Below are 72,089 nucleotides of genomic sequence, written 5' to 3'. Positions count from 1 at the left end.
ATTTTTCAAAAATCTACACACATAGCTTAACCAATATTTAAAAACAAAATTTTGGAGTCTATATGCTTCATTTGGCGCTACGGTGTATTTAATATGACCTTTCTGCACTGAAAGTGCAGATTGCACATAAATCGCTTTTCCCTCTTTATTTTATTATCGGAATGAACCATGGCACTTAATACAAATTTTTACTATTTAGAATAAATAAAGTTAATATTATCCTAAAGAAAAATTTTACAATTTCTTCACCTACTGATATTTTGACCTTTTTGCACTGATAAAACGCTATTTTTATCCATTACCAATTCAATATGTAATGAAATTATTTAAAAGTCTCAAACTTTTTCTCAAATTATGATAAACTTCTTGAAATTTCAGAAAAAGCTGATATTGACATTTGACGTCGGGATATTTTAGACATAGTAAACTGACACAAGCTGAACATCACTGAGGTATATAATAGAGGAAACTCACAATAACATCAGTTTCTGGAAATATTTCCGTATCAATAGATTTTTTTTACAAAATGATTTTACTACTGCGATATCGTAGTGTCCTTTCCGATATATTTCATTTTATCAAAGTAGTCATGTTGTATGTATATTTTATTTGATAAAATGAAATATATTGGAAAGGACAATAGGACCGGCTCATACATTTTCAATAGACTATCATAAATAAAATCGCAAATATGTATCATAAACATGTCGAAGATTTAAATGCATCACAAGCTGACGTTAACAATCCACAAAACTCTTACTCGGAGTAATAAATTTTACGTTCGTGAAATGACAAAACCGCCTCTTCGGTTTTTGGTTTGTAATTCTAAACATTTAAGGTGGCTCTATACACCCACAGTTTATTTTTTTGTGTCATATGATGGATATTTCCTTCGGACACATAAAAATATATAACACTTCTTAACATTAAAAAATGTTATTATTGCAAATTTTTTTTAGTATTTCCCCAAAACATAATTTTTCATATGTTCTTACTCTGTTGACAAATCATCTGAAAAAGTTGCTTGATGTCATAAGAAAATGTATTTTAATAAATGTGACATAAAAAATTGAATGAAAATCATTGCAAATAAACACAAAATATATTTTAAATTTTATTTGGTATGAAAGTTCCTCAGGCCCAACCACCTTAAAGACTTTTCATTTCTGACCTAAAGACAGTTTCTAAAATATAATGTTGGAATGATAAATACATGTATACATATTTCATTATAGCCCTGTATTAGTGAATATATTCGCTTTAATGCAAAACTAAGTCAAATAAATCAAGGGGAAAATTGACTAGGCTAATAGAATTTATGTATCCCAATCTGAAAGAAATTCAAAGCAACCCTCCCTTCCCCTTAAGACGTCGATATTAATGTGCATTAAAGTATATTATAATTGAAATATTTTCACCGGTTTAGAATTTTCCTCCACTGTATTCAACAAAAAAAATACCTTTTAGACAATTTTGGAATGTTAAAAAAATTATTGTTCTCAACGGGGATCGAACTCATGACCTGCAAGTTTGTAAGGAACCCACTAACCCATTGCGCTATCGTGTAACATATCAAAAATGGGAAAGAAACTATTTGAAAAATTATACTTGATTTTATTGTTTATTTCGATAAATAATACCACACAACGTGAAGGTGTCACATACCACATTACTTGTAAGTAATCAAATTACACATGGTGCGATGCTACTGACACACTAAAAAGTAGAATATATAGATTTCATTTTTTTAAGCAAATATTTATATTTAAAAGCTAAAAATATCTCAGTTCGTAAAATCCCCGGTACACATTCTAACGGAACGAGAATGTCAGATCATAAGGCCATACGATTTAACGTTAAATTACACGAAAATGAAAGAGGAACAGGTTATTGGAAACTTAATACATCTCTACTAGAAAAATCGGATTATAAGGAAAAAATATACGACACTATTCAAAATATTAGTAAATCACGCGTTACTTTTATGCAAAAATGGGAACAGCTGAAACAGGAGGTTAAACGATTTTCTATTCATTATTCAATAAAAAGTCAAAAGAGTTACAAAGATCAGATTAAAAACATAGAAAAGGAAATAATCGAGATAGAATCTTTACTTTATTTAGAAATTAATATGAATAAAAAGCGAACTCTTGAAAGACAACTAAGCGATTTATACGATAGAAGAGCAAAAGGCGCTCAAATTAGATCTCGCGCAAAATGGATAAATGAAGGGGAGAAAAACACGAAATTCTTTTTAGGTTTGGAAAAAAAGCACCAAACACAGGATATTATTTATGAACTAAAGAATAAAAATAATGAAACCCTTAATACTGATGATGACATATTAGGTGAAATGTGTAGCTTTTATGAAGAACTCTATCGTAGTAAAACTATAAGTAGTTCTAATATTGAAAACTACTTACAAAATAGTAATATCATGCGTTTACCTGAAAATGTAAAAAATACATGTGATCAATTTCCAAACTAATAACAGTGTAGAGATACCGTAATGGACATGAAACATAATAAATCACCAGGGTTAGACGGGTTACCAGTCGAATTCTATCAATGTTTCTGGGATAAAATATCAATACTCTTTCATAAAATGCTTAAAGAAATATTCAGTTTAGACGAAATGACATTTTCACAACGACTTGCTGTATTATCTTTAATTCACAAAAAAGGAGAACGGTCACAGCTTACAAACTATAGAACATTTAGTCTCACTAATACTGATTACAAAATAATTGCCTTTATATTTGCTCGCCGTCTGCAAAAAGTTATTGATAACTATATAGGAAATGAACAAACAGCATATATAAAAGGAAGATATATTGGAAGCAACGCAGGGCTTATACTTGATACTTTCGAATATTGTGAAAATAATAATTAAAACGGTATATTACTAATCCTAGACTTTGAAAAAGCTTTCGACTCAGTTGAATGGAATTTTCTTTTTAAAACTTTGAAAAAAATTAATTTTGGACCAGATTTTATAAAATGGATGACAATTCTTTATAAAAACCCCGTTTTCCGTTTAAAAAATAATGGATGGGTTTCAAAAACATGTGCAATGAATAGAGGTATAAGACAAGGATGTCCGATTCCTGCTATATTCTGCTATAAAGAAAATAATTTAATACATGGATTTACCTCGAAAAATTTACAATATGAAATAAAAAATGTACAGCACGCGAACGATATGACGATTACTTTAGGAGATATAGAATCCATGAAACACGCTATTGACACCATAGATGAATTTTGCAAATTAGCTGGATCAAAGATAAACCTATCAAAAACGGAATGCATATTGTTAGTAAATTTAAAAGACCAGTTCGAAAATCTAGAAGGTATTAAAGTAGCTAAACAGGCTGTAAAATGCTTAGGTATTTTTATAGGACACGACAAAATCGAGTGTTATAATAAAAACTGGATGAAGATTTACAACGATATTGAAATTTTGTTTGAATCATGGAAAAAGAGAAAATTAACATTATTCGGCAAAGTTATTGTAGTTAATTCTCTTGCCTTACCTAAACTTATATATGTTTCAAGTATTTTAGAACTTCCCGAAAGAAATTATGTGAATGATATAAATAGAATAATATACAATTTCATATGGAATAAAACAGACAGAATCAAATGAAATACGATGATAGGTGATATTATGGATGGGGGTATAGGCATTACCGACATAGACTCTAAATTAAAGGCTATAAAGGCAACGTGGATTACCCGCCAACTTACAACAAATCATGTTGTAAAAAAATATATAGATAGTCTCTGTAAAGTGCTGAATATCAATATACACTATTTAATGAACACAACAGAAATATCGACTGAAAATAATGGTATACTAAGAAACTTTCCAGAATTTTAAGCAAAATAATGACAGATCAATAAATACCGAATCGTTTTTATCACAACCAATTTGGTCGAATACTTCATTTACTTTTAAAGGTAAAACGATATGTTTTGATGAATGGATTAAAAGCGGAATACTGTTTGTTAAAGACATCTTTAAAGAAAACGGTAAATTAAAAAGTACAAGAGATATATTTGATAGGTTAACCAAAAAAAGCACTTGGATCTGCGAGTATAAAATAATACAAAGAGTGTTTAAGAAATTTGAATTCATGTATGATTTTTCTAAAATCCCCTATATCATAATGCAACAGAAAGACGAAGAATACAAAACTAAACGTTTTTATTCGAAGCTTGTAAAGCTCAAATTTCAAAGTCCAATTTCACAAGGAAAGCTTGGTAGGGATTTCCAAATCCCAGAGAAGGAAGTTTGGAAATCAATATATTACAACAAAATTAAAAATGTCAAAGATAAAAGTATTGCGGAATTTAATAATAAACTTCTAAACAATTTACTACGTAATAATCTGTTAATTAGTAAGTGGAATAAAGGGGTAAATAACAAATGCAAAATTGTAGAACCGAGATAGAAAATGCACAGCATCTTTTTTTTGATTGTGTTAATGTAAAACATGTTTGGCATATGGAAAGCCAATGCTTGAATTTTACTATTGTTTGAAAAAATGTCATTGTTGGTTTTTTTGTTGATGATAACGAAACAACAAAGCTTTATAATATCTTCCTCTCATTTATTGCATTCAGAATTTACAAATATAAAATGTTCTGTAGAGTTGAAAACTTAGAAGACACAAGTCAATCGTTAAGAATGTATATTAAAGAGAATACTTTATCATATTGTTCAGTTCTATCTTTTTTACATCAAATGAAAGAAAAGAAACTTTTTCAAAATTTTGCATTTTTACTATGAATATGCATTTATCCTTTAAATATGTATTGATGCTTATATTCATTATGTATGTATATATATGTTTATAGACGCCCACCCTCCGAGGGAGACAGTCCCTCTGTTGTATACAAGGGTTTCTAACATGGACACAGACTTTGAAACCCTTTGTTATGTGTGGGCCAAAAAAAAATCACTTGTAAATTATCAATGCAAGGATTTTTTTCATATTTTTCTGTTTAACACATACATGTATAAATGTACGTACGGTGTACATGTAGTATCTGATTTAAAAAAAAATTGATATATATCGTATACGTTTTTTTTTAACATATGTTGATTTTTTTTCCTTTTTTCCTGATTAACTCATATACATATACAGTGTACATTTTTAGTTTATAAAAACCTGATATATATTCCAAATCTGTTTTCACCATATGCTATTTTCTGATATGATATTATATACTTGTTTATAAGGAATCAATAAATGTTAAAAAAAAAAATTATCACATTAAATCTATTCATTTAACAAATTTTTCAAAAGAGCGGTCCCCATACATTTTGCCTTAGTTTAAATCAGCCAGTACCGAAAATGCATGCTTCCAGATTTACTTTTTTTGCGTACTGCGTCATCAAAAAGTGATGTATAGAGCCACCTTAAAAACCAACTTTATTGTGTTTAAGGCAGACATATTGTCTCCCCGAAATAAAACCCTGGTAGGGTTGATTCAGTTCATGGTATACGGAACTAGTATTGTAAATTACAAATATAACAATGTTTACTTACCAATAACATTATTTATTAGGTTGGTTAGCTGTAGAGATATTGGAATAATGAACCATTCTTTACAAGTAATAACCAATAATGTTCAAAATATATATTGAAGTCGGCAAATGTACAAGAGATACACTGTCATCAGCGATCGAAGGATGACATTTTGCAGGCACGTAGCATCCGGGGGGCCTGCCCCCCCTCCCCCCACTTTTTCTCCCAGCAACAATTTTTTTAAAATTTACATATAAAAAATTGAATTATCATGGAGTTGGCCCCCAACTTGTTTGGGAGTATGTAAAAAAAATTGATATGAAAATAAGGAAATGAGGAGTGAAATTGAAGTTATATACTACGCCAGACCCCCCCCCCCCCCATCCGGATTAGGATTTTGAAGATTTTGAGAAACTGTGAATTTCCATTTTTTTTTTGCTTGTCAAGATTTTTTGGATGAGTCTGCCCCCCCCCCCCCCCCCCACTTTGAAAAACGATGCTTCGTGCCTGTTATGTGCAGGACAATTTAGCAAAACATATCATAGGTCACCATGCAATGTCACGTAGTAGAGTCTACTGCAAAACCGCGTGTAAGACTCTGATGTTCTTTCATGAAATAATCATAGATGATATATACATAACTGTAGATCTCTAAAATAAAATCTAGAATTGGTCATTCTGTTTGCTTGTCAGATCCGAACAAATACACCATATAAAAGTGAGAATGTGGAAAGCTTATATCTTTGGAATGTATCACTGTTAATACTAAGGGCATTGATACTTTGGTGGAAGTGGAATATGTTTAAGTGCATGAAATCTCATAATTTGCAAAGGCTCTTCAAGGGTGTGTTAACATATAGAAGGATTGGATGATAAGTTTCTTCTATAACAATAACCGTAGTTTGACCTGAATAGTGGAGTCATAATCTAGTAAGAAATCTTACCTTAAAAAAATATCGCTGATGAAAATAAAATAAATAAATAACGTGGAAAATATTCCATGTTTCTTTAATCTTATGAAGTTTTTAACACCAAATAGTTCTTGTAGTACAAGGCTACATTCAAACAATGATTGCCACCTTGTTTCACTTCCCTATACACTGTATTGCTAGTAGACGCGTCCCGAATTCACTCCTGAGTGTGCGTTGAAACTCTTTCAAATAAAATCAAGTTTAGACAAGTACATACTAAATAAATTAAACCGTATGCATTAACTTCGCTCGTTTTACAATTATAAATTCTGTATTTTCAAATACCGATCTACTATTATTTTGACTAACTAGTTTTCGTATACGATTACCGACTTATAAATATGTCAATAGTTGTATTAGTATAATTATTTTTGCAGGGAATGATTGACTCATTGAGTTTCGTAAAAAGAAAAGTAGCTATGTTTCTTCTCTTCACAACGTAACATTAATTGCATGTATGCATTCGAAAACAGTCATAATAACGTTAATTATTTGCATGTTCTAATATGTGTTAATCAGCTAGTCTTGTCAAACAGCGCATTTTCATTTTTGGTTTTCGGACGTAAGAATTGAAGACGTCGGGCTAATGTCGTGATGAAAATATAGGATTTTGTGAAATGTTTTAAATTTTTAAAGTTGTTTTGCGAAAAATTGGCCGAGATTATTTTTTTTATGAATTAATTCAAAATTATCTCTTCTGTTATTGTGTTGAGTAAAATTAAGTTCGTCTATATCGTTCATAAGTTTGGAGCAAAGTTTTAGTTTTGAAATGCGGGTTTCGACTAGTTAGATATGCATTTTACTATGTAGTTCATTGAAATGGCGTTGCATGATTTTATCAGCGACATTGTGTTTGCAACACGATAACATTATTACCACGCAGACGAATTTCAAATAAATTTTAGAAATAAAACTAAAACCTATCAATCACGCGGACAAAATTTCCACCTGATACGAACAAGGTTACAGATCTGAACCGACAAAAAATAACGGGGTTACAGCTCTTAATGTTGTTTGTGGTATTACCATTATTTAAATAGTGCCTGTTTGGGAGGGTAACTGTTGAAATTGACACCCCCGAGAAAACCATTGTCAACCGACGCGAAGCGAAGCGTCAGTTGACAATGGTTTTCTCGGGGGTGTCAATTTCAACAGTTACCCTCCCAAATCCCAAAAAGCAATATTTTTGTATTATACTGAATGTCTTATTTTTAAAGAAAATTGTATTGCTCTTATATAAAAATGAAGTGAATTCTACGGCGAATCGTACGCGCAAAATTTACGCGCATGTAACAATTTGTTGTGTTACCCTTTGCCAAGTATGTTGCTAACGCTCAAGGTAATAGAACGGATTACGGATTACCAACTGCGTCTAAACCAAGTAGATTTCAGTATTTAACGTGAAAGTATAATAATACATGTATACCATATACTATTGGGGTTAGCGTTCAGAACAGTAACACCAGACGCAGTACGGAAAGCCTCGTTCTTTATCGCACACGGCATACACTATAGCTCGTTGAGCACTGTAAAAGAAAAAGAGGAGGGTGGCCTAAAAGACTTATCTTTAATTTAAAAAAGGAAAAGAAAATGAACACATATGATTCGTAATATTTATCTATACTGTATTCATTAATATTAATTAATAATAGTTATCATTTTCAAATATTTATGTCCACTGACTTATAAAACATTTTTGTCCTTTGCGGAGTCATTCTTTATCCAGATACAGTTCTCAACTCAGTAAAAACTATATACATGTATGTGCACCAAACACATTTTCAATGAAAGCCAAATTCAGGATATTGCATAGGGGTCAAATGACCTAACATTAATTTGGGCTCTGATTGGACTTTGAGCACAGACCATATATTTGATTAATAGTACGTTTTAATGCCTACGTGGTATAATTTGTTTATTGTGTATAATTCGTCTAGGTTAGAATACAAATGGTTATATATTACTGTAATAGAAATAATAAATAGTTGTAAATATTACCCATAATTATAATTTGCTGCAGTGTGTAAATTTATGAAGACAGATGATAAACCTACGCCATGCAGAGAAAAAAAATGTAGCATGGACCCCCGATAAATAGGCGTTATTAATGGGCGCAAGACCCCCCCCCCCCCCCCCCCACCACACACACACCCGCTGGTTAACACAAGCGGTGTTATAAGAATTATTTCAACAAGAGCTTGGACTTTGGGTAGTTAAGTCAAACGGCAATGTGACGTAGAACTGTCTATTTCATTGCAGGCCACACAGCCATGGCTCTTTGAAATCAACAGGATTTGTCTGGCTTTTGAGCGAAGACTACGCAACCGATTTATATTTCGCTTGAAATCAGCGTCATTTTAACTTGTTTTGACTTAAGAAATAGATCTTTACATCCTACTAAAAGTCCAAGGTCTTGTTCAACTGGTTCTTATAAAAAAATAAAACACAACACGGGTAGCAGTAGGTAATAACCTTAAACTTTTGATAAAATCCGGTATATGTGTATTTTATGATTTCAAAAAATATTAAATTAAATTTTCTCTTTTTTATCAAACATCCAAAAATAAGCATTCAGTGATTATATTTATATTTTTATACTGATGTCTATTTGTATGAAATATTGTACATCGCTGCTATAAAGCCATTATCTGCGCTATTTTTCAGATATATGAAACAAACATGGAACAGCCATATTAACATGTTATTTAGTTAGCATCCGCGACAAAAAATATAGTGCAAGAAACTTTGTGGAGAAAAATCCTTTTATACTCTGTCTCGAGTTTTTGCTTCCACCACTTTTTGCTTGATATTTCAATAATAGCAAATACCTTTGTGCTCAAACTTCGTTCATCCACTATATGAAAAAAGTCCAGATTATCTGTTTTGAAACGCCCCCTCTACCGCTTCAGGTATCAAATATCCCAAAATTGAAAGTCTACGGAGATTTTGCATTGCATCAGCCATTAATAAGCCCGGATGATAAAGTAAAAAAATTGCGCAAGGTATCCCGAGTACTTCCGAATGGAGAAAAGATGTAAACATATCCCATTATTAATCTCAGTAAAAAATTGTTTTCGTTCCTGTGAAATTTTATGAGTGAAAAGGGATAATTGTTCAATGAAGATATCTTGGATATACCCTTTCATCGATTTCAATTGTATTTCTTTCACATGTATGTGTATTTTTATTAAAAATCATCAAAAAATGATGGAAGCAATAATTTGGGACAGACTATAATAAAGGAGTAGATATATATTAATTATTCTTTTTTCAAAATTACATATCAAATTGGTTATGTTAGATTGAAAGTTTCGTTTAATCGTACAAAAATAGATATACTTAAAACAAGTGGAGACGTCTGTATCTGTGCTAATTGCGCATGAATTAGCAAAGTGTATTCATAGAAAACTGAATGTCGCAGATTTCCAATGCAAACATAAAGGGAAATATACACTGAATGTAAATATAGATAGATGTCAAGCCTGACACTTGTTGAACTCTGTCTGAGGTATCAGTTTACGTACTAACATATTGAACTAAAGTACCAAAACACAGAACGTTGACATCAGCAAAACGGTAATACAGAGTTGTGGGATCCATAGATAGGCAAGACCTGCATGATTGGTTGGATTGGCTGAAAAACAAAATCATATGTGTATCAAAGTAAACCTTTCAATGTTTTATCAAAAGAATGGAATAGAAAAGTGTCGACAGAAATCTAGAAATGTAAGTGATATATGAAAAGAAATGTTTTTTTTATATTGAATATTATTTACTTATTTAGTTGTTTCGTTTTAGCTTGTAAGGAAGGACAGATACACAGTTTTGGATACCTATGTATCCCGTGTAATTAAGTTATGATATGGTCATTTGCTCACATATTTCATTACCTAGTATAAACTTCAGGTTTTGACTTCAGATACTATTTTACATATGTTTTTTTACCTATGTAAAGCTCATCAGTTATTGAAATATTGAACGTTTTTTTTTCCATTGAACCCATAGAAGGCTGTACATGTGTATGTCCCAGTGTCCGTCTCTTGTAGATTGTTCAGACTGAGGACTCCATCATTTGACGACAACTCTGTCACATTGTGACCTGAAATGGTCTGGAATGTCTATTTGTATTTGTTGATGTCGTTATTGGTGGAAGGACTCGGATTACCTCGAGCAACACATGTCAGGTTCACAGAAGAACCAACAGAATACTGAGAATTTGAGATGTCTGGATTTTTAGTTATTTTTGAATCACCAACTGTATCTGTTAGTTAAAAAAACAGCAACAGGCGTTGTGATGGAGGGTTAACAGAAAAGTGTTTCTCTAATTTTCTCATGGACAATGCTTTTTGTTTATTGTTATGCTTAAATAATTACACATTAATGCTTAAATAAAATAAATATAAATAAGAATAGAATATATTTTTAACTCATTCTTAATTGTTCATTTTCTTTAAAAAGAATATTTCTTGTACTATAGTCTGTCCCAACTTATTGCTTCCATCAATTTTTGATGATTTTTAATAAAAATACAAATACCTGTGAAAGAAATACAATTGAAATCGATGAAAGGGAATATACCCAAGATATCTTCATTGAACAATAATCCCTTTTCACTCATAAAATTTCACAGGAACGAAAACAATTTTCTTACGGAGATTTATAATGGGAAATGTTTACATCTTTTCTCCATTCGGAATACACTCGGAATACACCGTGCAGTTTTTTATTCTTATCATCCGGGCTTAATAATGGCTGATGCAATGCAAAATCTCCGTAGACTTTCAATTTTGTGATGTGTATTGAATCCTGAAGCGGTAGAGGGGGCGTTTCAAAACAGATAATCTGGACATTTTTCATATTAGTAGATGAACGTAGTTTGAGCACAAAGGTATTTACTATTATTGAAATATCAAGCAAAAAGAAGTGGTGGAAGCAAAAACTCGGGACAGAGTATAGAGACGTGTTTTGGATGTATTTAAACTAAAGGTAGACATTGACTGAAGGCAATAAACAAATAAATAAACTTATTGGCATTTTGAATTTACAGCAAATAGAAAATATCGATGATATTTTAGCTAAAAGAAGGCATTAACTTTTGAGACAATATTTAAACAACTGATGAGACTATTCCTTGCTTAAAGTTAGTCAATTTCATTAAATAGCAGCTATTGTACACATTTTTAACTTACAATAGACAACAAAGCTGTATACTGAATTTATCCACCTCTTTTTTTCTGTTCCACACAAATCAATTAGTACAAATGCTTACATTTTATATAGTATGTTAAGAAGTCTAAACAGATGACATATTTTGCCCCATTCTTTTCACAAGCATTTTTTTGCATCTGAGCAAAAAATTGAGTGTTGGGTTAATTTTTTCACATGATTTAAAACGTTTGCTAAATATAATAAATTGTTAGTTCATACTGCATATTTTATTGTTTTTGCATTTAAATTTTTCACCTTCATAAAAAATCAAGGAAATTGATATCAACAACAAATAGAATACATTTCAAACACTTTGTTTTACAATACTGACACAAATCATATTCATATACTGTAATTATGATGGAAGTTTTCTAAAGCCCATCACTGCCTTTTTCTCGCATCCACTGATTTGAGATTGTCACTTGAAGTTTAAGGTATACGCAGGTAGATGTGAAGCTCATCTCAGAGTACTAAAGCATCGAAAGTTGATATCAGCAAAACTGCGAAACAAAGTTGGTGGTGGCACAGATTAGATGAAGAGCCTGCGTTTTTTGCTGAAATAATGTTTTCACGTAGGAATTGAATTAAGTGTTGGAAGAGATAACAAAATGACAGGGATAAATTGCAATAAGATGAAAGTTAAGTATCCCGAGTGAGTTATATTAACTTTGTCTAAATAAAACAACACTCTGAATGTACATTGTACACTTTCTAATTTTAACTCAGTTTGTTTGATCTACAATTTCTTTATTTGAACTTTGAATTATAGCGTATGCTGCATACAATTTGAAATACCGCAATGTGCTACGGGGTCACTGTCTGTGTTTCCCCGCGGGCCTGTACCCAGGATAGAATAGAGTATCCCTGATTAATGCTGATAATTAGGCCATACAAAGTTTTTTCTTCTATGTTTATCGTCCGCAGAAGGATTGGTTCTGATTGCATGATTTTTTTTAAACGCTTATATATGTACTCTTCATTTTTTAAAATACATGAACTAGGAATTTAAATTTACTTTGTTTTACCATATCTGCCAATGATTGGGATTTTTATGTGTTTAATTTTCTTAATGTTTAAAGGAAATAACTAACTAACAATAATAAAATTTCTTTTATGTACAAAATAATGTGTTTTTTCTGTGAATGCGGGTTTTTTTTTGTGAGAAATAGGCGTTGATTTTTGGATGGACGTTAAACATATAAAAAGAAACTTGAATGGCTTTACAAGTGCAGACTTGATCACCGCGCCTGCACCTACATGTATATAGGGACTCTACGATACGCAGACAGGGGTGTCCCCATACCCGCAATAAAGTCTACAGCAAAAAGTACCTTTATTAACAAACGGAGAACGATCTTTATTTTATATATTGATAATAATTGGTCAACATTGAGAAATTCAAATAAACAATCAAAATCAATCAAGTAAAAGACGAAACTCTAACACATATACAGAAATAGGCTACTCGCTTCAGTATCGTGTGATTCTTACCTTGAACTGTAAGAGAGGTAACCGCAGTTTTTGTCTGGGGACCAGTATTTGTACTGGTAAATGTAACAGAACATCGGTATTCTTTCTCATCCAAATACTGCACTTCCTTTACTCTCAGCATAACCCGAGTGTTTGAACCAGAGGAGGTTACATCCAGTAGCTATGCTCGATCTTTTAGATTCATTGCGGACTCTGTGGTTGTGAAAGAGTTGTTCCCTTCTCCAGAAGGAGAAAATGTGGCAATATTTTCGTAATCTACTAACCCCGATTTCTTGGCTTGCCAGACAATAAACCCACTGTACACTGAATCAGCCGGGTCTAAAGTATATGTACAGGTTAAGTCCACAGATGATCCTATTGTTGCTGTGACAGATGCTGGAGTTTGAACTGTTCCGCAATCTCCTCCTAAATCAAACCAGTAAAACTTAAGGACGTTGAATCCTGTGATCAAAAGTCATAAAGTTTTTTTCTAAAGTATTTTTCAAAAATCTACACACATAGTTTAACCAAAATTCAAAACAAATTTTGGAGACTATATGCTTTATTTGGGGCTACGGTGTATTTAATATGATCTTTTTGCACTGAAAGAGCAGATTGCACATAAATCGCTTTTCCCTCTATATTTTATTATCGGAATGAACCATGGCACCAAATACTATTTAAAATAAAAAGTTAAAATTATCCTAAAGAAAATTATTACAATTTCTTCACTTACTTGATATTTTGACCTTTTTGCACTGATAAAACGCTACTTTTATCCATTACCAATTCAACATGTAATGAAATTATCTAAAAGTCTCAAACTTTTTCTCATATCCATTATCATATTAACAATCCACAAAACTCTTACTCGGAGTAATAAATTTTACGTTCGTGAAATGACAAAACCGCCTCTTCGGTTTTTGGTTTGTAATTCTAAACATTTAAAATCAACTTAATTGTGTCTAAGGCAGACATATTGTCTCCCCGAAATATAAACCCTGGTAGGGTTAACGTTGATTCAGTTCATGGAATACAGAATTAGTATTGTTAATTACAAATATAACAATGTTAACTTACCAGTAACATTATTTATGAGGTTAGTTAGCTGTAGATATATTGGAATAATGAACCATTCTTTACAAGTAATAATCAATTATGTTCGAAATATATGCTGAAGTCGGCAAATGTACAAGAGATGCATGACATTATGTGCAGGACAATTTAGCAAAACATATCATAGGTCACCATGCAACGTCACGTAGTAGAGTCTACTGCAAAACCGCGTGTAAGACTCTTATATTCTTTCATGAATTAATCATAGATGATATATACATAACTGTAGATCTCTAAAATAAAATCTAGAATTGGTCATTCTGTTTGCTTCTCATATTTTGGCAAATACACCATATAAAAGTGAGAATGTGGAAACTAATATCTTTGGAATGTATCACTGTTAACACTTAGGACATTGATACTTTGGTGGAAGTGGAATACTGAGTATGTCATTAGAGAAAACTCTGCTGAAAAGATTAAGTGCATGAAATCTCATTATTTGCAAAGGCACTTCAAGTGTGTGTTAATATATAGAAGGATTGGATGATAAGTCTCATCTATGACAATAACCGTAGTTTGACCTGAATAGTGGAGTCATAATCTAGTAAAAAGTCTTACCTTCAAAACATATCGTTGATGAAAATAAAATAAATAAATAACGTGGAAAAAATTCCATGCCTTTTTAGTCATAAGAAGTTTTTGACACGAAATAATTCTTGTAAAACAAGGCTACATTCAAACAATGATTGCCACCTTGTTTTACTTCCTTATTGGTAGTAGAACGCGTCCTAAATTCACTTCTGCCATTGTCACGTGACCAGGTGATGCCAATCAAGTTAAGTGGGTGTTTATTGAGTCCTATTTCAGTATTTTAAAAAGTCGTCACATTTTGTCTACATTGTATGGTGGCATAGATCTGCCACCACTTGTCAGATAATTATGTTAACTTCTCAAATGATAATGTCGACTTCTTGTCAGATATTAATGTCAACTTGTCAGATCTTTATGTTGACTTGTCAGAAAATAACCATAGTGACTAGAAACTCAATATTTTGTTGTCAAAGCGTGTTAGTGCCACTAACTGCCATTTCCTTGTCATCATAATATCATATAAGTCAACATAGATATCTGACAAGTTTACATAATCATCTGACAAGTCGACATAAAGATCTGACAAGTTTACATAATTATCTGTCAAGTCGACATAAAGATCTGATGTTGTCTTGTCAGATGTTATGTCGTCCTGTCAAATAAATATGTCGACTTGTCAGATAATTATGTCGACTTGTCAAATAATTATATCGACTTAAAAGATGATTGTGTCAACTTGTCAGATCCTTATGTCGACTTGTCAGAAAATATTATTTCAAATGGATGGCACAAATTGGGCGTAAAAAGGTTAACGTGTTGAATTCTTAAACACATGAATAAGTGACAAGCCGATTTAAAGAACTGACAAGTGAACATAATTATCTGACAAGTCGACATCAAGATCTGACAAGTCGACATCTATGCCATCATAACATTGCTTATTTGTAAACAAAATAGATGAGACTAGCCATTGTTGTTGAAATTATACCGGTCTACACTCATCGTGATATGTAACACTATATTTTTACAACGCTTCACTGAAAAAGCAGGAAATTTGATCCTAACTTCAAGTGTTTTTCTGTCGTTTTAGGTCAGCTAGCTGAGTCATTCAGGTCCTATTTAGGGCTTTCCGACTTTCGGTCGAAAAGATCTATTGATTTCGTTATGTGTTATCATAATTATTCTTCTCGACAAAGTTTCGTCGGCGATTTTTTTTTTTAAAACGGAAGAAAAAAATATAATGTTTAATTATTGTAGCAATCTCTTAGTTCTCTCGTATGTCCCTTTTTGGACTTCCGGTTTATATACTTCCGGTTTACACATGCAAAATATTAAAATGACCCTTGTATCTATTTTATTTTTTGATTATAATCTAAGAAAGTTTGGAATAAGATATTCTTCTTGCTATTATATACTAAATCTTAACCAATAACTCCTTCCTTTCTCTTAATGATTTGAGATATTAGGCTTCAAACTTTGAAAAAGGAGAAATGAAAAAAAGTAAAAATAAACAACAATTTTTTTAAAATTAGGCATGGGAAATGTTAGAATTGTCATGATCATCATATATTATAAGTTTCGTTTAAAGCTATTGGGAAGTTCCGGTTTTATAAGTTGATAAAAAAATTGTCTATGGGAGTTTTAATGTTAAATGAAATTCATGCGGGTCACGTTTTTCTCAAGCAGTTTTTAAGCAAATATTTTTTTCTTTCATATTCATGGGACCTAATGCACAGACCGAAAAAGGCTTTGAAAACAAAATTCCGGAAAATAAGGGATCTTGGGGGGTCAATATTCAAAACAGCCCTTTAGCATCAACTTTTTAAATTTTCATCCGATTTTTAAAATGTTTTCGGTTTATAGTTCAAAGTGGAGAATATAATTTAAAAAATATGGTCTGAGGGGCTTTTTTTTTTTACCCCTTATAGTTATAGGGGTTTTAAGGGCCTAAATATTAGAATTTTATTAACGTTCATAACTTTACATGTATTTTGATAGAGTTATCTCGCATTGCTTAAAGGATGTAGAGCATTAATAAATACTCTACTCATTCCAAGTGTTGTGTCCAAGAAATGAAAAATCTTTTTTGAAAATGTTCATAACGAAATTTAAAGTATAGCTTCTTATAGAGTTCTGGAGTTATCTTTCTTTTGACATTTGTTTTAAGTTCTTATTCAAGCAAGTGGATATACATGTGCGAAGGCGTTGAAGAAGTTGAAAAATATAATTTTTCCGATATTTTTAATACAAAAGGAAAAGGGGATGTCGAAAAGCACTAACTTTTTTTTAAAAAACAATAAAATTCTAGTGCAAATTATTTTTGTCGTTATGCGTCGTGTGCAAGCATCATCCGTTAACATTTGAACAATTTTAACTTCTTGAAACCACATAGCCAATTCTTTTCAGGCCGAATTGTAATACAAACTTTAGTATAATAGCTAAGTTTCAAGAAAATCTACCATCTGGTTCTTTTTAGGGACCATCTCAAAATACAGATATATTTACTATAAGAATGTAAAGGAAATTGTTATTTTCCGCACTTCGAATCAGATTTAGAAAATGCATACTTTCAATTTTCCTCAAATTGTAAAATGTGATAAGTATTATCATTTTCTACCTTATATGTAAAACATACTAAATTCTACCGACTGGTATTTAGTTCACCGATTAGCTCACCTGAACCGAAGGTGCAAGTGAACTTTTCTGATCACCTGTTGTCCGTCGTCCATCCGTCTGTCTGTTCGACCGCCCGTGACACATTTTTGTAGCATTTTCGTCAGTATTTATCAATTGCAGATGCCTGGATTTTAGCACACTCTTTGTTTAGTATGTCATATGATGGAATTCATTTTTTGAATCATTCAGACGTCAACTGTCTGTTAAATAACGACTCAGGTTTTTTTAGCTAAATTTTCGAACACATTTTCGTCCAAGATTTCTCAGCAACTATAAAACGCAGATGCTTGAAATTTAAACACTCTTTATTTAGGCATGACATATGGTTGGATTTATTTTTGAACTTATTAGACCTGTACTTCCTAGCTGTAAAATGACGATTTTATTAATTTTAGCTTTTCGTCAAAGTTTTGTCAACAACAATTCATCATTGATTGTTGAAATTTAAACACACTCTTTGCATATGATGCCATATGGTGGGAAACATTTTTGAACAAATTTGATGTCAACTTGTGTTAAATGTCAATTTTGCTTATTTTGTATATTCACAGTGGGGGTTTCACTCGTGAGCAAAGATATCCTGATAGAAATGGCTTAAAGTGAGTTAAAGCTCCTTTCAATATACATTGTATTTAATGAATGAAAACATTAAAGAAAAAACAATTATGACAGTGAAAAAATTATGGGGAAATTATTTACTATCATCAAAGTCTTGTACTTTTTCAATATCCGGTCATGCATTCTAATTATCTTAAAGTTTTCCAGCAAATTTATAAATTCTTTAGTCCTTGTTGCAAAATTTTAGGAAGGGGTGAGGGTTTATTAGTTTTGACTCAAGAATAAAGCTTTATTAAATGCAAGTATAGGATTCTTCGACAGGTATGTGTATTACCTGTGGTACTCATGTGATTGTTAAGGCCTATTGGCATCTTGTTATGCTGATGATGTCAATCATGAACAAGTTGGTAATGAACTGGAGCTAAACGGGACTTAAATTAGCGTTTAACCAACAGTCATTCTCAAGGTTGAAACACATTTTGAATAAACAACAACAAATTTCAAAGAATAATTAGCAAAGTTGTTTTTTTAGCTCACCTGAGCCGAAGGTTCAAGTGAGCTTTTCTGATCAAAATTTGTCCGTTGTCTGTCGTTGCCGTTGGCGTTAATTTTTCACTTTTTCATCTTCTTCTCCAGTACCACTGGGCCAAAATCAATCAAGCTTGGCGCAAAGTATCATTGGGTAAAGGGAATTTAAGTTTGTTCTAAGATAATTTAGATTCATTCAAAATTTGTCATTTTTCAAACATTTTCTCAAAAACCATTTGCTCAGAAATGCTAAATCTTGTGTGGAAGTATCCTCAGGTAGTGTAGATTCAAGTTTGTACAAATCATGGTCCCCGAGGCGTAGGGTGGGTCCACAATTGGGGATAAATTTTAACATAGGATCCCGAAATAGAAATTTTTACATAGAAATATTTATAGTTAAAAACCTTTCAAATTAAAATCTTTTGGAAAAGCATTCAGCCCAAAAAGCCGAAATTTGTGTAAAAGCATACTGTCAGGTTGTGCAGATTAAAGTTTGATGAAAGCACGGTTCCCTAAAGAAGGGTGGGGCCCACAAAAGGGGGGTTTTTAAATAGGAATAGAGAAAAAAAACTTTTCACAAATACTGAAGCGACGAAAGAGGTTTGAAGTTTAACATAAAAATATGTGCAATATGTACGCTACTAAATTGTCAAGATATTCTTAATTCGATAATGTAATGCTGATTTGATCAGAGACCACTGTTGCTCAGGTGAGCAATGCGGCCCCTGGGCCTCTTGATACATGTATATTCATATAATTGTAACAGTCAAACACATAGGCTCGTACATAGACTCGTGCACCTCATCAACAGCTTATCCTTAAATCAATACATACCCTTGGGATTTCAATGGTTATTTCGGCACCCAGTGCATTTAACAAAACCTCTCTGCACTAAGTGTAACTTACCTGTAGATAAATATTTTTTTTTATTGAAATGAGTCATGAAACTAAAAACATTTTATATTAGAAAAAAATTAAAAAGTTCCAAATTACATCACATGTTTAATTTGATTAGGATTTTGCAATAATTAAGCGCTGTTTTAAGTATTAAAGATTCAACAAGCAATTAACATGTTGGCATATCTTTTTTCTTCTTGAAATAGGCAGTGATTGAACATACACTTTTTTTCATTCAGAAACTAAAATTTAAAAAATGGTTGCATACTCCCACCCTTACATACAATTAATGATTTTTTTGCAAGCTACTTTCATACCGACAATGTATTTTAAATCGATTCACGTTCTTCAGTTTTTATTCGTAATTTCACAGGACTTCCTTCCCTAATTTTTTCCAAAAAAATATTAGTCCGTTATGCTTATCATAAAGGCAATGTGTTTTATGTAAGATATAACGAGTTGTTAAAGATATAAAACTTAATTTGTAGGCAATATCATGTGGTCTTACTATAAGTATTTTTACCGCCTACTTTTTCTCGAAAGCAATATTATCTCTTGGATAGGGTTACATACATGAGATTGACAATTAAGTGTAGCAATGGCTAATGAAAAACTTTCACAGGTTCAAAATTTTGCTTATTTTCAAGCGCATGTATTTTGTATAATGTTTATGGTATTTCATTGTGTAAACACTCGAAATACTGTCGATCAAAAATATAACAATTATTCTGGATTATTATCATTTGATACATCTATTTATTAATCGAATGATCACGGGTCTGAAAACCATTTACTTGCTCTACCATACTGTTCAATGAATAGAGATGATCACGGCATACATGACTGAAGTCTCATGATGCATATTTCACAAGCATACACTAATTAAAGCATTGAATGCTTATTTCTGGATGTCGTCGGTCCTATGGTCTGCACCGCTTGGTGTGTCATATGACTGACGCCATCCAAAAATAAGCATTCAATGATTATATATATTCATATTTTCTTACTGATGTCTATTTAAATGAGATATTTTGTATCACCGCTATAAAGCCAGTATTTGTAATCTTTGTCAGAGATATGAAACAAACATGGAACAGCCATATTAACATGTTATTTAGTTAGCTTCCGCGACATAAAATATAGTGCCAGAAACTTTGTGGTGAAAAATCTTTTTAATTAAGGAGTAAATATAGATTAATTATTCGTTTTCAAAAGTACATAATTATCAAAATGGGTATGTTAAATTGAAAGTTTCATTTAATCTTACAAAAATAGATATATTCAAAACACGTGAAGACGTTTGTATCTGTGCTCATTGCGCATGAATTAAAGTGTATTAATAGAAAATTGAACTTCGCACATTTCCAGTGCAAACGTAAGGGGAATGCAAATATAGGTAGATGCCACGCCTGTCACTTGTTGAATTCTGTCTGAGGTATCAGTTTACGTACTTATATATTGAACTAAAGTACCAAAACACAGAATGTTGACATCAGCAAAACGGTAATACAGAGTTGTGGGATCCATAGGTAGACAGGACCTGCGTGATTGGTTGGATTGGCTGGAAAACAAAAACATATGTGAATCAAATAAACCGATCAATGTTTTATCAAATGAATGGAATAGAAAAGTGTCGACAGAATTCTAGAAATGTAAGCGATATATGAATAGAAATGTTCTTTTCATATTGAATATTATTTACTCATTTAGTTGCTTCGTTTTAGCTTGTAAGGAAGGACAGATACACAGTTTTGGATATCTATGTATCCCGTATGAGTTATGATATTGTCATTTGCTCACATATTTCATTACCTAGTATAAACTTCAGGTTTTGACTTCAGATACTATTTAACACATTTTTTTTACCTATGTAAAGCTCATCAGTTATTGAAATATTGAACGTTTTTCCATTGAATCCGTTGAAGGCTGTACATGTGTATGTCCCAGTGTCTGTCTCTTGTAGATTGTTCAGACTGAGGACTCCATTGTTTGACGACAACTCTGTCACATTGTGACTTGGAATGGTCTGGAACGTCCATTTGTATTTGTTGATGTCATTATTGGTGGAAGGAATCGGATTACCTTGAGCAACACATGTCAGGTTGACAGAAGAGCCAACAGAATACTGAGAATTTGAGATGTCTGGATGTTTAGCTACTTTTGGATCAACGACTTTATCTGTTAGTAAAAATAAGAAAAAGTAACGGGCGTAGATATGAAAAATGAATTTTAGAAAAATATATGTCTAATTTTCCTATGAACAATGCATTTTGTCTGTTGTTTTACTGAATGAACTGTACATAAATGTTTAAACAATATGATGCTTAATAGGAATATAGTTTGAATTCATTTGCAGTGGTTCATTATTTTTAAACGATTTTCACTTGTACCAGTGATTTGTTCTGCATTATTGTAATGATTTGTAAAAATTTTCTAAAAGCAATAAAACAAAAAAAAAGATCATATGCATTTTGAATAAACAGCAAATAGATACTATCGACGCTATTTTAGCCAAGACAACATCTGAATCACTTATGGGACTAATCCTAGCTCAAACTTGCTTTTAAATTCATAAGTAACCTACAGAAGACATTGATTCTGGCAGTCTCTAGTTTAGGCTTGTTTTGATCAGGTGAGCCGGTCAACAGTTCATTGTCTACAGAACATCTCCACACGGACTGATCGTCGTCCTTGGTGACCACAGGTTGTATGGAGAAGGTCACGTTGTATACACACACTCCAGGCTGCACCGCGGGGATTTCCGAGGACTCCCTTATCAATAACGGAGCATTAACCTGATCTCTGTAGCGCCACCACTTAATCTTTCCAGGAGGTTTACCAACATTAGCGGTACAGGAGAGGTTGATTTTCATGTTTTCCTCAATATTGCTAAGATTGGGAGCAAGAATGTTATAGGGCTGTTGAGCGGGTCCTTTAAAGTAACAAAAACAGTACTTGAACATGGTAAAAATATTTCATATTGTTTTTATCTGTGTTTACAACAATATGCGTTGGTTACCATTAATGTAACACATTTATTAATATTACACTGCAGAAAAGTTACAATGCATTTTGACAAACTGTTGTTTAAATAAAGTAAAGATCTTTTTCTTCAAAGAATATATCATGAATAGCGATGGATTGTGTTTTTTTTTATTGTATTGTTTTCTATATCGTTCCCGAGGCTGTGGATAGATAGAAAACTCACAACTTATTGAACTAAAACTTATAAAAACTAGCTTAAATATATCAAATATAAACTATTTATACTGTCAGGTACACAAAATATAAACATATAAATTTTGAATCTGCTACATTGAGACAAATCACATTGATTTTTAAAAATAACTTTCAGTTTTACAAACAACTGCAATATAACAATAAACTATTGTTTCGTGCCTGAAAGAATTCCAAACTACCTTGAACTGTAAGTGAGGTTACTGCATTCTTTATCTGCGGACCAGTACTTGAACTTGTAAAAGTAACAGAACATTGGTATTCTTTCTCATCCAAACACTGCACTTCCCTTACTTTCATCACAACCCGAAAAGTGTCTGAACCATTTGAAGTTACATCCAGCAACTCAGCTCGATCTTTTAAAATCATGGCAGATTCTGTGGTGGTAAAAGAGTTGCTCCCTTCTCCAGGAGGAGAAAATGTGGCAATATTCTCATAATCTGCTGACCCCAATTTCTTGGCTTGCCAGACAATAAATCCACTGTACACTGACTCACCAGGGCCTACAGTATATTCACAAGTTAAATCCACAGATGATCCTATTGTTGCGTTGAGCAATGCTGGTGTTTGAACTGTTCCGCTATCTCCTCCTAATCAAAATGATAAAATTAAACTGTATTTCTACATGTATGTATAATGGCATGTACTTTTATTTTACAAGGCATCGTTTATCAAGAATGGTTTCACACACTGCAAACTCACACTTGACAAATTTATATTTATATATTTATTTCAGATAATATTTGTATAAAATATTTTGTATATCTAATCAAGGCTGTACGCGTCATTTAAGCATAACATGGGATGTCAAAAAATATATTAAATATATATTTTCAATTAACTGTGATTTTTTAGATTTTCCTCACAAATATTAAAAACATTTATTATGTCTTATTCATAGAATCTGCATGCACCAAGTGATTTTGGTATGGGTATTTTGTAAAAAGCAAACACAAAAGATTCCAACTCAAAACATTTTGTAAGTGACTTCTTTATGGAGACAATAGATATTTTGTAACGATGAATGTACTTGAGCCAATATTGCATCGTATATGCAATTTCCAGTAATTTTTAAAAATCATAATTTTCATAGAGGATGAGATCCCATCCAATAATACACATGAGAAGTCTTTTATGTACGATTTGGGGTTGAACTGTTTGCATGTGAATAAATCTTTTAGGTTAATCAATTATCTTAACATTTCATGTCATAGAAAGTATGATCTATATAATTATTACAAACAAAACAAGGCCACCGCAAAGCGGAGCATCCCCTCGCAAAATGAAAATATAGTGCTTGGAAATGCATTGTTTAGAAATAAACATGTAATTGAAGAAACCAAATTTTTATTAAATTTTTGAAAACTTAAGTAAAAAATAGAAAAGCCCCAGCAGGATAATAACTCTCTACTTACGGACACGTAGTTAACGCTCTTTTAAACCCATTGCACTTCACTAAAAGGTAACATTATTTGGGGGGAAAAAAGCCCCTATCTATCACAAGATATAATGTGTCTGTTCATAAATCTAAGAGTAGTACTGAGCTGTAGGATTTTTTGGAGTAATAAACGTCTTTTTTTTTTTTGCAACATGTATTATTTGACTCCCTGGATGAAATTTAAATTTTTTATACCTAATTTCACATATAGGACAGCCCAATCATATTCCAAGAGATGAAGTAGCTACTCCAAAAGTTGCAAGAGGAGTTCTGGGAATTTTTTGCAAAAAAACGTGATATTTTGTTGCCCATCGATCCCCGTGGTAAAAAAAAAATCTGACACCTGATCGAACTATAAAATGCCACCCCCAATCATAAGACCAATCTAAAAGATCATTAAGCTACTGCAACAAATGATGTCTTTTTGAAACCAGATTTTTTGTAAAAAAAACAAAAAAAAAACAAAAAACAAAACAAAAAAAACCATAAAAACCCTCATTTTTCATCCACCAAATGACACCCACGACAAAATTGAAATTTTTGAAACCTTTTTGCGCATTTATAGGACATCAAAAAACATATTCCAAGAGATGACTTGTCCTTTGATGAAGAGGTCGGAGGAGTTCGAAGAAGGTTTTTTGTGAAAAAAACGTCATATTTTACGAATTATTTGACCCCCAGGACTACAAGAGAATTTTTGAAACTTTTTTAGAAAACAACATGACACCCCAAATCAAACTTCAAGAGTTCAGTTTGCTGATTAATAAGATGTAAGCGCAGTTTGAGAAAGTAAAACGTGACAGACGGACGGACGGAACAGGGTAACATCAATATACCCGAACTTTCTTTAGAAAGTGCGGGTATAATTACACGATCCTTCTTCTGTCATGCGAATACAGACGTAAATGGACAATTTCTGTAATAAGTTCATAAGAAGTTTTAATGTCACCGACCAATACATAATTATATAACAGCTAGATTGTAATCAGTTGACTGGTTCTTAAATAATTAATGCAACTGTACATGGCTGGCTTTGTAAACACATTTACACAACTTATCAACGCCGTTTCTCTCATTGCCTTGCTTCAGAAATATATCGTTGTTAACAAAACTTGTCAAAATATTGAGTTGATCTCCTCCCCATGAGTTCATTAATGAGTTCATTCAAAGCATCGCATCCTTTCAGTGAAAGAATCAGAGCAAAAATTCGCGCCATAAAGTCACAATTATAATTTTTACTCATCGATATCGTGGACGAGTCCAAAATACGGCTCTTCAATATTAAGAATAGTATGGAGTTCATATTGTAAATGCAGATTTATTTAAAAGAAAAAAAAAACTGTTGTGAGAATCCTTGACAATAAATTTATTTCCTGTTTTATTGATGTCGTTAGAGAGTCAGTTTAATTGTTTTGTGACCCTGCCTAGCGTGCTTGCTATACGCTTTGCCCCCAATAGTCTGTCATGAATATTGATATCAATAATAATGTGGTAAAGTTTACAAGATGACATTTACCCAACTCAAAGCTCTAGCTACTTAGGGTCAACATTTTTCTTTCAAAAAAGGACGGAAGTGCCCTTTTAATTTTTTTCGTATACATCCAGTCTTTCTAAAATAAAAATCCTTGAGTGTGTCTGACTCACCCCATATACTACAAGATTTAAAACGATTTGAGTCTGAACACTTTATCTTAAAACCTCTAGTCTAAAATTCGGTTTTTGATGAGATAGATCTTTTTTTCATAGTAATAAGCGTTAGTTTTCGGGATAGGCGCTGGCGTTGGCAACGTATGTAATTGTCCATAAGATGCAATGTTAAAAATCAAAGAATACATAATATTATTAGCAATTTGAAAAATATATCGAGATCTAGGTGTACTAATACAAGGATGAAAATCTACCAAATACCTTGGTTGGTGAATTTGGCATTTCCACATACTCACTTTCAATTAAATCAACTTTATCTTTATAAAATGTCCAAGTTTGTGGTACTTTGAAGCTATAATAAGTAACCAATTATTACATGCAGCTGTCGCAAATACGAATTTCAAAAAATGAAAAAATAATTATACCCTATCAGTATGAATGAATAAAATAATTCCAATTCAAAATTATTCGTCTTATGAAATTGATTGTGAGAGAAGAATTATATGATTTATAATTTAATAAACGCATAATCAATTTATATCAACCATTTTAACAAGAGCTTAAACTTAAACTATCTACATGTAGTCTGTTCAACGAAACAATCTGTTAAATATTGACATCCTTTCTTCTAATTACTTTTTCAAAGGTGTTTGTTCTACCCTATGTACAGTTCTTTAATTTTTGTTAAAAACTACATAAATGTGACATCTGTTCACAACCGACCTTATGTTATATCATGTAAAAAAAATATTAAATCAAACCATTCCAGGTAGTATTTTATGAAGAATTTGGATTAAAAGGAAACGTTGTTTTTAAATAAGGAAATGCATTATTTCCCTACATGTATTTCTATCGAGTTCCTTATTTTCTTATGTGGTATGGAAAACCTGTCGATATTAATGTTGATATAAATTAAAGTAGATTATAATCATAATACTTTCCCCGGTTTAAAATTTTTAGATTTTACAATATAAAATTTTTTGATAGTAAAAGTAATAAAAGGTAAGGCCCTAGCGGGATTCGACTTCATAACTTACAGATTCATAGTTAACTTCTAACACATTGCGCTACGCCGTTAGGTAACAATTATGCGAAAGAAAGTATTCATAAATATTGTTAATTTCATTAGGAAGTACGTCACAATTCTGGATGTGTACCATACCGAATAGGAGTTTATTGAGCGACCGTTAGTTATCAATCATGTAGATAGCGACACAATTGTCTATCTATGACAAAATATTTTTTTCTATACAATATGAAAGCTTTTAAAACCATTTATATTATATAAAGGGCTATAAAAATGACTTCAAATTTCTTTATTTTAAAGACCGATTCACTAAACCTGTTATATAGTTCTCTTAATTAAAGCTTGCATGTCAAATCGATAAAATCTGGTAAACGTTTAATTTTAAGATAATTAATGACGTAGATTAAACAATTGACGTAACGTCAAAAACAAAAGTATGCGTATGTCATTTTGCCTAACAAAAGAATAGAACTACAGTTATCATGAAGGGCTCTATTGTTATAATGTAAATTCAGCAGGCTTATTGGGTTAAAAAATCAGTTTTTTATAGTTAGGGATGATAGGTACATTTACATGTAGATCGATCAAAAACCGGGACTAAAACCTATGTTATTTATGTACGTGTATTTTGAGAGGAAGGAATTTATGATGTATTAGCGATATTGTCGTCTTCCTGGTTTTACTATCTCGATCACTGATCACGTTGTCTTATAAGTTAAGTGTGTAATAACACATCATGTAGAAATGATTTTTAAAATCAAAGTAGATGCACTTGTAAATGTGATTTTTTTTACACCGAGTGTAAGAGTTTAATATAATTGTTGGTTTGAAATTTGATTCTATAGTATTTTATCCTTGTTCGCGATTGCTAGGAATGTGTCACTTATTACAAAGACGCAATACAATACGGTGATATCGTTCTAAAGATAAATACATAAATTTAAACTAATTAAAGTGAACAGTACCAGAATCAGATACACGCTTCTGTAGTACAATTGAATCTGGCGTCGACCATTACTAGTATCTATCAGGCTGAAATCTACACCCATCTGACGGTCACGTTTCTCTTTCATGTATTTTAAAAATAGCTCTCCACATTTGTCGTTCTATAATTGTTGGCGTCACAATATCCCGTAAACGTTTCATACGTTACTGACGTCAATGAAAGTTTCACGTTTGGAGTGTATGACTTAAAACTATGTTTCATTTTTAATATCATCTAGTAATATTGACATTTTTTTAGTTAAACGGGGATAGTGTGTATTTTAGAAAGTGTAGTGTATGGGGTTGTCCATCCCTATTTGAAGATGAAAACAATTTCATTTGCTTACAATAAAATATATGGAACAATAGAAAATCGATGCTACAGCTGCCTTTAAATAAAAGGCTTTATGGTGATGACCATTTTAAAACCCTATTCAGTTCTCTGGACAAGTTGTTCTGTTTAACAAGATAGAAAAACTTTCAGATTTTAAATCTAAAATTTTGGATTCTTTCTATTGAAAAATTATTTATGGACAAAATACTAGTACTCATATCTTTAAGATTTCAAGGCAAATCTTATAGTAATACCTTGACCATTTAGACTCAAGAAATAAGTTCTAACTGGCTAAGCTTGTTAAAGAACGTGATCTGCGTAAAGCAATGAGTTGCAGACTTGTATGCCTTGTTAATACATTTTTTTATAGATGCATGTAATGTTTGTTTATTTGGGCTAAACAATGATGCCAAGCAGACAGACTCCAAAGTCTAGAAAGAAAATAGTTATTTTTTGGTTCAGAAAACATGTACATATCTAGTACAAGTCATTTCAATGTATTCTTAAATTTTATGCTGTAGAAATCTATGCTTTAGAATAGTCATAAGTAATTTTCAACACATACAAATACACGATACAGAGTATATTAATAAATGATCATATGATTTGTAATTCAGTTGTATCTTAAGTATATAAATTAACAATAAGGTTGAACGAAAGATCGATTGTTGATCATGTCCCGTCTCCTGAGCTCTAGCCTATACCACCGGGAAGAAAATTAGAGTGAGATAATATATTCATAATTGTTAAAAACAGGGACATTAAGAGATCGTGGTAGAATTTGCCCATAGCGGGAACTATTCCGGAGAGATTCAAAGCTTTACATTACCAAGCGGGGCCGCGTGTTGCCCCAATGATATTCTGAGTGTCCTTATGATTTCTTTTATGACCAAAAAAACTCCGTAGTTTTAATGAGAAAGAAGAATCATGATATTGTTGTGAACGTATTTTGTTAAAATCTTACCTTTCAGGCACCATGTTGATAATAAAATATAAAACACCCTTTGGAAAAAATCCATAGTTTTAAAAATTATTACTTTTATCACCGTAATTGCCTCTTGAATAATAGAACTAATAAAAACAACTTCTATTATGATTCACTTCCCTCTACATTCACGAGTATGTATCACATGACAAATCTATACTGATCAAGTACACTGCTTTTATTTGCCTCACAAATTGTAAACACTATAGCATTGAATGATTTATTTTAGACGTCGTCGTGTCAATAACTGCCGTCAGGTGAGCAGACAAATTGAATAACGCGCGTTAGCGCGTTATGATAATTTGTCTGTTCACCTGACGGCAGTTATTGACACGACGACGTCAAAAATAAATCATTTAATGCTTATATTTACATTCCCTTTCTGAAGAAATCAATTGTTTACTTAAATAAATCGATATAAAGTGCAGATCACGGAGGGAGTGAAAAAGTAACGGCAAGAACAGCTGTTTTGTAAAACCGGTTTAAACTGGTTTTCACATAGACTGTTGAGATGAGATCGACGAGCATGAAAATAAAATCCATTATGAGTATCTCTTGAAATGTTGCTTTTAACAATAAAGTCAACTTTTTTGTTGAATAATTATAAAACATGGTGTGTTGACAACATTTTATGAAATGCATTTTTAACCGATAACATAGAAATCACTGTTTGAGAACTACTTATGTAAATTACTCGTAAATTCATACGCAGTGAATAGGTGTTGCATTTAGAGGCATTTAAACATCACGGAATTTAATGGAAAAACACAATAGAATGTAAATATTAAATAATGTACACGGAAAAAATGGAGTAAAAATACAATGAAGATAGCAAAAATTAGACCATTTATAAAAATAAATAATGAAGTTTTCAATTTAGATGTCAAGTTCTACGATCTACTCTCAATATAAAGATCATACATGTAGTTCTTAAATACAATCCTAAGCAAGTTTCAACATGTGTTAAATGGCATAGCTTATCGTAATTCCATTTTAAACATAAATAAATAAGAAAATTAGCGTGAATAAATTCCAAAAATAAATTTATCAAATATAACATCCCGATCACAAGTTTTAATACTGATTAGTCATTATCATAGGATTTCTGTGAAACGATAATGGCTTGTTATTCTCGTCCATAAATACTGAAAAATCAGATGTGGTCTTTTCAACACGTGACGCAGGTGCTTGTTGTAGCTTAGTGTACCACACTTTTAACATGACGAGGATAACAGTCACGATGATGAGGATATTGACCATAAGGACCACTATTGCTCCCATAGAGAGGCCATCATCATCTGAAATTCATAAAAAAGAGTTAACTCATACATTGACACACGCAGAACTGCCTCAGATAATGAGATATTCTGCAAAACATGTGACTTCATATAAATTTTACTTTTGTTAATTTTTTAGTGGAGTTTATTTCATACTCATACACTTTGTATGGACAAATCGCACCGTTAATATCAAAATTCGACACACAGCATGCATTTGATTATAATTAAACTTCGATGCTGAAAAAAACCCTTAAATTGTTTGAAATATTAATTATTTTTAATTCAAATTTGTTTCAGGAAATAAAAAAAGAAGAATTTTAAACATGTGATACAAAAAGCTTGAAGACTGTCATGTACATATACACAGGAACAAAAGCATATTTTCCATTTGGCGTAATTTTACATATACATTACTTGTTTTCTGGCGCTTTGTATCTGAATTCCCTGCCGTACCAGCGGAGGACGCAAAATGGGTTGTAGTGTTAGGAATTGCAGTAGTGGTTACTTCTACTGACCAAAAAAGATCACAAATTATGTCTTTGTTTCGCATGCAAATAATAATTTTCATCAATATTTTAGTAAATACAATGTATAGGATAGTTAAATATTCGATGACCTTATGGCTAAACTTTGGTAATTTCTGATGTGATATAATGTAAAAAATAGTGCTTGTGAATTATCTTCGAAGATGAAAAATTGCAACACTTATACGTTTCGAAACAGATATTGCATACTTCGAATCAAACAAAAACCTTTATGATTGCCTTAACTCTGTCTTAAAATAATCAAAATAATATAAATTTGAAAATATTTGACACAGATAAACATTTATAATTATAGTTGGGTTCAGTTTTAGACTGTATTGATCTGCTTTAGATGAAGAACTCTATATAGAAAATATTGGAAGATACCTTCCTTTCTATAGAAAGATATATATATATATATATATATATATATATATATATATATATATATATATATATATATATATATATATATATATATATATATATATATCAGGATTGGGGCGAAATACATTGTAAAGTAATGCATTACCATTACTTTATGAATTTGGGCATTAAATTACCATTACCATTACTTGATTTTCTTAAAGTAATGCATTACCATTACCATTACTTTGTTAAAAGTAAATGGTTAAAAGTTACTTACTTAAAAGTAAAGCTAATAAAGACTTTTTGCAAATGTTTGAAATATAAAACACTCTTCAACATATCTACAGGTTCATGTTCAGTATCAGGTTCAAATTCAATGACTATACAAGAGTCATTCTTTATTTGCTCAATTTATGATCATCTTGTGGCGTTATGAACAACATATTACATAAGTAAAAAGATATTTATAGACATTTGGCATGATACAATGTCAGATATGATATAGAGACACAGAATTCATGCATAATAGAAAACAATTTCTGGAATAATGTTGCGGTTACTAAAAACTAAATAGAGATATTCCCCAGATTACACAAATCTTTATAATTTTGGACACTTAAGTGAATTAATTTATAAACAGAGGGTTTTTTTCCCTCCAGTTATATTTCTTAATATATTTTAATCGGATTCCTCTATGCTGAGGACACTTTAAGACAAAAGATTGTTGTTGCACTTTATGATCAAAGTTTCAAAGGTTTCATCTTTTAATTAACTGCATCCTATTAGTTTGAAAATCTTCCCAGCTATACTAAATAAACGTACTACAGGAGCAGTGGAAGCTTATTTAGGACTGAAAGATTGTTTGACAATCTTTATCTTAGGATAAATTAAGTGCAAAAATAGAATAAAATACATGAATCTTGTATTTTCTATCAGTCCAAACTAACGTACTTAATATAAAACAGAAGAGAGAGAGAGAGAGAGAGAGAGAGAGAGAGAGAGAGAGAGAGAGTAAAACTATTTTCAAATGGGTTATAATATTGGAAGTGATTTTGATTTTCATCATGGATCGACAGTGCATTCATTTTGCCCTTAAAGGTGTCCCCTATGGCATAGAGAAGGGGATTGGGGTGTTTAGCACTTCTTATAACAATAGATTGTTTTGATACTTAGGTTATCCTGGGGCATGCGCCATAGTGTTGTTGACACATCTTTATTGAAGTGCAAATTAATTGGGGTAAATTGTTTAAATGATATAAAACTCTTAAAAACAACACTCATAAAAATGTTATGAAACTGTGTTGTTATATCTAGTAATATGAATTCAAAAATGAAATTTTATAAATCTTTTTTAATAATACAACTAAAACATTTTTATTTCAAGAATTATTTCTTTCTTCTTTATAATAATGTTAATCAAATTCAATTTCAGCTAATCATTTATTCATCACATTTTTCAAAGTGAACATGCATAAATATATATATATATATATATATATATATATATATATATATATATATATATATATATATATATATATATATATATATATATATCGAGTAAAACATAACCGCTTTCATTTTCTTCAGATGTTTTACAATACTAACATTGTAACGTTTGTTATGACGTCATAATAGTTTAACGGCGTCTTCGAGTCTCTGAATCACGTCATAAGTTTTATATATATTTCACCGACCACTGAGGTTTTTCTTGGACCTATCTATCTATCTATCTATCTATCTATCTATCTATCTATCTATCTATCTATCTATCTATCTATCTATATCAGGCTTGGGGTAATGCTAAATGTAATGGTAATGCATTGCAATGCATTACATGTTTTCAAAGTAATGCTAGTAATGTGTAATGCCACAAATTTAGCATTACAAGTAATGGTAATGTAATGCATTACTTTCCAAAATCTAGTGTAATGCTGGCATTACATGGCATTTCTTTGCATTACTATGCTTATTTATGCATGTTCCCTTAAAAAATGGAATGAATAACTGAATAACTGAAATTGTATTTCATTAAAATTATTTTAAAGAAGAGAAAAATAATTCTTGAGAAAAAAAATGTTATAGTTGTACATGTATAACATGTATTAAAAAAAGATTTTAAAAAATAATTTTTAAATTGTTAATAATAGATATAACAACCCAATTTAATAATCTTTTTAAGAGTGTTGTTAATAAGACTTTGAAACCATTTTTTTAAAAAAAATACTCCAATTAGTTTGCACTTCAATAAAGAATGTGTCAACAACACACTATGCCCCCAGGATAATCTTAGAAACAATCTATTGTTTTAAGAAGTGCTAAACACCCCAATCCCCTTCCCTTGGCTATGTTCCAATAGAATAGTGGACAGACATGCAACTTTAAAAACAACATGAAATCACTGTCCTTCCATGATGAAATCAAAATCACTTCCAATAATATAACCCATTTGAAAATTATTACTCTCTCTCTCTCTCTCTCTCTCTCTCTCTCTCTCTCTCTCTCTGTGTGTTGTATATTAAAAATATTATTTGGACTGATAGAAAATACAAGATTAATCTATTTTTTCTATTATTCCACTTAATATATCCTAAGATAAAGATTGCCAAACGATCTTTCAGTCCCAGCTTCAACTGCTCCTGTAGAACGTTTATTTAGTATAGCTGGGATTTTTTCAAACCCGACAGGATGTATTTGAAAGACGGACCCTTTGAAACTTTGATGATATCATTAAGTGTCCTCAGTATTAACAAATCCGATTAAAATACATTAAGAAATATAACTGTAAAAACCTCTCTGTGTATAAATTAGTACGTCAATTAGATGTCGACAATTTTAAAGATTAGTGTAATCTGGGGAAACATCTCTATTTAGCTTTTAATAACCGCGACGTTTTACAATAATTATGTTTATATATTGAGCAAATAAAGAATGAATCTTGTACAATGTTTAAGTCATGAAATTTGAACCTGATACTGAACATGAACTTAAAGAGATGTTAAAGAGTGTTTTATATTTGAAACATTTGCAAAAACTCTTTATTTAGCTTTAGTTTTCTAAGACTTATTTTTTACTTTTCACAAAGTAATGGTAATGGTAATGCATTACCTTACTCAAGTAATGCTAATGTAATGCATTACTTCAAGAAAACAAAGTAATGGTAATGGTAATTTAATGCCCAAATTCATGAAGTAATGGTAATGCATGCATTACTTTACAATGTAATTCGCCCCAAGCCTGATATATATATATATATATATATATATATATATATATATATATATATATATATATATATATATATATATATATATATAAACAATCCATATCTTAAAATTGTAGGTAGATCTGATCGTTAAATTGATGACATCCAGCTTTCTTAATATGCATTTTTGCTTATCTGTGCTGATTTATATTTGAGTTACTGCTTTAAATCATGTTTTTCTTTTCCAATTTTCATTACTTATTTAATTTATCACTGGACATGAATAGCTGCTTTCCATCTTCAATTTTCATTACATTCTTCATTAAATGTTTCAACCTTCACGGGTCATCTCGATATCATTTGACATTATCTTTTCTATTTTTTGCAGAAAATCTAGTTATTTGTTTTAGGTTTATACAGGTTTTATATGTCACCTTCTTTCTGGTCATGGATGACTGAATTTTCTGTAGACCACTCCGCAGTTGTTAGAGAGGAAGTTGTGGTTGTGTTCACTATAAGAAGGTTAACGATACAGTCTTGATGGACATGACCATTACATTGGAAGACTTACTGGATGGAGTCAGCTATGAAAATGAACAACACGAACACGGTTCCTACTTCTCCTGAAGCATTTATTTGAACAAGGAAAATAAAAACAAAACAATTATCAGTTAATCTACGTTTTCACCAAACCAGGAAGCATTTCGTTTTTTCTTTAAAATTGTAGCTTTAGAATAGACATTTCAGTTTATAATTAAGTGATAGATCATTGCTATAACTGATTAAAATCATTTAAATAAATAGCTATTACGATTTCAAATTATAACTACATATACAAAAAAAGAAAATGACTAATCTTGATAAAATTGTTAATTGGAGATAAATGAGATAATAGGTTACAAGTTAGAACTACGCGTATTAAATTAGTTCACATGACATTTCTTCTTAAGTACTAATAAAGTGTCACTTGTACTTGTAAATGTTTTAATATATTCTCTCCTTTTAATTAGAGTATTGATGGTTACAGTCAAAAACAAGATTGCAAATATTTTTCTTATGTAATAGCATTCTTTCAGGTTATCTTTTATGTGTATTATTAATAACAGATGATTAAAGGTCATTGCATATTTTGCAAGAAGCGATGAGTGTATTAAAGATCTCTACAACATTACATACATTTTAGTGACAATTTATGTTTCTTTATATGAGTGGTCGAATCAAATATAAACTCTTAAGTAAAATAAACACAATTGTTTATTAAATTGTATAAATTCTAACGAGAAAAATGACTGGTTTAGCTGTTAGCTTGTATCGTGGATTAAAGTTAATTAACGAGGCCGGGTCTAATTAGTTCTGCCCTAGATTTTTTAATGAATTTTTTTACCTGAATTTCTACTTATATAATTATTATTTTAAGATTAAAAAATAAAACATTTACCACACCGTTTGTTTAGGGGGTCATCTCAAAATTTGTTAATCTTTAACATAGGACCCTATGGGATTTCGCTTGAAATGTATCAATTTTGCACATTTTTTAAACTTTTGCCCTACGGATTTCTTTTTCTGTTCTACATATTAAAGTTATTGCTAAAAGGCATCAAATGGTCAAATAAAAAAACCCTTTTACCTCCTGGTTTGTTCCAGGGGTCTTATCAAAGTTGATTTTTGTATGCCCAATTTCCCAGATTTGTCAGATATTGGCTATTTTTTATTTGAGAAAGGCGGAAAAGGGGATCTTTATAGTATAATTAAAGCATTCAGACATATTTAAGTAATAAAAAAATATATAACATCACATATTAAGGGTCATTAATATAAAATACATGGTTACTGTCTTGAAATATATGAATTAAGCTATATTTAGGCGGGTTAAGAAAACGTGACAGAGGGTTAGGCCTGCCGAACCCTCTTCACGTTTTCGACCCGAGCCAAATATAGCTTATACTTCGAGACAGTTATGTTTATTCCACAATATAACATTAATTTTACGCATTAAACGAGCCATTTTCAACAAATTTCGCTGAATATCTGCAGTTGAAACTATCACGCCATGGCGTCAACCAAGCAAAAAGATGACGTCACAATACAAATGAAACGCTGCGCGAAAGCGTGCGTACTCGTTCTGTACTCGGCCTCGTTAAACCGAATTCACTTTATGCAGATATATCGTTACGGACATCGAATTCTCAATATTACGTCACAATCACTAAAACTCAAGAAATCGCTTAAGAGGCAATATTTAGCTGCTCTACGTCATCAATATACACTTTATGTAGTGCAAGTAGTGGCTGATCTTGCTATAATTTAACATGCTAGAATACGCTTTTCAATATTATTTAACGTGCACAAATTTGTTTAGAGGATGTCACATTACTGTAGTGAGTTTTATATTAGCTCAAGTTATTCAGAACCATCTACATAGATAAGTTGAAAAGAAATAAAGAGCAAGTTAAGAATTCACCGGTTGGTCTAGTGATCAAATCCCGAAGTAATGGTGCAAAATTAATTTTTTTTTAATGCGAATGACTTCGGTCTGAAAAGAGGATCGTTTTTATATTTGACTTCCTTTAGATAAAATGATTTTTTAATTCAGGTTGAACAAACTAACCTTTCATAAATCAAAACCAGAAAAAACACATCAGTATGTGTACCAGTTGTCTTTTTTTAACAGCCATGATAGTTTTCGCGTGATTTTATGGGATTTACGGTGTTTTGCTGGGCTTGGAACGTGAATATCAGTGTAAATAAGCGATTTTAGCTCGTTCTATCACTAAAACATCATTTAAGAAACTGGTATATAAAGAAAAATTAATATTTATCGCGTTAATAATGTTTTAATAGGGAAATTACTATATTCAGTTCAAGATCCGCTCCTGAATTCTCATTGGCTGTACCAAAATAAAACCGATCAATGTTAGTAAACATGGCCGACAAATTCAACTTGCGTTGTTGCCATACACGAAAAATAAGCGATATATGGACTATACTTGGCATTTTTGGATACTTTTATGTCATTTACAACTACAATGTTTGAGTTCAAATCGTGCGGGAGTGAATCACTCCCGCACTTGCACCTTTACGGAGATCCTATGGAGTTATAGTCCTCTCCAAAAAAAAATTGGAAGAGGGCTACATTATTGCAGCTAGTTGACACCATGAAATATCGGTTATGGGTGGGGGAGGGGCTTTAATACATATAACATATAATTTCATAAAATTATTTTTATAATGTTATTCAATGAATCTTATTGTGAATACAGAACATATATTTACCTACGTAAAGCTCCTCATTAATTGAACTATTGAAATATTTTCCATTGAATCCATTGAAGGCTGTACATGTGTATGTCCCAGTGTCTGTCTCTTGTAGATTGTTCAGACTGAGGACTCCATTGGTTGAAGACAACTCTGTCTCAATGTCTCCTGGATTTGTCTTGAATGTCCATACATACCTGTTGATGCCGTTATTGGTGGAAGGACTTGGGTTACCTTGAGCAACGCAAGTCAGGTTTACAGAATGGGCAACAGAATACTGGGAATTTAACACATTTGGATATTTTGTAATATTTGGAACTCCAACCTTATCTGTCAATTAAGAAGCAGCTATGTCAAGATATTGCATTAAATAAAATTCACTTATGAAAATAAACTTAAGAATTTTTATGACAGAATTCAATTCTTACTTACAAAATACATTGATTCTGGCAGTTTCTTGGTTTGGCTTGTCTTGATCAGGTGAGCCGGCCAACAGTTCATTGTCTACAGAACATCTCCACACGGACTGGTCGTCGTCCTTGGTGACCACAGGTTGTATGGAGAAGGTCACGTTGTACACACACACACCAGGCTGCGCAGGAATTTCCGACGACTCCGCCACAAGAACTGGTGCATCGGCCTGATCTCTGTAGCGCCACCACTTGATATTCCCAGGAGGTTTACCAACATTAGCAGTGCAAGACAATGTGAAATTCGTGCTCTCCTCAATGTTGCTAGGAACCTGATCAGGAATATCATAGGGTTGTTCAGCAGGTGCTAAAAAGTATCCATAATACAGTACTCAGGTTTGAGATATTGCTTCTCACAATGTTTGATGTTATTTTATCATTATATGTTAACTATTTTAAACTATTTTAAAAAAGTTCTTAGATTTGAAATATTATATATTTTTACTACCTATTTACATTGGGCTGGATTTTTTGTTAATTACCTTGTACGGTCAAATAGGTAACCGCGGTTATTGTCTGAGGGCCAGTATTTAAGTTGAAAAAAGTAACGGAACTTTGGTACTCTTTCTCATCCAAGCAGTGTACTTTAAGAACTCTCATTACAGCACGAAAAGAGTTGAAACCAATCGGAGTTATGTTCAATAACTCCGCTCGATTTTTTAAATTCATTGCTGACTCTGTTGTTGTGAAAGAATTGTTCCCTCCTCCTGAAGGTGAAAATGTAGCAATGTTTTCAAAACCAGATGTCCCTGATTTCTTTGCTTGCCAAACAATAAAACCACTGTACACTGAATCACTAGGGCCAACAGTATAATTAAAACTCAAGTCCACGGATGCTGAAAGTCTTGCTGTGGTTATAGCTGACACCTCTACTAAACTTTCAAAGGATCCACCTAAAAAAATTATAATTATTTTAAGAAAACCAGTTTAATTCAGTAAGAAATATTAATAAGATGTCTGACTTTATTAAGTTGTCAAATTGGCTACAGCCTATACACTCGATAATTAGTCTTTCAAAATTTTACAATCAGAACTCTTTTTGGTTAAACAACGCTTGCCATGTTTGTAGTATTCTGTATTTTTATTCTTTTTTGTTTTTATAAAAACTCTTGTATACACTCAACAAAAGTTCCAAGTGTTCATCCTTATAAAAGAATAATTTTGAAATCATGAAATAAAATGATGTGAAATTTTGAATATTTCGTAACTGATATGTATTCTCATTAATAGCCGGATAATATAAACAACACCGTTTGAAATCACTTACTCGTGACAAAATGTCAAATCATTAAATTGGTATTTTTCTGCGCATGCTTAACATGATTGGCAGTTTTTTTTTGTGATTGTTAATAGTCTTTGGTGATAGTTTCAACAGAAAACCACCTAATAACGAAAATGTTCACTGTAAACACAGCCAGAGCCGTTGAAATATTGGTGTCTGTGTTGTTTCTACAGCAGATTGTACTCATTTTAAATATGCTGGGTTTTTTGTCATCGAAACTTTTTTCCATATCGAGCAATCCGAGGGAAACTTTATTTTGATGTAATTATTCTTTTTCATAAGTGTAACATCATTTTCATTGGGAACTCAATACAATCCAAAAGCTCTGAGCGAAATTCAACCAAACCAGAAGTGTTTGTGATATTTAGCAAAGATCAAGGTCTCTGATCGCCACCAGGTGTCAATGTTAATGCATCGTTTTAACAATTTGAAAGTTAAAGGGGCATGGTCACGATTTTGGTCAAATTCAATTTTAATATTTTTATTATTTACAATACTTAAGGAATGTATTTCTAATGATCAAGTAAAGTTTGAGAGTCAGTTGTAGAGTTATGAGCAAGATACAAGGCTCACAATTCTTTGTCTTGTAAACAAGGCTCGTGCCCCGTTTTTGTTTACATAGGTTCAATATACAAGTAAAAATTCTTTTTTAAGGGGATTTGTCTATCTTATTCATATCATTTTAAGCATATAAAAACAGTTTTTAACGTTAGTTTTAGGTATAAAACTGGAATTTTAAGTTGAACATTCAAAATGTTGACAAAAGTTTTGTTTACAAAGAAAAGAATTGTAAGCTTTGTAACTTGCTTAAAACTCAGCGAATCATTCTCAAATTTTGGTTGCCTATTAAAAATGCCTTAATAAAACATATTACAAACATTAAAATCGAAAAAAAAAACCAATTTTTGACCAAAATCGTGACCATGCCCCTTTAAGTGGAAATCAGTCAAAGCGACGGCAAGACAAATACATGTGCTTCTTTTGATATAGGGAATACATTATACTGGGTGAAATCTTAGAAGTTTTGTTAAGTGTATACTATGTGGCGAATGTGGTCTCCAAAGAAAGACAGACAAATTGATAATAAATAGTAAAAGTGAAAAATAATTATTTTCTTTAATCTATTTTTTTCTCTAAATAAGAAATATGTTTAGTTTAAAAAATAAACAAAATACATTTGCTTTAACAGCGGCGTTACAGAGCAGGGTAATTTTGCACATCTGCGTCACACTGGACTAGCCAATAACAGATCATACAGTGATATTTTTTTAAAACATGTATATATCTTTTTCGCTTTATAAAACATCCAATATTGTAAGTTAGCTAAACTCTTGAAAATCGTTTTTATTAACTGTAAAAACTATATAATAAATTAAAAAATGATTAAGGGATAATTTGTCTCGATTTAAATTGTCAAATTGAACTTACAATGTATATTCACACTTAATACATGTATTAGCTTTTTTGTTTAACTTTTGAAAAATGTATGTAAAAATGCAATTAAACCTTCAATTGCTTGCAAATACATGTTGGATTTAGAATTTCAAAACATTTAAAATGATTTTTTCCCAAAATATTGATTTCAAACTCAACTAAAATAATCAGTTTAATTCCGTCGGTATTTTGGTACATAAACGGGCCGACTGTAAAAAACATATCTTAATTTTTAAAAAGTTTTTTAAAATTGAAATCTGTAATAAACTAAAACTACCCAAAATTTACTCAGTGTGTTGAATTTTAATTCAGTATTAAATTATTAAGGAACTACGTGCTTGGTTTGGCAATGTAAGATCGCATGATAATTTATTTTACCTATTTGAAGCTGTTCTTTATACGAGCTGTTGAACGTTTTTCCATTGAATCCGTTAAAGGCTGTACATGTGTATGTCCCAGTGTCTGTCTTCTGTAGATTGTTCAGACTGAGGACTCCATTGTTTGACGATAACTCTGTTGCATTGTCTCCTGGATTGGCCTTGAAAGTCCATACATACTTGTTGATATTCTTATCAATATTGGTGGAAGGACTTGGGTTACCTTCAGCTTTGCAGGTCAAGGTTACAGAAGAGCCAACAGAATACTGGGAGTTTGGGGTGTCTGGGGTTTTAGTTATTTTTGGAATCCCAACTTTATCTGGAAAGTTATCAAAAACGCTGCTAAAATTAAAAATTAAAATTAAAAAACCGGAGCTTGTAAATCACAGATATTAATTGTTATTTAAATCTATCTTAATTGAAATATTAAGCCTAGTGTGAGCACTGCTATGATCTGCGGATATACGAAAAACTTTTTAAACGCATTTATATCATATCACAAAATGTTACTGAGTGAGACCAGTATTATAATCATGCATGTTTTAGTGTCTTTAATTAATTGCTAACAATAGACATATTGATAAGAATATATTTATAGACCTCTTAATCAATGGTTCATCATATTTCTACCAACAATAAAAACTGCCCATACAATAAAGAAGTCATTTTAAGCTTTCAAGAGCCATCGTTGTCATTTCAACTTAAAGCACACTTTCTGTATCTATCACTTTCTGTTAAATTTTCTGGCATTCACAAATCCATGAATACTTTTGTGTCTAAACATAAAGTCTCTTAATGAAAGAAGTCAAGTTAATATGATTTAAACGCTTCCTCGGGGGGCAAGACTACTATGAGACCCATTGACCATATTGCTCACCTGAATTATTATTTTAAATATGAACCCTGCATTGAAATCTTAAAATAATATGCACTGTATCGTGTAAAAGTGGTTTTTTTTTCAAACCTTCTTCCGGCCTTAGTATTCGTCTGCAGTCACTGTTTTAACAATTTAGAATCTTCATTATCTATGAATGCTTTCAAAAAAGTCCACAAACTGTAAAGTTGTAGTTCTTGAGAAGATGTTTTAAACATTTTTCTACAAATTTCTGTCTTGAACTTTGAACCCCTCTTTCACAGTTTTAGCAAATTCATAATCTACACTACCCGAGGATGCTTGCAAAGTAATCTCAGAAACAGTAGCGTTGTAGACTTTGAGAAGAAGTTTCTTAAACATTTTTCCTATATATTTCGATCTTGAACTTTGAACCCTCTTTTGACCTTAGCACCTGTTTGGGGGCCCCGTTTTCACAATTTAGAATCTATAATAGTAAGGATATCTGCATTAAAAAAATCTCAGTGTAGCATTGGAGCATTGGAGATTTTGAGAAGATCTGTACATAGTTTTGTATATATTTTTTATGCTGAACTTTAAATCCTAAATGGGACCCCGGTATTGCCTTTAGGTTTGCAGTGTAACTAATTCAAAATCTACTCTATCTGAGAATGCTTGTAACGTAATCTAACAAATTGTAGCATTCTAGTTATAAAGATTTGTAACCGTTTTCGCTCTATGTTTTTATATTGAACTTAACGCCCCATGGGCCTATTATTATTATAGAAATTGTGGCTTGAACAATTTCGCATTTGCACTGTCTAGGGATCTAAACATAGTTATCCCACTAATTCTCGAGAAGATTTTTTATCCATTTTTCTTATATATTTCTACCTTGAACGTTGAACTCATAAGGGGGCCCCAGTACTGGTCCGGGTGTCATGATATGTACAATTTATAATCTAAACTACTAGTATATGAAGATGCCTTCATAGTAATCTCATAAATTGTAGCATTATAGATCTTGAGAAGGAGATTTGTAAACATTTTCCCTTTATAATTATTGTATTGAACTTTGAACCCCCTTTTGGACACCAGTATTTGTCGATGGTGACATGGTCTTGTTAATAAATTTGCCCTTGTTCATGTCAATTTTTACGAAGAAAATAAGGGGACGTGTAAAAGAGTATTTTGTGTTTGTTAAATCATTTTTTATTGTTCTCTTTTGATAGATACAATCGTTTAAAAATCGACTTTGTGTTCCAGATTGTCATTTAGGGGGTGTGTGGCCATCTTGTACTTTTGATTTAAAGAATGTAAACATTTCTAAAACTGGCTTGTTTCTGTCCGAAACCGACCAAAACTGTTACTAAAAAATGTAAAAGCAATAAATATAAGTCATGCATGTCATTATGTTTGAAAAATATGCATACAAGAACATGACAATGCCTTTTTGGATCACATAGAACAGCTGTCGAACTGCGCAGCTACAGACTTATTTTGAACATTTAAAAATCTGTAAAAAAAAATATGAAAGGGGTCAATTGCTGTCCTCTCTACAACCATTTGTTGAGAAAAAGGTGTAAGCTTGCCTAATTAAGTTATAACTTTGTCTCAAAGTAAGGTACTTTACTCTTAAAATGGGCCTCCATTCCCACAAGATATATTTGTCTGTGTCTTTATGGAGGTACATTGAAGATATTTTTTCATTGAAATTTGATGTATGCTTTTTAAATTTAAAACAATCACTTTTCTAGACCTCTACCCCACTTCTTAAAAGAATTTACTTTAATTTATATTTCAAAACAAGCATGGGACAATTAACGTCAGTGTGTTTCCATAGACACGGTAGTTCTTAGTATAGACTGGATTTTTTTTGTTCTAAAAATAAATCCCTTGCCGACTGATAAAAAATAGGATACCCTATTTTGAGGCAAAGTTTCAACATAAATGTGCAAGATTTAAACTTTTTTTCTCAACAAATGGTTGCAGAGTGGACACCAATGAACCCCCTTCATACTACTTCAGATTTTTAAATCTTCTAAATAAGTCAGTAGCTGCGCAGTTCGACAGCTGTTTTAAGTGATTAAAAACGCATTGCCCTGTTCGTGTATGCATAATTTGCAAACAAAAAACCATGGCGAATCTCATATTTATTGCTATTGGCAACAGTTTTGGTCCGTTTCGGGCAGAAACAAGCCAGCTTAAGAAACGTTTTCATTCTTACCATCAAATGTACAAGATGGCCGCACATCACTCTTAAATGACTGTCTGGAACACAGAGTGTAATAATATTCAACCTTTGATATGAATTCTTATTAAAGTAGACTTCACTAATAACACAATTTAACTTACAAAATACATTGATTTTGGCAGTCTCTAGGTTTGGCTTGTCTTGATCAGGTGAGCCGGCCAACAGTTCATTGTCTACAGAACATCTCCACACAGACTGGTCGTCGTCCCTGGTGACCACAGGTTGTATGGAGAAGGTCACGTTGTAAACACACACTCCAGGCTGCACCGCGGGGATTTCCGAGGACTCCGCCATAAGAACCGGTGCATCAATCTGATCTCTGTAGCGCCACCACTTGATCTTTCCAGGAGGTTTACCAACATTAGCGTTGCAAGTCAATGTCAAAATCATGTTTTCCTCGATGTGTCTCGAAACTGGATCGGGAATATCATAGGGATGTTCAGCAGGTGCTTTTGAAAAAGAAATATTCAGTGTAAAATTACAAATACAACTAGTTTCATTGGTTCATATTACATGAATTGCAATATCATATTTTAACTTTTATTCTAAAATTCTGAGATTTAAAAACTTGTTACCATTTTGTAATACTGGCATTATTACATTTCATTAAAATGGATCATCATCATTTTTTTATCATACCTTTTACGTATAAATTGGTAAAAGCAGTTTTCGTCTGGGGACCAGTATTTGAATTCAAAAATGAAACGGAAAATCGGTACTCTTTTTCATCCGAACACCGCACGTCCAGCACTCTCATCACTACACAAAATGTGTCTAAACCAAGGGCAGTTACATTCATTAGCTCCGATCTGTCTTTTAAAATCATGGCAGATTCTGTGGTAGTGAAAAAATTATTTCCGCTTCCAGGTGGTGAAAACGTAGCAACATTCTCATAATCAGATGTTCCTGTTTTCTTTGCTTGCAAAACAATAAAACCATCGTATATCGAATCATCAGGGCCAAGAGTATAATTAAAAGTCAAGTCCACGGATGCTGCCATTGTGGCTGAAGTTATTTCTGACGCTTGAACTGAAGATAATTGAACAATTTCAGAAGCTCTCTCTAAATGAAAGATAATAAATTGTAAATCAAATTAAACATTTTGTAAGATTTGATTTGTAATTCAACATAATTTAACACATTGTTGTAAGTTTTATTTCAATTTTTCATTTAGAAGATCGGATGGCATAGATTTCTAAAAAGATTTAAAAAGTCTTAAAAACGATAAAAGACACTATATATCAAAATTTTGATCACTGACCCGTATCATTGTATGCAAGCAGAGTAAGGTCAATATATTTAGTTTTATACTATTAATGTTTTCGTATTATCATCGTTCAGTTTTTTCGTTAAATTGAATCAAAATTAAAATGGGTAGGGATAGAGAAAATTCGGACTGGAATATCCATAAAAATTGTTAGTGAAAAATTAATGTAAAGTATCTATATAGTTTCACTGCCATTCATAAACTCTATTACAATTTTAAAAGATTTAATTAAGTCATTTGTATTATTTTCAATTCAGAAAATATCAAAGTGTAAAATTTTTAGGTATTTTTCTTAATTTTCAAAAAATATCCAATGGCCATTAACTCAAAAAGTAGGTCATTGGCCTACTTTTTTGAAAGTAAAATAATAACACTACTATGAAAGGTTATAACATACAATAGATGGTTTTTCACTATCAGTGGATTAAGTATTTTGATTTAAGCACGGTTTGTTATTGTCATTTTTTCATAGTAGAAGAAAAATTATATAAACACAGATAATGCCTATCTAAGACACTATATTATAGTAACGCGCGTTAGCGCGTTATGAAAATTCGTATGCACACACCATTGCAGTTATGAGAGTGTATACTTCAAAAAATCATGATTTAATGCTTATATTTACATTTTTTAACTTCTTGTCTTGTCTGCAAATGTGATTCATACCTTAAAATTCCTATCTTATCCTAAGGGTAAGTTAATATTAATGGAAGAGCCACAGTAACAGCCACAAGCGTGAACTTTGATTTTCGCTTGTGACGTTGCAGTTTACAGCGTTCAACGTTTGTGACGTCATAGTAAAACTCGTCAATTTGACCTTTGACTACTTGTTGCATTTAGAGGCATTTGAAGATCACAGAATTTTAAAATGGAAAAACACAGTAGAATGTAAATATATATATATATAACTATATTAACATAATAATAAATAATAAAGAAATAATTTGGGACCAAACAATCATCTCGTTATAAGCGGTACCTCGTTATATCCGATCTCGTTATACCCGTAGACCACTGTATATATATTATACAAATATTGACTGGGGTTGAGGGCAACATTGATTATATTAGCCCCCGAGGGACGAAATATTGCCCGACGCGAAGCGGAGGGCAATATTTTCGTCCCAAGGGGGCTAATATAATCAATGTTGCCCGAAAACACAGTCAACATTTGTTTTGTTATATGAAGAAACAAACCAAAATTTAAGAAATTAATTGAAAACAGATCGCCGTAATTTTCTCAGCTCAACAAAGAATTCACGAATTCAATTTTGTGCAAAGTTCATTTCCAAAATATCCTCAGCATCAAACGGTCACTTGTGATATTCCGCCGACCGTAAGAATTATCAGACAGGTGTTCTACCTGATTTTACTTCACAGTAATTCGCAAATCCTTATATCCGTTATGATAGCAAACCGTTGCATTGCGCGTTCGTTGTTTACTTGCCTTGACTGACTGTCTATTATGACGTCACCTTGTATTGGAGTCGCGAAGAATTATTTACGTCACCGTTTACGAATCAACAAATCAGAGGCGATTATTTGAAATAGAGGGAATGTTCTCTAGATATTATTCCTAGCCGGTCAATATCTAAAAAATATTGACCGGTCAATATTTTTCGGACGAGCTGATATTACAATTATTGACTATTCGTCTATATAGAGTTATATAGTGAGAATATACTACTGAATATAACAAAAATATATATTTAATAGAATCATTCATTTTTACTAGTGTGGGATTGTGAAATTCCACCGTGGGGACAAGATTCACGGTCTAGGCCGAGTCCCAGACCGTGAATCTTGGTCCCGAGGTGGAATTTAACTATCTCACACTCGTAATAATAAATGATTATTTTTCTTGCATTATTTTACATTAAAAACCATGTCTGACAACTTTCTGTCATGACGTTCAAAAAATTACTTTCGGTTTATCCCTCCGCGTGCTTTAAATAGTGCAAGTCAAAATAAGAGCACCCGACAGTTTTATTATAATAAATTGTAATTAACTAAGCAAAACAATTTCTTAATGAATAATCTCAATCAATCATTTTGCATTTCCATATAGCAGGAAACGTTTGTTTACGTTTTAAAGCAGCGTAGTAATACACAGTGTAAGACAGAAAAATCTCACACTGCTGTCTCACACTGGACAAACCGATTTATTACATGTATCTTGCCAGTGTCTTTCATATTCATTTTATTTCCAATCTTTCAGAAGTAAATATTTTTTCCAAAAAAAATATATCTATTATCATTTTCTCTAGACAACCAAAGTAATAGAATGAAGCTTGAATTTAGATGAAATAATATACTGTTTGACAGTAAAATTCTGCAGTCGACTGTAAATATTTCTATTTGAATATTTTCCAACAAAGACAGATATTTAATCAAAGCAAAGAAAGATATCAAATTAATTTAGCATCCATTCTCCTATCTTAAACTAAAGCTCTACTACATGTACACATTCATAAAAAAGGTGTTCAAATGTTTCTACATTATAATAGCTCTTGCAAAAAGTGCATCATGAAGAATTCAAAATATTTAACTTGAAGAGGTATTTATTTGTTGGAACTATTCTATGGAGTATTTGGAATTGAAGCCACCGAAGTATTTTGCTCGATGCTACTTCATGCTTTTTTTGAAAAAAATATTTCCATTAGCTTGCCATTTTGTCACTGTGTAATAACTTGTTTATTATATACCAGTTATTGATACATATCTTTGCATATTTTTTTTTCATTTTTAAGTAATATTCTTATAGAAGAGGGAAATTCCACAATATTCAATAAAGTTTGTTATTATATTCATTTCTAAAAGTTGCTCTTAACTTAAACATTTTCACTCAAGGTTATATAAATCACACAATGAAAAAAATTAGTATTAAGCAATCACGTTTTTTTGGATTTGCAAAAAATGTCATTAAACAATCATATCATCATCGAAACCAAATAATATTTTCTTTGTTACGCCATGTTTGCCAAAGTAAATATTTCTTTAATTAAAATCAAATGAATAAGTAGGGTAATCAAAAAAATACATAATGCAAAACACGAAAGTCAATTTCTCACTTCAGGGTATTTAGTATTGAATTGAGATATTGTGTAATGTTTGTTACGGCGGGTCATGGGTTCTTTATAAAGGTCCTATACTTGCCTATATAAAGCTTCTGATGAAATGAGTTGTTGAAAACTTTGCCATTGAATCCGTTGAAGGCTGTACATGTGTATGTCCCAGTGTCTGTCTTCTGTAGATTGTTCAGACTGAGGACTCCATTGTTTGACGATAACTCTGTCGCATTGTCTCCTGGATTGGTGTTGAATGTCCATACATACTTGTTGATGTTCTTGTCAATTATAGTGGAAGGACTCGGGTTACCGTCGGCAATGCATGTCAAGTTCACGGAAGACCCAACAAGATACTTAGAGTCTGAGGCATTCGGAATTTTGGTTACATTTGGAACCCCAACCTTATCTGCATGTAAAAAAGGGGACCCGGAATCACAGGTGCTTAAGAAAGGACCCCCCCCCCCATTACTAATAACCGCGAGGTACTTTTTAATGGAAATTCATTTAAAGTCATATTCACAACGTGTTTCATCTAAAACTTAATTGAAGAAAAACGATTAATGTAAAATATTCCTATTTTGCATAAAAAAGAGGACTTTTTATATACAGTTTGTGGTTGATTTAAATAAATCGTTTATTTTCAATTAATTTTCAGATATTTGATATTGAACAAGTTGTGTACAGTCGTGGTTTTAAAGGAATTTCTATCAAAAAACGTTATCAATCCCGCGGGTCTAAATCATGGTGGGGTTTTTTTCGGGGTTTTTTTTTATGGGGGGGGGGGTCCTGTCCTCAAGCACCTGTGCCTGGAATGAGCTATGAATTTAATCGGTATTAGTTAAATGTATGTATGAAAGGTAGAAAATGAAACACTTAAGTATTTCTATATACAGAAATACACTAATTTTTCTGCTAGCGAAGGTAATTTTTCTTATTTTATGAATTAATGAATCCATTGTACCAATCTACATTTGTAATACTTCAAATGAATAACTAATTTGGTAAAATGGTAGAATTTATAGCTTCATAAACATTTGGTAAACATAATATTATTGTTTAGTGATAAATGTTTATTGTAGTAGTCGTATAATGTTTCGAAGTGCAAAATATTGCTATTCCCTACATATGTAAATATTTCTTTTGTTGTTTTAGTGATAATCCCGAAAAGAACCAGACGATTAAGTTTTTTTTTTATCAAACTTTAGGTTCACTAGAGTTAGCATTTATTACACTTGTTTAAAAGAAGGTTTTTAATAAATGTTTAAGCTAAAAACCTAAGTTTCCCTCTTAAATTTAAACTTCGAAATGTCACATACAAGCAATATTCACTTTCTCTGTGATTAAATTGATATCACTTTTCCATTTATAATTATTGTTGTACATGCATTCATCATTTAGAAAAAAATTATATATAATATTTATTCTTGTCGTAACATATTAGCTTATCATAATTATTGATACTTGGTTTAATGGGGTTCAAGATTCTTTTTACTTCTAATTCCAAAATTAACCCTTAATTTACTTACAGTAAACATTGATTCTGGCAGTATCTTGGTGTGGCTTGTCTTGATCAGGTGAGCCGGCCAACAGTTCATTGTCTACAGAACATCTCCACACAGACTGGTCGTCGTCCCTGGTGACCACAGGTTGTATGGAGAAGGTCACGTTGTAAACACACACTCCAGGCTGCACCACGGGGATTTCCGAGGACTCCGCCACAAGAACCGGTGCATTGACTTGATCTCTGTAGCGCCACCACTTGATCTTTCCAGGAGGTTTACCAACATTAGCGGTACAGGAGAGGTTGATTTTCAAGTTTTCCTCAATATTTCTAGGTTCAGCAACAGGGATATCATAGGGCCTTTCTGCAGGTGCTGTAAGTTACAAAAAATATACTGATTATAATACTGGATTTATCTTGTTGTTGTATTTTATATTTCATTTCACTTAATAAAAAATCATTTTCTCTGGCACGCAATCACCCCTTATTTGGAGTTGATTTTTATTTCAACTTCTCAATGCAATCACTCGCACAAGATTGAATGAAGTTGATTTGTGCAATCAAATTAACTAATCTATTTTCCACAACATAAATTATTTTTTGACAAATGAGAAGAATGTTGCTGTTTTTCATTGAATGCATTACATGTATAGATCTAAATAATTAAAATTCCATCTAAATGAGTAAAAATTGTATTTACAGCTTCTATAACCAGAATCAAGGCTCATTAGCACTTGAGGAAATTTAAAAATTATCCTTTTAAACACTAAAAAATGACAATGACACTTCATCCTTTATTGACCAAAGGAGCCATGTGACTTATAGGTATATATAACAGTCGACATTTTTAAGTGCAGTTGAAAACTTCAAATGCTAGCAAATGTTTTAAAGCAGTCAACTTTTAAAACCTGATGAAATTCCGTTTTGTAGCTTCAAGTTTGTTAAAACAAGAACTCATATTTATTTTTTTTAAAAATACATGTACATGTCCAGACTTTTTTCAAATGATATGAATAATCAATTTGTTCAAGTTGATGGGTTTTCTTTTTAAATTTATTAGTAAATATGTAATAAATATAATAATAGATACCCTTTTCCATATCACAGCTTGTATCAGCCCTCGACCAATATCAACCCTCGGGCCTTCGGCCCTCGGGCTGATACAAGCTGTGATATGGAATAGGGTATGTATTATTCTCTATATATAATACACACAACACGAGTATGACACATGCATCTGACAGAGAATCAATTGATCATACAGTTTTAGTCACCCAATTTAAATATATCAAGTTTATTCTTGGGGAAGGGGAACTTCAAGGCAGTTTACATACATGTATATAAATAAGATTATTTATTCAATAATTATATCTGTCATCAATTACATGCACTTGGTTTTGCTTTTTACCTTTTTACAGCAACAAGCCCTAAAATAGCGGATAAAAATATTATTCATTTATTTCAATCTCAACACCATTGCACAATGGTACACAGAGATTATAATGATACAATATGTGGTATTTCTTAATAATTAACACTGCATGCGTAAGAGAGAGAGAGAGAGAGAGAGAGAGAGAGAGAGAACATATACAACTCTGACTCGTTAATACAAATGTGAAGTATGGGGATTCTAACCTGGGGAGCATTTTTTATTTATTTTTCTAATAAAAGCACATAATTTCCTCAAAGAACAGTGTTTTGTACTTGTCATCATAAATTTAAAACTAATAGCATTTTTTATTTTTATATTTATTATTTGATAAGCATTTATTGCGTTCTTGCTGCAATGAGTTACAGCTAAGTATGTAGTGAAATTTATCTCATATTTCGCACTTATTGCAATGAGCACAGAATCTTTCATGTCTAGGAATATTTGCCCAACGTCCACTTTCAATAGGTATATGGTGATTACATGTGAGACTGTGTTATGAGACTTTCCCAAAGATTTTCCATCAAATATCTGAACTAATTAACTGACGCTGAGTAATTAATGTTCAAATTGGTCAAGCAATATAACCCTACAAAAAATTCCCTTTATAAAGTAGTTTTATTACTTTGATTTCATTTAATAACCTAATTGGACTTAGTTTTAACATATTTAATACAGTTTTAATAGCAATATGGAATACACTTATAAATGTAGATGATGTTGATTCTTACCTTGAACTGAAAGAAAAGTTACTGCAGTTTTTGGTTGGGGACCAGTACTTGTACTGATAAATGTAACAGAACAATTGTATTCTTTCTCATCCAAACACTGCACTTCAAGAACTCTCATCACAGCACGATAAGTGTCAGAACCAATGGAAGTTACTTCCAGTAACTCTGCTCTATCTTTCAGATTCATAGAAGAATTTGTGGTGGTAAAAGAATTGTTCCCTCCTCCTGGAGGTGAAAATGTGGCAATGATTTCATAATCAGATGTCCCTGACGTCTTGGCTTTCCAGACAATAAATCCACTGTACACTGACTCACCAGGGCCTACAGTATATTCACAAGTTAAATCCACAGATGATCCATTTGTAGCCGTGATCGATGCTAAAGTATGAACTGTTCCACAATCTCCCCCTAAATACACAATCATAAGACAAGTATCTAATATACTTATTACACTGCCTATTATCTAAGTTTATTTATGAAATCACAAGTCAAATAAAGATAATTTGATGTGATACAATAATTCATTTCACGTTTTAGATCTTCCTTCTTATCATATTTAATCATTTTGTATTAGTAAAATGTTCACGACTATATTATTTGATCCCTTGTCTACTTCCTTAATGCTGACATAAGGGTGTACACACATGTAAAACTGTTCTATGAATTTGAAATTATCAAAGAGCAGAGATGCTGTCATTGTATGACTTCCTTTATAAAACTGGCCTATCCGGGATACCATGCTCATAACCTAGGTTTTTGATGTTACATATACCAGATCTGTCTTTTTGCACCTTTATATACAGACGAGGCAAATGTCTGGTCAATTCTTTGTACGACTTGTTGGGGGTGTGTGACAACATGAACATTGCACATCCTTCAAATCCCGGGTGTTATGTTAGTTTAGCAAAGAAAAACTTACCTTTGTGATATATCATTGATACAAGTAATAAAAAACGTAGGAATAATTCCATATTTTTCTCTTATCTAATTACCGCCATGCTATTGATTACACATAAATAAACCTGGGCAAACTATAATTAAATGTTCTAACTTCTGTGTATGTCACCTAGCCAGGTCATGCTTGCAGAGCCATTGTCGCAACTAAATGAACTGATCGAGTTTAATGATATGCATTCAAATTATACATAAGTTTAATTTAAGTGTAGCGATTTGAGTTTACTTAAACACTTATTGTTATACAGAAATATAGCAGCATTTATCATCAAATCATAAAGACGTCCCCTTTAGACAACCACAGCTGGACGTTGGTATAAATGAAGCTGTAACAGATAGAGTATGAGGATAGTGACGGGTCCAGCTTTAGGAGTTTTGCACACATTTTCCCTTGAGTTTATTAAAATAGTATTCTAAGTTAAAAGTCATCAGGTTAGGTTTTAAAACTTGTTTATCACATAAGTTGCTTAAGAAACTGATCATTGTTTGAATGTGGTGAAGGACAGTTTCAATGTTGTGGAATTGGTATAGCCATCAGTTACCGTCTATAAGAGATTTATGTATTTATAGATTCCAGTGTCTTTGCCTGTACATGTGATAACACTACGTATCGATTTTGTACTATATAACCCATAACTTTTAATGACGCCAGCGGGATTTACTTATTTATATTTAAATATTTAATCGTACGATCGTTTAAATTATATAAATATACGTAAAAAGGAATCATTCTTTGAATATTATGAGGTGGTAATTTTGGTCGGGGCGTGATCAAATCTTTCATAAAGCCCCTTGGGCTTTATTGGATTTTATCAAGCACCGACCAAAATTATATATATTTCTCTTTAAACCACAAAACCAATTTTACTATACTAATATTTGATTCGATTGTATGAAAGAAGCGAGAGACAATAACAAAAAAATCCCAAACAATCACGACGTTATTGCTTTCAACAAGAAAAAAAACGAAAAAGTTTAGCGCCCCACGGGCACTTCTAGTAGTTATGCTTGTGTGATATTGCATTTTAAAAGATTTAAGATTCCTTGTCTATAAATTGTCTTTTGATCCGTCTCTAATGTAGAAGCTACACACAATCTCCTCCAGTCTTCAGGTTTTCACTGCATTCTGTGTTGTCTATAGTTTAAATTATGTGCTCACACAAAGTAGTGAAAAAATGTGTGTAAGCCACTGCCATGTTTGTTTAGTGATACATGTACAAATGAACTGGCGTGTTTTCACCGTCTCGTTGTCATAAACAACATACAATGGCGGCGTTCTTTTCGTGTAGTTTACTGTCTAAAGTGTGTTCGAAGAGTTGCCTCCAGGCATGAAGAAACAATAGTAATATCCCGGGGTTTAAAGAAGAATCACTTCCGTGCGGTTTTTCAAAAGATGATATGTATTTGTTTGAACTATGAAAAATTGTTTGTGATGTAAGCATTGATTAATTATGGAAAACTCTAACTTGTGATGTTGGTCGGGAAAATTCTTATAATATTGACGGACTGGTTATTGGTATATTGACATGGGCCTATATAGAAATATGTAAAACGACAAAAGACTATAGCTACTAAAACCAAAAATACAATTTAATCAAACCAAATACCGATTGGAAAGAAGAACATGTATAATTATAACACGTAAAGATTGTTTTCGACTCATAAACATGGGAGTCTTTGACTTCTGCACCCGAGTCGAGTTCCGCATGGTCCATAGCTTGTGTCAGCAGTCTGTAGTGGCCTGAGATTATCCAGAAATTATCCCAGAGGGTACAAGTAGCTGTCACTGATCAGCTGATTGTGTCGATCCCTGTCAGACTTGTCGTGAAATCTTTTAACGTTTTTTTTTTAATCTAACAACTGTAACAATTAAAACCGCTCCGTGTAAATCAAGTTAGCTATCTATATGTATTAAAATGTCTTCAGAAACCCAGACAGAACGTGGGATTCCGACGGTGTTATTGTCCAGATCAACTCTTGTTGTGGGTGTTTTTCCTTCTTTTTTATTCAATTTTTCAAGAATTAAAATTAAACAGTTGAGTTGCGTTCAGATTAAAAAGGTGCAAAATTATATGATGAAATTTTGTTACTGGGATCAGAGACATCATACAATGTGATTTGAACCTGATTCAGTATGTTGTGACAAGTAATCAATAATCAAAGTCATTTTAAAAGTGTCAAGGTAACATTGACGTTATTTAAAACAAGCTAGCATACACATATATGCGTTGTGGGTGGGGTCGTCTTTTTATAAAACAAGAGGAAATTTCCACTGTTGAAATATCTAATTTGTCTAGCAGAGAAGACTTAAAACAAAATACATAAATAAATGGTTGCACTTGTCAGTTATTCAAATAACCCTTTACTAGTCTTTTTGATTCAGACGAAAAGCCAATTTTTATATACTAGTATGTCACAAGATTTACATTTCTTCAGTTTGTTTTTATTTTTAAATTTTGCCAAACAAGGGGAATCGTAGTAAAAAGAGAACCTCATTTCCTTAACAAATCATTAATTTCTAACAAGACATCACATAAGTACTAGTCCACTCTGAAAAACACAAGACTGACAGAAATTATAAAGTTAAATTCTTTTATTTAAAAACATTATCAATAACTTTTCATAAGAACGTACCCTGAATGATTAAGTTCTATACTGAAACCATAATTTTGATGAGGTCAACTGCATGCACAGACAATGCAGTATGCACTCAAGTGCCAAAAGTATATGTATGTCAATTTGTTTCAACTTACTAATGATATACACGTATGCTCTTTTCAAAAAATTAAGATTATTGGAAATCAAATATTGTACATAATTTTGATTCCCAATAATCTAAATGTTTGTAAAAGACGATAAAGAACGGGGGGGGGGGGGGGGGGGGATAAGCCAAGGCATAAAACCACTCAAGTCCATTTGAAAAACCCACAGTTATTTTTCAAATATCAATTATGTTACATTTATTAAACATATGTTACAGGCACGTAGCATCGTTTTTGAAAGTGGGGGGCCAGACTCATCCAAAAAATCTTGACAAGCTGGCGAAGCATTTTCTTTTCATATCATTTTTTTACATACTCACAAAAAAGTAGGGGGGCCAACTCCATGATTATTCAATTTCTTATCTGTTAATCTTAAAAAAAATTGTTGCTGCGAGAAAAAGTGGGGGGCGCCCCCCCCCCCCTCCCCCCGATGCTACGTGCCTGTGTAATCATTGCATTCAGTGTTAAAAAATTAAAGAACTTATAAAATTATAAGACATCAAAATATTACTATAATCAATATATGTCAAAACATGAATTAAATCTGATTTATTCAATATAAATTTCTAAATCTGACCCAATAAAAACCACAAAAGGAGACCAAAACCATGCAGAAAACCGTAAGCCCGTAAGTGTAAATTTCACATACAGTAGTGGTCAACTAAAGAAAATATCTGACTGTACAAATGGTCGATTTGAGCGCTCTATCCAATCTAATTCTTGACCATTCAATATTTCTTTTGCGACTGTTTTAAAGATAAAAGATCCGCCTATTGTCATTGCAGGTCGATCAATGCTCAGGTAGCTTTGTATCATGGTCACGTGACACACGCATTACCTCTAATTATAGATTGTACAGGTAGAATTTTCGGGTCAACTGTCGCAAAGCATGACGGTAATGGGGAAGTGACTCAAAATGGCAGTCATCGTTTGAAAACATTCCGATGTGATACGGACCATTTGGTGAAAAAGACTGAATTAAAAGTGATAATCTCTTCAGAAACTACCATGGATTTATTTCGACGGTTTTCGTGTATTTTATTTTTATCAACATTATTCATCCAAGGTAAGTTTTAATCAGAGACGTCCTGCACAATGTTAAGCGTACCTGTTCTTGTTTCAGGTGTTTACCCTAAACTTTAAGTATCGGATTATATACGTTGACCCTCTTCTGTTGTGATTGAATGGTCTTTTACGTACATCTAGTCTATTCCATTGTATTTCAGACATTGAATAATTAATATTTTATCGTAATGAGAGAAAAAGTTAGTTTGAAATATTTATCGAGTTTGCGTGTCTCACAAAGCAAAGGAGAAAGGAGTGATTGATGACTAGTTCACTAGGAGTGCCGTGGTTCTAGTCCTGAGCAATTTAGGACTTAGTCAAAATGTCCAATAGTCCAAAATATCTGACGTTTTCCTGACATTTTTAACCATTTTGATATTTTACTTGCCAGGATATCAAAATCGTTAAAAGTCTGGACAGGAAAACGTCAGATATTTCGGACTAAATGTCCATGAGTTAATGATGTCACATTAAACAGCTGAAGTCGTTGAACCACCGGAATGTTAAAATACTATGAGCTGTGCTATAGGAAGACAAAGACATGTTGAGAAACTCCACAGTGTATCGAGTAACATTAGATTAGTATTACCATGTTGTGCAACAAATTATATATGACGTTATGGGTCAAATGTTATACACTGGAGTCAAAAAGTTTATCAACTTGATGTATGGTATGTGAAGAACAAGCGATGTATGGTATGTGAAGAACAAGCAAAAATCCTGAAAGCTTTGCTTCACCCATGTTAAGCTCAAGCACTGGTAGAATTTTTGCCTGTTTTTCATTTATTTACAACAAATTGATGAAATTGCAGACTGATCCTGTGGTCCATTTTTGATTTTATAATGTTCATTGTCTCAATATTCCATGAATATCACCCAAATGAATTAAAAAATTTTATGTAACACTGCATTTATTGCACCAATGGTTTTCAACACAGCTGTTATAATGACGTTCAGATAATATTTTGCATCGAAAAGCATTAACAAAAAGTGTGGATTTACTCATAAAAATTAAAACATGACACAATCTCCACCCCATTCCCCATGATTTGTGATAGTATAGGAGATTTATAGGCCTACATATTGTGTATATTTGTGTTTTCTACCCCTCTAAAAGGCTCAATCTGGATTAGAAAATCCCAACTCATTTTTAAAAAAATCATAATTAAGACATGTACCATATGATAATATAGGCCATCACAAACTATTGGATATAGAGATCATCATACACATATACAGATGTGTGTATATAACCTAGTATATGCACGATTGATTATTTAATAATTTGAAAAGTATGAATGTTTTTCAATAAATAATTTTATGTCATTCAAGCTTAATATATAAAATGGTACATTAATGCAGTGTAATTGATATAGAGATTTTGGTAGTGTTTGAACATATAGTGGGCAACTATTATCATATTTCCTGGGTTTTTACCATGAAGACTGAATATAAAATTCAATAACCGATATTGTAACATTAGATTTCCTTTTCAGAAGGTCAAATATTCACAGCCACAGCCCTGTAAAAAAGCATAATTTTATTGAGGAAATAATAGTTGTATGTATGTCCTATAAGATGCAGTGTTTAATGTGAATGCCATTACATACTCCACTCCCTTACACAAAAAACCTAGCTGAAAACTTTCTTTTTCACAACAATTTTTCTATGACTTTATCAGAAAACTGAACTAGGTGAGAATTTATTCCACTGAAATTGGAGTTAGATATTTAAGATAATTTTTAATTTTGTGTCATTTTATATAGCAGTACAATTTGTATTTTATAATTTATATGTAGTGTACATGTGTACGTCCCACTACAGCACTGATTGATTGATGATTGAATTAATTACCCGCTGTTGGAGTGTTTACATTGCAGTATGAGCCTATATACATGTGTATGAAATTTAACAATGATTTCTTTTTCAATGCTATGAAATCTAAATGTTATATTCCATAATTCGAGTACAGGTAACATGAAACCAGTTGTTGAAAAGGAGACCTGAGTTAGGTAACTAGGGGTGCCCAGTATAAGGGCTGAATTGAATGCAAGGTCGTTTCATTTTCCTCTATACCACTAATCATGAATATTTTAGCAGGTTTTTTTTTATACAAACAGTTTTTAAATGAAGTGATAACAGGCGTATTTGGCTATAAAAGTGTTGTGCTCACTGAAAATATTGTTTGTTACAAATTTGAAAATTATAATGAAATTTAGATTTATAGCATCATAAAGTTGAATGTTCAGATTTACTCATGAATACTTTATGTAAAATCTAGTTAATATATGTGTCTGTAAGGTGATAACTAACTAGCAATTGTTTAAGACCATGTCATTTTTACGGTATACTTGGATATCTTAAAACAATAAAAAGGATCTTCTGAACGTATAATTTATTATGGTATTTGTTCAAGAGTAAAGTAATGAGAGTCAAATTGAAATTGTGAGAGAACTAAGGCCATAAATTGATGTTGTGTAGTGTTGACAAAGACCATGTCAAGTCCTTTGTGTTACACAGGAGACAGGAAGTGGGAACTGTTCACATTTTACCTGGAATTACTCATGTTGTGTAACACTTGCACACCTGTACACACCTTTATTTACTTTGTATTATTCCTGGACCAACAGTTACTTTGGTAGAAAACTAGTCAAACTTTTCATTAATTAGCCACACCTTTATTGATTAGGTGACAGGGAAATAGCTTAATACCTTGATCCCCAATACATGTAGGGTACTTAATCTGGTCAGGAATTAACTGACTAATTGGGTCAATAGCAGTGTCACTTGTGTTATTTTGATCTACATGCATGTATATGATGTGCAAAACATCAGTCGATCAATATAAATGGTACATGTTTTTTTTGTTTTTTTTAATGGCTATCTTGTATTTCAAATAACACACATGTTTAATGTTTTAAAAAAAAATAAAATTATGTAATGCATAGTAAATTCTGTATTTCTTTCCATACCTTGAAGCAAACAAAATTCTTACAATGCAGTATCTACATTTTCCATAGCAATGCTTGGTTTATTTATTGAGATTGACTCATTGTCAAATCAATGGATTGATGCTTTTAACAAGGATGAATTTAAGTAAAACTCATCAATGCATAGACATGACACTAAAACATAAAATGTCTGCCCAGAATCCCCCCTCTTTCCCTTTATAGTAACGCCGGTGAATGGTTGGGGCCTGTGCGGCATTAGTTAGATATTGTCCTGACAGTCAATATTTGGAGTCGGTGGCCAGTGTTGTATGGTGGAGTCGACATAGTTTCGCTAATCATTGCATTGTTAGTAGGAGAGGTTTAAACACTGTGGAATGTTAAGTACTGTCAGGATCAATTACAGTCTCCTGATTTTTTGTATATCAAAAATTATTCTCTTTAAAATAAAAATTTAACTGGTCAGGGATGCATATTAAATATGTGCACATTCATGTAGATGTATATATTACATAGATTATTTATTTTCTTTAAAAAGTCAAACATCAGAATTGAGATCTATAAATTAAAAAAGGTATTATAAACAATTGAATGTGGTGGTGAGTTTTCTGCAAGTTACCACCACTGTAAAACAGTAATGGTGAAAATTAAAAGACTACCGGTATTAACAAGTTTTACAGTCCACTACGGAAATTATGCCATGATGAAGCAGAGTTTGATTAAACATGAAACATTAAATTTGATTGACGTTTTCATCTTTGTATCAGATAGTTCAATTTTGGTATTAAGTCTTAGTAATATTAAATCATAATTAATCTAAATAAAAATAAGTAGATTAAAACTGAGGTGGTTTGTATTATTAGTTAGGGCTTTTCAATATATTATAAATGACATTTATGTATTATTTATTTTCTTTTTATGATTGTTTATTTAGGACGAGATTGTGGAACAGTTCAAACTTCAGCATCGGTCACAGCTACAAATGGATCATCTGTGAATTTAACTTGTGAATATACTTTAGACCCAGGTGATTCAGTGTACAGTGGGCTTATTGTCTGGGAAACCAAGAAATCAGGGACATCAGAATATGAGAATATTGCCACATTTTCACCTCCTGGAGAAGGGAGCAACTCTTTTACCACCACAGAATCTGCCATGAATCTTAAAGATCGAGCGGAATTACTGAATGTAACTTCCACTGGTTCAAACACTTATCGTGCCGTGATGAGAGTTCTTGAAGTGCAGTGTTTGGATGAGAAAGAATACCGATGTTCTGTTACCTTTAGAACTTCAAATCTTGGTCCCCAGACAGAAACTGCAGTAACTTCACTTACAGTTCAAGGTAAGAATCAACATCATCTTACATTTATAAGTTTATTTCAAATTGTTTTTAACACTGTATCAAACATGTTAAAACTAACTCCAATTAGGTTATTAAATAAAATCAAAGTAATAAAACTGCTTTTTAAAAGGAATTAAATTTTGTAGGGTTATACTGCTTGACCAATTTGAACATTACTTATTCAGCGTCAGTTAATTAGTACAGATTATTTGATGGAAAAGTCTTTGGGAAAGTCTCATAAGATTTTTACCTGCTATTTTATAATGGCCTGTTGCTCTAAAAAGGTAAAAAGCAAAACCAAGTAAATGTATTGGTGACAGATTTAATTATTGAATAAATAATCTGTTGGTCTTATTTACATGTATGTAAACGGTCTTCCCCTTCCCCAAGAATAAACTTGATATTTTTAAATTGGGTGACTAAAACTGTATGATCAATTAATTCTCTGTCAGATGCATCTGTCATACTCGTGTGAATTATATATACCTATAAGTCACATGGCTCCTTTGGTCAATAAAGGATGAAGTGTCATTGTCATTTATTTAGTGTTTAAAACGATTGTTTTTAAATTTCTCCAAGTGCTGATAAGCCTTGATTCTAGTTAATATAAAAGCTGTAAACACAGTTTTTATTCATTTAGGTGGAATTTTTATAATTTAGATATATACATGTAATGCATTCAATGAAAAACAGCAACATTCTTCTCATTTTAAAAAATAATTTATGTTATGGAATATGAATTAGTTAATTTGATTGCACAAGTCCACTTCATTAAATTTTTTGCAAGTGATTACATTGAGGAGTTGAAATAAAAATCAACTCCAAATACGGGGTGATTGCATGGCAGAGGAGAAACTGATTTTTTATTAAGTGAAATGAAATATAGAATACAACAACAAGATAAATCCAGTAGTTATAATCAGTATATTTTTTGTAACTTACAGCACCTGCAGAAAGACCCTATGATATCCCTGTTGCTGAACCTAGTAATATCGAGGAAAACATGAAAATCAACCTCTCCTGTACCGCTAATGTTGGTAAACCTCCTGGAAAGATCAAGTGGTGGCGCTACAGAGATCAGGTCAATGCACCGTTATTAATGGAGGAGTCCTCGGAAATCCCTGTGGTGCAGCCTGGAGTGTGTGTTTACAACGTGACCTTCTCCATACAACCTGTTGTCACCAAGGACGACGACCAGTCCGTGTGGAGATGTTCTGTAGACAATGAACTGGTGACCGGCTCACCTGACCAAAACAAGCCTAACCAAGAAACTGCTAGAATTAATGTCTTCTGTAAGTTGCAAAATTGCAAGATAAAAATGGTGTCATAAGTGATTATCTACTTTTATTAGTTAGAAGTGGCCCCAAAAATTACAATTCCGCTAGAGCTAAAAGAAATTGAAGTGTAGTTAAAATCTTTTATAAATCTATGTGCCTGAATTAAAAAACAAATCTCTTTAAATCAGCATTTCCTAAAACCTCAACAATAGTCAATAGATGTAATAATTACATGTAAGGCAAAAATATGCATCTTCAGCTACAGCAGGTAATTAGCATAATGATTTACACATAAAACGAACCATACGCAGTTCTCTTTTATGAGTTTAGGAATTTCAATTTTTGTAGATCTTGATTTACAATGTATATTTGTAACCAATTAGCTAGCATACCTTCTTTTATTACTCAGTATTTTAATGTTTTTATCAATTTATGCTTATTAAATATTTTCAGATAAAGTTAGGGTTCCACAAATAACCAAAACCCCAGACACCCCGAACTCCCAGTATTCTGTTGGCTCTTCTGTAAACTTGACCTGCAAAGCTGAAGGTAACCCAAGTCCTTCCATCCATATTGATAAGAATGTCAACAAGTATGTATGGACGTTCAAGGCCAATCCAGGAGACAATGCAACGGAATTGTCATCAAACGAAGGAGTCCTCAGTCTGACCAATCTACAGGAGACCGACACTGGGACATACACATGTACAGCCTTCAATGGGTTCAATGGAAAAACGTTCAACAGCTCTCAACACCAGGAACTTCAAATAGGTAAATCCATGATCAAGATTATTAATTTTAAAAATTCTGAATCACATGGGTTCTTTCAATGTAACATATGAAAGGCTTGATTGTATTGTGTGTTTAATTGTTGTAAATAATAGTTTTATATTCTGATAAATTGAATTTCCTTTTACTGCCAAATTTTATGCCCCTGCTGCTTGACTTTTTTTTTGCATGTTTTCTGAATGTTTCTTTGTTGATTTTTGTTTTCTTATGAAATTTTCTTCCTTCATGCATGATCACAACATGAATACTGACTATTTTCTATTTGCCTCCCGTGAGAATGTTGACACTATATACATATCCCATAAATGCATGATGAGCCTCTCATTGATTGAATATACACAGATATGTACCAGGAATAATTGTATACAATACATGTATAATCATTGTCATTAAGATTTGAAAAAGAGATTTTAACATGTCCCTGGGTGATCAGATTGTGATAGACAGACTTTAGCTACAAAGAATGGGCATTTAGATTGCAGTAGTTTTAATTTCCATTCACACTTTACCAGAACATCCTTTCTTTTTTGGAATTTAAAAATCTTGCAAGTCATTGTAGAAAAAATAAAAATGATTTTTTAGAACATTCAAAAGGAATTCATAAAAAAGAGATGGCTTTGTAAGCTAAAAACTCTTTGAATGGAATCAATTGATCTGTTCAAAGGGTCTTTGATTCCGTGCTGGGCGAGTTAAATGTGCTGTTATTGGGAGTATGATGTTTGTCTTTTCGTCACTGCAAACAGGAACACTACTCCAGGCTTATCTTGTCTGGTCCGGACGGAGGAGAAATCTAGCGGCCCCTGGCACGTCCACTATCAATGTGGATATTAAACCTCTGGAAAGTTTCACTTTATAAAAGCTCAGGGTGCCAGTGGACAGAAATCAGAACAAATGTTGGACTGTTTTAAAGTCTCATTTCAATAGGGTAGATTACAGAGTTTGTTATCTTTAAGTGATATAATCTTAGCTTATCATTGTCAGCCTATTGAGAAATCTGGAATGGCCTCAGCTCCGGAGTTTTAAATTGTTGGGTAAAGGAACTGACAGTGAATAATTAGGTCATTTTAATTACCTTTGTGTCACTCTCATTATGCAGTGAAACTCTTGATAAGACTGGGGTTTTTGACATATCCGTTTTTAGTGTTTGCACAAAATAACATTATATATTAATGATTAAATGCAAACAATCTTATCTCCGTCCCAGATCTAGTGTGGGTTTTCATTACTAGGTTTTAAGGGCACTTTTGGGCTGTTTATTGTTTACAAAATCTCTTCTGTCATTTATAAGGTAATAAAATGGGTCAGTGTACAGGTACATTGTACAGGTAGATTCCATGATCTGCTACCTGGTCCCCCAGCTCAGGGTCTTGCTGGGTTTTTGTCTATAATGATAATATTTATCTTCTGCTGTTGTCCTTCAAAATTCCAAGGTGAAAAGTACTTATTGTAATTGCAACCAGCTTTACACCTGAGTTGTACCTGAACTGCTCAGGTGTTTCTTCAGCTTACCTGGCTGTAGGTATGATTGCAATCTGCAGAACAAATCAACATACCTTCCACATGTAGAGCCTGGGGCAACGAAATGTCGAATGTCGTCACAGATAGAAGGAATAATGATCAGTGTACAAATGTTTACCCTATCTTAAAAACATCTTGTAATTCCTAATGTGAAAACACTCCAAGGATAAAACCCATGCTGTACCTGACTAAGTTTTATGACCTGAAATAGAGTTCTTTTATTTGAAATAATATCAAAAAAGCAAATGATAGAGACTTCAATTAGCTAAGGAATGCCCTCAGTTATTCGAATGAAAAACCTGATGATCGATCTCTCTCTCTCTCTCTCTCTCTCTCTCTCTCTCTCTCTCTCTCTCTCTCTCTCTTTCTCTCTCTCTCTCTCTCTCTCTCCTCTTTCTCTCTCCCACATTACACATTATAAGCAGCATGCATGCATGGATCTTTTGTCTTTATTCATTTTGTTAAACTGTAGTTTATGTTGTGATATTGGAGGATTGGGAAGCAACCCTTGTCTGAGAAAATGACTTGTTTCATTTGATACTTCTAGCAGTGCTTTATTTCAAGTGTAACCAGAAGTGCATTCATTTTTAATTAATATATCAATGAATTTAAAAGATAATTGGTTGAAAATTTAGATATTGCTTTCAATTATATTTACATTTAATTCTCATCTCATGTATCCAAGATTCTTTTCTGAATAACAATTATCAAAGCTTTTTATTGCCCATATATACTGGTACTTGTACAGACAGACTGTAGATACTGACAGTGATGTATATCTACCTGTAAAATCAAATACCACTACCTGTATAACTTCATCTCTGTTTTTATAATATGATATCAGATCAAAAACGGATTTGTACATCTTACAAATGCTAGTGAATTGCAGTATCTCAATATATTACATTACAATATCACAATATTTAATTAATATTCTATATTATCAGGAATGCCAAAATCCCTGAGGCTTATTGGTGAAAATACAATTTAAAATGCATAATGTTAAAAACCTGATATGATTTGAGTTTGGTGGGGGGGGGGGGGGTATATGAAAATTATTATGATATTTTATTTAGTGCCTCTTGATGGCAGGCTCTGTTTTCATGATTTAAAAAAAAATGATATGATTTTGAGTTGACGGGAGGGGGGTTATGATAGTCATTTTGATTTTGGAGCCTTTTGATGATAGGCGTTGTTTTGATGATCCAGTAAGCCTCCACTATAATCTGCATGCCAATCAAGACTGTGTATCTTTTCCTTTCTGGCAGTAAAAACAACCACCACTTCTGCTCCCACTACTACACCTTTTGTGTCCACTACAGGCCCGACCGGAAATCCCGGAACAGAGTCGCGGGAAGAAGGTAACGTATCATTTATTTCTGCATGTAGGCCATTGATGCTGGGCTTCTTTTAACATTCAAATAATTCAAGGAAAGGATTATTTGATTGAGGTTGAATGTGAATTTTTTTTTATCAGTATTTTTTTTTATTTTTTGGTTAAGTTTATACTGGTTAAGGTTGATTCCAATCTAGAAACTTCAGCATATTTTTTTCATTTAATTGGTATGGATGCAGATGAACATTGGTTTGAAGTGTCTAGCTAGGGTTATGATAGTTTCACCATTTTGATACACACAGAAAGACATATCATGGTGTGGTATGTTGCATCATTCATAATCTTTTAGGCAAAGTATCGGGTAAAAGGAATTGCCATGTCTTTGACAAGCAATTTTGAAATAGAGTTCAATGAAGAAAAATGTTAGTCTTTTTCTATCTCTCCATAAAACTACCTAACTTTGATCAAGATTTTGAGGTCCAATAACCCCTGTCATAAATGTTTGGAGTATTAGTCCCAGTATGTCAAGGTGTGTACGGTACAGGTATAACACCTGGCTTTGTGTGGGTGATGACGGGAAGAACTAACATCAGATCATTGCTATCAATGGATGACCAAATAAAGTCATAAACCGGTGTATCTTAGACCACAACACCTTATGCCATCCGTCATGATGTGGTCACATAGGTCTGATTATGATCTACATTTATGTACCTGTGTAATTTACTTAAATAGCACACCTTTGATTACAAACCTGAATAACTCAAGGTCAAGATCCCTGTGGATTGGCACATTTCTTTAAAAAAATTGATGAGTCTTTTCATAAACATGTACATTTCTTTCTAATGATTACCTATTAATTACATTACTATTTTGATATCAATATATAAATATGCATTTATCATGTTTTTTGTTGAAATTTGTATGTTTCATTTATAAATTTGTCCTTCATTTTGAGATGCATCATCCCCAAAAAAGACAATTTTAGGGCATGTAATTTAATTTCTACAAAATTAGAATATGGATTTTTCTAACATTGGCTACATCTACGTGTACCATTAAATTGTTAATTAGGGATAATCAGAGTCTAAATTTCAATGATAAAGATATAATTTCCATAGGAAGTGGTATGAGTGTAAAAGACAGAAACAATGAATTGATATACTGCACAGATTGTTGTTTTAGGAAGGGGGTTAGATATGGGAGAATATTTTGCTGTTCCTGATATTGCCAGTGTTGACTGTATTTGTATGAATGTTTGTTTCCTTGGACTTTAGATACTACAGGCGGGTTATCAGGGGGGGCCATAGCTGGTATTGTGATTGGGGTCATTGTCATCCTGGTCCTCGTGGTGGTAGCCGCGCTCTGCTTAATCTGTAGAAACAGGCAGTCAAAGGGAGACTCCATAGACGGTGGGTAAAAGATACCATGAATCAAATGATGGACGGTTTGGTTCCGTTTAATACATTAATGTTTAAAATAAGTGACAAAACAATTACACATGTATTCTGATATTGTTCACTCATTAAGAATCATTCTTATTCAGCACTTATTAATATGTGTTGTCTTTTCAGTGTTTTGAAAATGTCTATTAATAGATACTACATATACACAGTACAATAATTATGAAATTAATTTTTTATCAACACTTTGGTGATATCTACAACTTTGGAAAAATAATCCTTGAACCATATCTAACATATTTGTATTATGTTTTTTACCATTCTTGTTTTCTTTTTTTCAGAACCTCCAGAGAAACCAATAAGAAAGTGAGTAAACTAATTTTACATAAAATTATTTGTAAGCAATTGAATTTTACTGTGGTATGTAAAGAGGCTTTAAGTTTCATGAATATGAGAATTTCTTTCAAGAGTTTGACCAGTCTACAAAAAGGCTGCATGTATATGCCGGAATCTCTTTTTGCCTTCTTAGACAGGCATCTTTAATAGTTTGTGCTCCTGATTGTATATCATAATGTAACTGTACTTTATCTGTTGCAGTAACCAAGACCTGAGCTTTGTGAACAGACCAGACATTGTCAATAACGATAAATCCTCACCGTTCTATTCTGTAAGTGGGTTTTTTCAAGAATTTTTTTTTTTTTTTTATATCGAACACCTGCAACAACTATAGATCAAGTGATGAAGAATTTTAATTTTTAATCAAAATGTCACTTGATACTGATATATGTCTTTCGTTAATACATGCTGATAAATTTTCCAATAATATGCCAAGAATATCAAACTCAAATGTTTTACAATAAAATGGAATTTAAGCATTATTTATCCAACAAATTAACAATGTGACTTAAAACCAAACAAGGTAAATTTTGATATATTTGTTTACACTGGGCAGTTTCAATACGTAATATATCCTTTTTTACAGCAAGAAAAGAAACACAACACAGATCTGCATTACTCTGATTTAACATTTGACGACAAACCCAGAAGTCGGAAACCTATCCAAATATACGACCTGAATGGGCTCAACAACAGCCCGTACTCATCAGAAGTGATGATGCCCAGTGTGTGAGCGGCTCTCCAGAGCTTCAGGGATCTGGATGCAAATTCATGATATCTGAGAAACTTTTGATATTTAGTTAGAACATCTCAGTAACTCAAGTAGCAGTACTGGTATATATATTTATGATTGATGTTAAAGATAATCCATGTTTAAATAACACAAGCACAGTCTTCTTGGTGAAATCCACCCTGATATTTAGTGACTTTATTAGTAATCTAACAGTCAAGAACTCCTAGTAGCTAGGTAATTGAAACAAATCCTACCTTTGGCCAACAGACTCTGATAATCACAACTTCTACATTCCCGTCAATGTTGAGATGTGAAGTTTGTCAGATCCTGTTTTTCGTGTTTTTGTCGTGGTCTGTGACCTTAATGCCAAAGCTTTTTGATGAGATGGACCTGACAAGGTTATTTGACCAAGCGTGAGTGCTATCTTTGTCCTTCTGACTTGTACATGTATGTGTATTGTGTGTATGCGTTGATCTATTTTTAGAGACATTGTTCATTGATATTACACTGTGATGCAATCACAGCCATCATCTACATGTTGCAATAATTCCTTCATGTGTGTGCTAGATATCTACAAGAGTTTCTTTCCTGTATATATGTGTATAACCGTGAGAAAGGTATTTCTTTACACAAGTTCTAACCTGTACATGCACATATCAAAATCAGCAGAAATTCCATCCGTTTTGACAGTGACATCAATATATAAATCCTCTCACTTTTACATAACATTATTCAAAAGATTTTTGTATATAGTTTTATTATTGACATTAATTATCATGCCTCTTTTCTAAAGATCTGACAAAGATTTTGTATCCTGAACATCCTCCCTGAAGGTCATTGTATAACACATAATATGTGGATGCTACAGTATCTATATAGGTTGTACATAGAATTCTATTTATATTGAGAGAATTAATTTCATATATTAGAATATTCTTGCAAGTTACTGTATGAGGTATGTCTTGTTGTTTGCTGCGTTAGCTCCACACTTTTGTTTGGTTTATTTTCATTCTCCCCTTGTCTGTCACTGACCACGAAGTGGTGTACTTGTTGTGAAGTGTACCATAACCACTTACTTCCGTCATTTAAACACATTATTATGTAGCTATTATGCTAGTAAACTCACAACATCCCTCTAACATGATAATCATGTCAACTATGTAAAATCAAACAGGTATTCAAAATCATGTACAAGATTTGCATTGAGCAGTTCCTTATTCAATGTTTTTGTAAGGTTGTGAATATGCATTTTAGTATGTTTAAATGTATATATTTTCTTGAATGTATTTTATGCACTATATACTGCAAGAGAATGAGTTCTTATCATTATATGAAAGGAAATCACAATTTATATGAATATATTGTACAGCTTATGTAAGTATTTTCTTCATTAAAATCAGGAAACACCATTTTTCAGTCTTTGGTATTTGTTTCTGGGTGTATGAACTCCCAAAACTAGCTGTTCTTTATCGTTTAAAAATGTCTTGTCTCGTTCTAATTAATGTATTGCTCTGGCATTAGGCATGTATTGGAGACTAAATTTGGTGGAAAATTTGATAGCGATATTATAATACAAGACGTCTATTTTATATCAAATACAGATACGCTATATATTTATACTGTAAACAAAACACATCTATAATGCCACAAAAATCAAAAGCAGATAAATAATGCAACAAAAACAGATAAATAATGCAACAAAAACAATAGCAGATAAATAAAATCTAAATTCAAACGTAAACTCGGAATAAAAGTACTACACAATTTCAAACAAGTAGTCCCTGTATATGAGTCATCAAACCTAGCGAAGGACGAAACGCGCACAGAAACAATGCAGCAAATTTCAAATGTTTTAATAGGATGTGTAATAATCTAAAGAAATACACATATCATAAGAAGGTAACGTGAAACCAAAAGCAAGGAGCAACAAGGAAAAAATGTTTTTAACCATCCATTATAAAAACCGAGTATGCCAAATAATATTACTCTAAAGGTAATGCGGAACAAAGAAAAAAACCCTAGTGCTTACAAGATAACTATTAACACAATTATATGTGCATTTTAAAGACAACCGAACAAATGTGGAAACAAAATGTTAATGAAGTAACCTTAGCAGAACTTAATTAATCTGGTGAACGAACTACGTTAAGAGATGGTTAACAACAGAGCTAGACTACCGAAAGAATAAAAACAAAACACACCAAAAATAACAAAACGACGGAGACATGTTCAAAAGAACACAAAAACAACAACAATGGAACAATTAAAAATATTGATGGATTCAGAAACTAAAACAAATAACAGATAAATATAACAACCAAACAAATAAACAGACGGATACATGTACATCAGCTAAAAACCCTTTACAGACGGATAAAGGAACAGATAGAAAAAACAAACCAATACAGCAACCAAAACAAGTCAAACAGATAGACACAACAGCCAAAATAATTGACGGGTGGGTATGTGGAACCAGGCATATTTGTATGCAGCAACCAAAAAAATAAAATAAACATATGTTAACAGCAACCAAAACAAGTTCAATAGACACAGCAACCAATACTAATTGACAGGTGGACCCAGCAATTAAAACAAATAAATAAAAAAAAAAACAACCAAACCAAAACTAATTGACAGGTGGATACAACAAATGAATACAGTAACCAAAACTACTTTTAAATAAAAGATAGATACGACAACCAAATCAAAAGTGGCAGATGAATACAGCGACCAAAGCAAGTTAGAAACATGAATTCATACACAAATAAACAAATACAAAAATACTATCAAATATAATTACAGCACCCCAACAAACCATACGCCTGCATGTGACTGGAGCCTGAAAATGGACCTAATTGATACATGCAAGAGGGTCTGTAAAACGAGTTATCTTTCTTATAGTGGGTTTCAAACTAATACTTGAAAGAAATGGTTAACGGGACGGATAAAAAAAAACCGCATGTAGTAAACACATTAATAATGTGATATGTTGATTAAATATTTAATAAACTTAACACGGGTCAACATTACAAGATTCAGTTCGCCAAAGCACAGAGGTTTTGTCTGTAAAAGTTTGTAAAAGTAAGATTCCTAAAAATTTAACCATTAAAATTAGATTTATTAAATGTCTTGAAGTTCGAAACT

At 32.1% G+C, this 72,089-nt stretch overlaps 4 protein-coding genes and 1 long non-coding RNA gene across 9 annotated transcripts; 1 reads left to right on the top strand and 4 right to left on the bottom strand.

Moving 5' to 3' along the window:
- Positions 1-11,719: 11,719 nt before the first annotated feature.
- On the bottom strand, positions 11,720-16,001 carry LOC136273156 (uncharacterized). Its single transcript, XR_010711369.1, has 3 exons — positions 14,861-16,001; positions 13,208-13,612; positions 11,720-12,270 (listed from the first exon to the last, which is right to left on the bottom strand). It is a non-coding gene; the product is annotated as an uncharacterized lncRNA (long non-coding RNA).
- A 3,588-nt stretch (positions 16,002-19,589) lies between these two features.
- On the bottom strand, positions 19,590-29,282 carry LOC105325033 (cell adhesion molecule 3-like). Its single transcript, XM_066077334.1, has 5 exons — positions 29,124-29,282; positions 22,912-23,319; positions 22,077-22,424; positions 21,359-21,670; positions 19,590-21,053 (listed from the first exon to the last, which is right to left on the bottom strand). Exons 1-5 carry the CDS (start codon positions 29,176-29,178, stop codon positions 20,956-20,958), a joined length of 1,221 nt encoding a protein of 406 aa, XP_065933406.1. The 5' UTR covers positions 29,179-29,282; the 3' UTR covers positions 19,590-20,955.
- A 154-nt stretch (positions 29,283-29,436) lies between these two features.
- Positions 29,437-45,766, bottom strand: LOC105325032 (hemicentin-1). 4 transcript variants are annotated; one of them, XM_066077332.1, is made up of 9 exons: positions 45,066-45,766; positions 44,528-44,875; positions 41,342-41,659; positions 38,730-39,140; positions 38,210-38,554; positions 37,796-38,107; positions 34,957-35,034; positions 30,839-30,934; positions 29,437-30,442 (listed from the first exon to the last, which is right to left on the bottom strand). In XM_066077332.1, exons 1-9 carry the CDS (start codon positions 45,424-45,426, stop codon positions 30,219-30,221), a joined length of 2,493 nt encoding a protein of 830 aa, XP_065933404.1. In that variant the 5' UTR covers positions 45,427-45,766; the 3' UTR covers positions 29,437-30,218. The 4 variants fall into 4 exon arrangements, 2 of the variants coding, with proteins under 2 accessions (XP_065933404.1, XP_065933405.1); XM_066077333.1 differs by having other exon boundaries at positions 29,438-30,442; positions 30,839-30,931; positions 45,066-45,765; XR_010711367.1 differs by lacking the exon at positions 29,437-30,442 and having other exon boundaries at positions 30,858-30,931; positions 34,957-35,145.
- A 2,882-nt stretch (positions 45,767-48,648) lies between these two features.
- On the bottom strand, positions 48,649-53,454 carry LOC136273155 (cell adhesion molecule 3-like). The gene is made up of 4 exons (XM_066077331.1): positions 53,342-53,454; positions 52,423-52,830; positions 50,288-50,635; positions 48,649-49,167 (listed from the first exon to the last, which is right to left on the bottom strand). The coding sequence occupies exons 1-4, from the start codon at positions 53,391-53,393 to the stop codon at positions 48,818-48,820; spliced, it is 1,158 nt and encodes a 385-aa protein (XP_065933403.1). The 5' UTR covers positions 53,394-53,454; the 3' UTR covers positions 48,649-48,817.
- Positions 53,455-56,983: 3,529 nt separating this feature from the next.
- LOC105325028 (cell adhesion molecule 3) lies at positions 56,984-70,356 on the top strand. Of its 2 annotated transcripts, none has more exons than XM_020065839.3 (9): positions 56,984-57,204; positions 61,086-61,493; positions 62,438-62,785; positions 63,224-63,541; positions 66,400-66,438; positions 67,691-67,825; positions 68,158-68,182; positions 68,414-68,483; positions 68,799-70,356. In XM_020065839.3, exons 1-9 carry the CDS (start codon positions 57,147-57,149, stop codon positions 68,943-68,945), a joined length of 1,548 nt encoding a protein of 515 aa, XP_019921398.3. In that variant the 5' UTR covers positions 56,984-57,146; the 3' UTR covers positions 68,946-70,356. The 2 variants fall into 2 exon arrangements, with proteins under 2 accessions (XP_019921398.3, XP_011422692.3); XM_011424390.4 differs by having other exon boundaries at positions 56,986-57,204; positions 66,346-66,438.
- Positions 70,357-72,089: the final 1,733 nt, after the last annotated feature.

This window comes from Magallana gigas, chromosome 2 (assembly GCF_963853765.1).
Source record: "Magallana gigas chromosome 2, xbMagGiga1.1, whole genome shotgun sequence".
Classification (NCBI taxonomy): domain Eukaryota; kingdom Metazoa; phylum Mollusca; class Bivalvia; order Ostreida; family Ostreidae; genus Magallana; species Magallana gigas.
Note: the sequence above shows the minus strand (reverse complement) of the source record. Positions and strands in the feature narration are given on the sequence as shown.

Coding starts and splice junctions, on each gene's coding strand:
- LOC105325033 (XM_066077334.1), bottom strand. CDS start 29,178: ATGGATTTTTTCCAAAGGGTGTTTTATATTTTATTATCAACATGGTGC. Junction 21,671..22,076: donor TGCCAGAATCAATGTCTTCT/GTAGGTTACTTA, acceptor TTTTACTAACAG/ATAAAGTCGTTGATCCAAAA. Junction 21,054..21,358: donor AACTGATGAGCTTTACATAG/GTAAAAAAAATG, acceptor TTTGTTTTCCAG/CCAATCCAACCAATCACGCA.
- LOC136273155 (XM_066077331.1), bottom strand. CDS start 53,393: ATGGAATTATTCCTACGTTTTTTATTACTTGTATCAATGATATATCAC. Junction 50,636..52,422: donor AACTTTTCTTTCAGTTCAAG/GTAAGAATCAAC, acceptor TGTAACTTACAG/CACCTGCAGAAAGGCCCTAT. Junction 49,168..50,287: donor TGCCAGAATCAATGTTTACT/GTAAGTAAATTA, acceptor TTTTACATGCAG/ATAAGGTTGGGGTTCCAAAT.
- LOC105325028 (XM_011424390.4), top strand. CDS start 57,147: ATGGATTTATTTCGACGGTTTTCGTGTATTTTATTTTTATCAACATTA. Junction 57,205..61,085: donor ATCAACATTATTCATCCAAG/GTAAGTTTTAAT, acceptor TTGTTTATTTAG/GACGAGATTGTGGAACAGTT. Junction 62,786..63,223: donor TGCTAGAATTAATGTCTTCT/GTAAGTTGCAAA, acceptor AAATATTTTCAG/ATAAAGTTAGGGTTCCACAA.
- LOC105325032 (XM_066077332.1), bottom strand. CDS start 45,426: ATGGCAGCATCCGTGGACTTGACTTTTAATTATACTCTTGGCCCTGAT. Junction 38,555..38,729: donor TACCTATTTGACCGTACAAG/GTAATTAACAAA, acceptor GATACTTTTTAG/CACCTGCTGAACAACCCTAT. Junction 38,108..38,209: donor TGCCAGAATCAATGTATTTT/GTAAGTAAGAAT, acceptor CTTAATTGACAG/ATAAGGTTGGAGTTCCAAAT.